This window comes from Diospyros lotus, chromosome 15, assembly GCF_014633365.1.
Source record: "Diospyros lotus cultivar Yz01 chromosome 15, ASM1463336v1, whole genome shotgun sequence".
NCBI lineage: Eukaryota > Viridiplantae > Streptophyta > Magnoliopsida > Ericales > Ebenaceae > Diospyros > Diospyros lotus.
In genome coordinates this window covers 18,995,817-19,067,905 of record NC_068352.1, presented here as the reverse complement: position 1 = coordinate 19,067,905, position 72,089 = coordinate 18,995,817, and the positions used below count along the sequence as shown (strand labels likewise).

General features: G+C 36.9%; 1 protein-coding gene across 1 annotated transcript; it reads left to right on the top strand.

Annotated features, from left to right (window-relative positions):
• Positions 1–13,813: 13,813 nt before the first annotated feature.
• LOC127792366 (protein LIGHT-DEPENDENT SHORT HYPOCOTYLS 10-like) lies at positions 13,814–68,844 on the top strand. Its single transcript, XM_052322837.1, has 2 exons — positions 13,814–14,538; positions 68,597–68,844. Exon 1 carries the CDS (start codon positions 13,994–13,996, stop codon positions 14,489–14,491), a length of 498 nt encoding a protein of 165 aa, XP_052178797.1. The 5' UTR covers positions 13,814–13,993; the 3' UTR covers positions 14,492–14,538; positions 68,597–68,844.
• Positions 68,845–72,089: the final 3,245 nt, after the last annotated feature.

Here is a 72,089-nt window from a genome sequence, read left to right as displayed (position 1 = left end):
TCGACTAGGATGAATTTCCTTCATATCTACTATTAATTGTAGGCATGCAATATATGTAATTTCTTAGGAAAAAACATCTTGAATTTCAACTTATATAAAAAATTAGCAAGAATTCATTCTTTTTATAAAAAACAAATATATGCTTACAAAATTCAATTTGAGATGAATCTAATTCATTTTTGAATTGGTTAGACAACTAAAGCTGCTATCACTGTGATAGCAAAAAATAACCAAAACCAAGATCAAAATCTAATTTTTATCATATGTTGGACTAAAAATAGATTATTATATTTCAAATTTGTTATTAATTGACTTTAATATCACTTGTCGGATATAATTTGTTATTCAATACCAAAAATAAAACACAATCAAAATAGTGTTAAAAAATACCAAAGTTTGAAGCCATTTGAATCTTTTGTTGAGCGAGATATTGATGGATCAAATCAACATGAGAAGATTCCCATGTTCTGACTAGGTGCTCCCCTTCCCTTTCCAATAACTATATAGTATTTCTTAATGGGGCAAATCACCATAGTTTCCTATTTATATAAAAAAATTTATCTTACATGGGAGAAAGTAACCTAGCCCTAGGATTTCCTTAATGTGTCCTCCCATTAAGTGACTAATAATTTACAAATGACTCTCTACACTTTTTCATATCACACATAAATGTTGAGATAGACCTAGGCTAAGAAAACTGATTAGATCACTTTAAGTAGGTTTTACCAATTTGAGCAACTCGTTTTTCACAATTCAAAGTTCTAATTAATTAGTGGCAATTCATCAATAGAAAAAATCTAATTATGTCAACTTGCATATGCCAGTCTTCTTGTTTGTATCTCCTAAGATTCTTTGACTATAAAGTTGTTGGTTAAATTGTTCTTTTTCAATGTATTTTACATAAAAAGAAAGAAGTGCATTAAAGAATTCTATGAGTATCTAATCTTTCATGGCTTTTCACTTTTTAGGACTCTATTAGAGTAAATTCTTTACCATCGTCATCCTAGGAATTGGTTAGTTTCCCCTAACATCAGATAAAACCTGATCTTGGAGGGAAAGAAGCTCCCCAAAGCCACTATGAGATTCACCATTGATGTTTCCCCCTTCTATCTTCTAGCTTCCCTATTTCCCTTTTGCTAAATATTGTTTCACCATCTAATCGATTACATATCTTTCATTCATTCCCCTTTGTTTAAACCACTATAACCCAAAATCCCCCTTTGTCTCAAACCCCAACCTTGTCATCTCTCTATCTTTCTCTCTCTCTTTCTCCCTCATCCCTCCCTCTTTGCTCACCACTACTCAATTTCCACTCTTTATTTTCCACAACTGTCTTTCCCTCTCACTCATCATCCCACTCTTTCTAAACAACCCTTGCCTTCATCTCTCTCACATCTAACGAAGCCCAATCACACCATGGTTGGCTCTCTCCCCCTCCCCTCGTCTCTCTTATGCTTATCTTATATTCCTTTTTTTTCTTTTGCCAAAATCGACTACAACATGGCTTCTTTTTAGTTGATCTCTATTTTTACCTCTTCTTCATATGTGATTGTTGTATCAATTTTGAGGGAAAGAGGGTTGGTTATTGACTTGGTTTTGGGATTGGTTATGGATTTTACTATCCTTTAACTCTTAACTACTATCTATCTAGGGGTGTAAACGAGCCAAGATCAGCTTAGCTACATTAGGGTTAAGCTCATTTACTTTTGGATGTGTTCAGGCTCTACAACTAATATTCGAGCTCTATCCCAACTCAATTTGTTTAAATTAAATAGGCCCTTATTTACGAATAATAAATGAGTTTAGTAAAAATTCCAAAGCAAAAACAAATTTGATTTTGAACAATTGTTCATGAACAATAAACAAATTTGTTTGTGAACAATTGTTTAAAACAATGGATCAAAACTTGCCCAATCCTTAAAAACAATGGATTAAAAACCAATACATGGGGCTATATAAATATCCAAATGCTACAAGCTCAAGTATACTAAAAACTATGGATCAAAGACCTCCAATTCGTAAAACTTCTACACCATTACAAAAATAGACTAAACTAGAAGCAAGGAAATAGATTTACTAGACTACAAAGTAAGAAACATTTACCAATGTTTACTATATCAAAATCAAAAGGATCCTCAACTTACCATAGAAATCTCATATCTAGGAAGAAATAAGTGAAGGATGAAGTTGAAACATAGATCTATGGGTGAGAGGAAATAAGTGAAGACAATGAAAAGGTATAGATCTATAAAGATGATGAAAATGAAGAAAGAAAAAAAGAAGAAAATGATAACCTACTGATGATGTGGTGGCTGATCACCCTCTTCTGCCTCTGCTTATGCTCCTGCAATGGAGACGGGGACTTGCTCCCCCGGTTTATCTCCGACGATCAAGTCAGAACTCTGGACTAAAAATCTCAGAATTATTCCTTATGCTCAAGAAATCAAAAGATGATCCAATCCCTTACCTCTCATTGTTTTATTTCTTTTATCCTTGCGCTGAGATAAAGATTTTAGATAAAGATCTTCGAGATCTCTATCCCGCTCTTCTTGGAATCTTGTTACTAAGGATTCCATAATGGCCACCGCCTTCAAAGGGATCAAGATAGCCCCTATCCCCAGGATCTTCAGTGGGATGGCTGATCCCCGAGAACTCAAAGACTCTCTTACTTATCATCAAGCCAACTGTCATGGAGATATATATCTGCCACGTGTCCTCCTTGGACTCAAGTAAGATATCGTAGGCGAGGTGCCTCTTTAACGGACACGTGGCGCTGCTATCAACGATTACATGTTCATGGCGTGGAAGTAATTATGAATCCGAGGTTATTTCCCTCATCACCTACGTTCATGAAGAAAATGAACACGGAATGAATAAAAGAATGAGAGAGAGAGAGAGATGTGCTAACTTTTTTATGATGGAAAATTCCAAATCCACCAAGAAATCTCTCCAATGAGACTTATCCTAGCACAAAGGCTAAAAACTTTTACCTTACTATTAACACACATTTTTGTAACACCCCGCATCGAGCCATAGGAAGGTCAGGAACAATTTATCCTGATGGGCCTACGCAAACTTCCCAGGGGGGTCACCCATCCTTGGATTACCCTAGGTCAAGCACGCTTAATTTGGGAGTTCTTTGCCTACATTCAGCCCAAAAGGTATCCAGCTAGTGTTGCTTTCGTCCTTACTTATTCTCGATATATACTACCCTCATCTGGGTTCTTGGGGTATTACACACATCGTGTCATCATCATGGGGCCCACAGTTGCGGGTTACCTCTCAGCTATCGCCATTTAATGACTAAAAGGCCCACCGCACTTATGAGCCCCTTAATGGTTACCCTCTGGACAACCGATGTGGGACATACTCGGTGCATCCACACCATCCCCCCAGGCAGGTGTGGTGGGGCTCTATCGGCCCCTTCCTTATCAGGGGTTGTAGGGACCATTATGGGGTTTCCCACAGACGACGCCAAATGTTGACACACATTTTTGTAACACCCCGCATCGAGCGATAGGAAGGTCCGGGACAACTTACCCTGATGGACCTACGCGAACTTCCTAGGGGGGTCACCCATCCCTGGATTACCCCAGGTCAAGCACGCTTAACTTGGGAGTTCTCTGTCTACATTCAGCCCAAAAGGTATCCAGCTGGTGTTGTTTCCTTCCTTACTTATTCTCGATATATACTACCATTCTCTGGGTTCTTGGGGTGTTACACACATCGTGGGGCCCACAGCTGCGGGTTAGCTCTCAGCTATCGCCATTCGATGACCAAGAGGCCCACCGCACTTATGAGCCCCTCAGTGGTTGCCCTCTGGGAAGTTTGCGTTGTCCCATTAGGGTAAGTTGTCCCGGACCTTCATATCGCTCGATGCAGGGTGTTACAAAAATGTGTATCAACATTTGGCGCCATCTGCGGGAAACTCCATAATGGTCCCTACAACCCCGGATAAGGGAGGAGCCGATAGAGCCCCACCACACCTGCCGAGGGGGATGGTGTGGATGCACCGGGTATATCCCACATCAATTGCCTAGAGGGCAACCACTGAGGGGCTCATAAGTGCGGTGGGCCTCCTGGTCGTCGAATGGCGATCGCTGAGAGCTAACCCGCAACTGTGGGCCCCACGATGATGACACGATGTGTGTAACACCCCAAGAGCCCAGAGAATGGTAGTATATATCGAGAATAAGTAAGGAAGGAAACAACACCAGCTGGATACCTTTTGGGCTGAATGTAGGCAGAGAACTCCCAAGTTAAGCGTGCTTGACCTGGGGTAATCCAGGGATGGGTGACCCCCTTGGAAAGTTCGCGTAGGTCCATCAGGGTAAGTTGTCCCAGACCTTCCTATCGCTCGATGTGGGGTGTTACAAAAATGTGTGTCAACACTTACATATACACACCCTAAGCAAGCATCACAATAAAGAAAGAAACCAACCCAAGCACTAGATCTAGTTTCCTCCTAGATCTGGGTTGAGCCATAGATCTCCATATTATAGTTTTGTCCCAAATTAAGGTTAAATCCTTATCAAGGAGGGAAAAAATATGAAAATAACTTAGGAAGATGACAAAGATAGAGTAAAGAGAAGTAGAATGTTTGGAAAAATAATCTCAAAACATAGAAAATAAAATTTCGTAATGCCTATATAGAATCAAAATCAAAATAATGTGCCTACATCCATGGAAAAAGGAGAAACCAAATTCACTAAGTGAATATCAAGTTTACAATGAAAGATAAATCCATCACACTTAACCTCAGAATCCCATTACACCTAAACTCACCACTATCTAAGTTTCCCTGATTGATGCACCTCATTTCCATCTGATAATCAAATATCTAGCTCTTGAAATAATTAGAATAAGATAAGTTCTAAATCCAAAAATCACTGATTTTTTTTTATTTTGTATACAAATCCTATCTCTATCAAAATTAATTTCGATTAGGTTTTGTTAAACAATCCAATATCTAAACTAATTTAAATTGGGTTATCACAATTAGAACTTAAGCCAATCTAGTAAAGATGTGAAGATGGAGAAATAGGTAACAGACCTAGAGAGGAAGGGAGAGAAGTGGTGAGAATTGAGAAAGAGAAATAAAGTGGAGGAATTTTTAAGATGTTTGTATTTGTTGTTATAATTTTGGATTGAAAACAAACCATGATCAAACCATCAACCACACAAATGACCACAGAATTTAAAGTGGAAAACGTAAATTGAGAAAAACTACAAGAAAAAGAACAAAATATCACTAAGTGGATATTGCTACAATAATTTTAGGATACTGGCCACCTATTTATAGACCTAAAATCATCTGCAAAAATTTATATTTTGATCAAAATCAAATTTGACATTCATAGTCAAATTCGAAGTCCTAATCAAGATTAAATTAGGAATTCCAATCATAGATGAATTTGAATTTTGAGTCACACTTATCACAAATACACCTTGACTCAAAATTCAAATATGGAATTATCTAGAATTTTTTCTTCCAACAAAATCATAGAGAATTCATCTCCTTGAAAAATACCAACCAAAACCACACCACGAGGAATACCAATCAAATCTACACAATGCTTACTATAGTGAATATCTTTAGTCACACTCAAAGCATAGGCAACAAGATTAGCCTCAACATATTTTTACTAACCTTAATGACTCTATGTTCACTAATGTAAATCCACCTTCATGACTCTACCATAATCTTAATCCATCTATGCCAAAATTACATGCATCTTAACTTGCCATAATGAGAATCTAATATTTTGGTTTAACAATGGAATATCATACTTCAAAGTAGCCAATATGAAAATCAAATAACCCCAAATAATGTCAAACAGTCGATAAATAAAATCTCAATAGAAAATAGACCAAAATACCATATTTGGGCAAACAAATAGATCTAGATCTGTTATATTTGGGTTGGAAAATATGGCAAGTCGAATCTAGTCTAATGGGTCAAATCTAGGCTGACCAGATCTAGAGTGGATTGAATTTGGCGGGTTAGGTCAAACCAAATCTAGGCAAGATTTGGGTGAAGAACCTTGAAATTTCTTTAATGGTAAAAGTTGTAGGGATGCTAGAAGTCGACGATGACGAGGGAGCTGCAACAATGGCTGGCGAAGGGTGAGGAAGGTCGATGGTTGTCAGTGATGCAAAGGTGGATGTTAGGCAACTGTCGGTGAGGGCAAGATAAAAAAAATAGGTAGCCAAAGAAAAATAGAGATGACCAACCATGAGATGGATGGTTGGAGCAAATCAATGACTAATCGATGGATAGTTTGTGAAGGAAGAACAACAATGATGACTGAGGGTTGATCAACCAAGAGTAAAGCTAAGGGGCCGTAGGTCGACGATCGTGGAGGTAGATGACTGTTGATGGTGGCAAAGCAAAGCGACTGTTGGAGGTCGAAGAGGCAGATGCATGTAACAGGAAGACTAAAACAGAGGAGAAAGGCTAACAGTCACATGAACGACAGCAAATGAGGCGTGGTCGACAATGGTGGTGGTGGTCAAATGGTAACAGCGACAACCAGTGGCGGCGGCGGCTGCAATAGCTAAGAACCCTAGCTTAAAAATATATAGCTACCATTCTCAAAGTCAATAGGTTTGACGAACAATCAATGTGTAACATCCACTATCAACTACAAAAACCACCTTTGGGGGTCACCAAACCAAAGTGATTGCCTAAGTTATTTAGCCCATCTCATCCCAAAAAATTGAATTCATTGACTATTATTGTGCTTATATCTATATATTCTAGTTATCTTATTCGGATGTGGTTTGGTTTTGGATTTTCTTTTTGTATTTCTTATTGATTTGGATTGAGGTTTGTTGTTAATCATGTGATATATTCTTATTCCAACTTTTCTTGGATTCTTTTGTTTGTCGCCCCACTAATTGATTTTGTTAATGTTGCTAGCTAGGCTACTGGTTTTAATGTTCTCACTTAACCCAAAATGAATTGTTTGGAAGCTTCATATCAACATGGACAAAGCCTTCAATATATACCCTCATTAGTTTTGGATGATGGAGTGGAGCAATATAGGATTGATCTTTTCTTTCTTCTTCTTTTTTTTTTTGGTTAGGAAAAGAAATGATTGATCTTATTTGAAGAAAGGATTTTTCCTTACTAGGGAGCAAGTCACGAGGTGATTGATTTGATGGGTCATTGTTTCTACATCAAGCTCGAATCTCCTTTTATTGCTCCATGATGGCAAGAGAAAACAGTGGAAGCAAGGATACTTGGGCTAGATGAAAATGGATAGATCTATTGTAGAAATGGTGGTGAAGAAAAATTAAAGGTGTCAAGTAGGAGTGGGAGGAGGATTGAATAATTGGAGTAATATCGAGAATAGACAAAAAAGAACAAAAATGGGAGAGCACCGTTACTTATGGATGAGCAAACTATTGGGGATGTTAAGCTTCTACAAAACAAAAACAAGGTTAATTAGAACTATAACCCAACAAAGCAGCTCGTTCCCTAGCTATATGGGCGTGTAAAGTCCTCAATGAAGCATGCCTTGATCCCAAATATGAGTGTTGTTTCTCAATTAAAACAATGAATTTATAGATGGAAAGCCGCCTTACGATGACTCACGTGTGGATTATCTAAATGATGGGTGACTATCGGGAACAATGGATGAGTCTCTCGAGATGGAGCGAAAATGATGGATGACTCTGTTGGGGGTAGTGGTAGCGATGGATGAGTCTCTCAGGGTGGAGCGACAATGATGGATGACCCCTCTAAGCAATGGATGACTTGTCCAAACAAGAAGATTAGTTAGGGGCTCAGGTAAGGATCCCCGCGCAAGCCCACCAATGCCTAAGTTAGCCTCTCGAAAGTATAGAGTAGTCGAAGGTAAGAAGGAAATACGAGTGTGAGAGATCGCATACTGAATGGGGGGAGGGGAGAACCCTTCTATTTATAGTGATGGAAAAGGCTACCGAGTGTCAAGTGACCCAATTTTATCGGTGAGTAACTCGAAGGTAGATTTGATCGGGTCTTGTGGGGGTGATGGCATGCGAATCTCAGGCGTGGGTATGAGGGCGCGCCTATGGCACCCCTAAGTGAGGGTCACTCAAGGGTACCAACATGGAGAACCCCTTGGTAAGGGTCATTTGGGGGTACAAGCATGGGCGCGGGCCCATGCGTGACCGGCTGGGGTTGTGCTAGGCTGCGTGGGGCGACGTGAGGCAGCAAAGGGTACTCTCGGGTGAGGGTCACCCAGGGGTGCGGGCACTGGGTTGTTGCCATGTGCACGGCTGCGTTACGGGTCGCGACCATGCCCGCGAGGGCTTCTTTCATTTATTTTTGCTAATCCACTTTTTTCGATTTATTTTTACAGGGCACATCAATTACTCCCTACTCCTTTGTCTGAGTGGCTCGGACGGAAGAGTATCTAGCCCTGTTAATCTCGTACACGCCTTCCTTTCACTTCTTTCACTTTTAGCTCTTCTCCATGCACTCGACTTTTCAAGTCCCTGTGTCATTTATAGTTATGGTGTTTTTGTATTTTGACTTCCCATAAGCACTAATGGCTCAAAGATGAGGAGGCAGATGCTTTACATGACGTGTTGAAGCTTTTACTCTTAGAACAGGGATCTGTGCGTTCAGTTCTTCATCTTCTAGAAGCATAGAAACGATTCCTTCATGTGCTCTCAGCTCTCGAGGTGGAGGGGGCTCTGAAAGATCTTCAAATCAATGCAAGAGTGACCCTGCCATTATTATTTTATATATGTATCTACATTTCTGTCGAGAGGAGAATTGGCATATTGGGGAATTTTCTTTGAATCTGGGGGTGTTCATGATGATTGGAATTCTATTTCCTGGTTGTCAGATTACTTGCGGAATGATGAATATGACATCTCTTCTTACAGGACAATGGCTATTTCGCCATTCAGTCACCAAACGAAGCGGCATAAGTCACTTGCGAGGCCACTGATATTATGCTTCCATGATGTATAGTTAATCGTGGGATGACAATCTTATGCCCTCTCATTGTCAGACTACTTGCAGGGCAATGGGATGTGTTTGTCTCCTCGTTACCAAGCTGTGAGCGAGGCAGCGAGACCTTTTATTTTTCCTAGTTGTCTGGCTATGTGTAGGGCAACGAGCTTGTGTTTTCCTCATTGCCGAGCTGTAAGGCAATGGGCCTTTTTTCTTATAATGTTGTGGCTCCCTAGTTTTGAATGTATATGCTTGATAGTATTGTTCTCGCGGTTCGATAAAATGCCTACGTTAAAGAACATTTATATTTTATTTTCATGGTTCGGCATGACACCTACGTTCACAATTAAAGAGCATCAGTACTCTATTTTTGTGGTTCGGCATAATGCTTACGTCCACGATTAGAAGGAATATCCATTGTCAGGTTACATGCAGGACAATGTCTTATTTTTCCCCCATTGAAAGGCTACATGCGAAACAATGGACTTGTTATCTTCCATGTTGCTGGGCTACGAGCAGGGCAATGAGCCTTTAGTTTTCACCTCGTTGTCAGGCTATGTGTGGGACAACAAGCTTTTATTTTCTCCTCATTGCCAGGTTATGCGTGGGTTAACGGGTTTGTTGTCTTACTCATTGTTGGGCTATTAATGGGACAATGACTCTTTGGTTTATACCTCATTTTTGGGCTATGTGCAGGGTAATGGGCATTTTGAGGAGAACTTTTGATTGATATTTCCTTTCATCCCGAAAAATAAAGACAAATTATAATAGAAATAATAAGGATAATGTATTGCACGAGAGAGTACAAGCATTTCGCTTTTGACATGGTTCAACAAAATGTGCCTACGTCCACAATCCCACCTTGGGCTCATATTATTAACAATTGTCAAGCATGCAATTCATATAAGGGGGATAATACAACTTGCGGTTTTGCCACCCAAAATGACGTGTATAGCCTAGTGTGTCGATTTATTATCCAAAGGTCAATTCTGTCTATAGTTGCTCCCTCACTCTTGCTATCTCTAATTATGTCTCTTATGTCCTTCAAGTCTCTCTTCCCTTATTCATGACTCCCTGTCGTTTTCCCCTTTTTCCTATGTGTATCTTCTAGGTGTCCTTCCCAAATAAGCATCTCAATTTGATTTTTCAATTCTCGACATTGATCAGTGGAATGGCCACAAGTTCTATGGTATCAACAGTACTCATCCTGATTCATCCTTATAGGTCAACCCACCATTTTCGAAAGTTTAATGAGGCTCAATCCTTCTATGGCTGCTAATATGGCAGACCAAGGTTGGGTGAGCTTGGTGTAGTGATTGAATTGGGGCCTAACATCCTCCAGCCTTCGAGCCCTCTCTTGTGGCCGATTATAGTCTTCTTTGACATCCTGCTCTTTTCTTATTCGCTCCCTATCCTCATCTATTGTCATAGTTCTCATTACTTCCATATGGTGTATGTATGTATTTGCTCTGAAAAACAAGTCTACTAAGGATTTTGGGGGGTCTAGAGATAGAGATTTTTGGAAGGAAGTTAGTCGCGTCCCTTGTAACATAGCAGACATTGTCATTTCAATCGGTAGATTACCAATCTCAAGCATGACATTCCGAAACCTGTCCACATAATGGCGTAGGGTCTCTTTTCTCCCATCTTTAATGCTATGGAGATATGTTGCGTCTTTCTTCTTCTGGTTGTTAATAATGAACGCTTTAATAAATTCTGCCTTTAACTACCCAAATGAAGAAATGGATGCTTTGGGTAAACTATTAAACCAAGCCTCATCATGTCTATCTAGGGTTAATGGGAAGGCCCTACACATTATCTCATCGTCCCATCCATGGAGTATCATCAAAGACTCATAATTCTAAACGTGATTATAAGGATCGTCCTTACCTAAATAAAGGGTTATTTGGGGCATCTTAAATTTCCTTAACAAGAGTTTTTCCATTACATCTTCCATAAATGGTAGTCTCCCTCGGGATTTTTCTTTTGAGACTGGTAATAACTTATTTTTTTGTAGCACTCACTCAATCATTTTCTTCATCTTCGTTGCCTCTTGAGCATTAAAGGCAATAGGGTTGTCATCAGGCTCATTGCTCTACCTTGTTACAAGTTTAGTAGAATTTCAACCTCCTTCCATGGGGGTGTTGGCCACTATTTTGGAGTATCTCCCCCTTTAAGAGCTTCACTTATCTACCCTTAGACAATCAGTCCCTTTTTAATTTCCCCGATAGGGAGAAGTTTGGGTGTGAGCCCCTCTCATAGAAGACCTTGGTTGATTGTTTCGAGAATGAACAGATTGAGCATGAGTCTTAGGGGTGGCCTCCCGATAGGAGTTGTTTCCTGATACCTCTTGACAAACCCTATTGGACAGAGCTATTTCTAGTATAAACTTTCTCAAGGTGGCTGGGATTGATCCATGAGGAACCAAGCCTTGCAGAATCCTAGGCATTTCACGAAGAGCTTGCTCCCCCTTGACGTGCTACTACCATAGTGCTTCGTACTTAGCCCAATGAACCATAGATGGGGTCTGTATACTTAAGCTAATGTGACATGAAAAATAGGGTACTGGAAGGGCATGTGAGGTGTTAAGGGGCAACACTTGAACCTGAATCCCCAATGGGTGAAGAGGCCCCAAAAATGGCGATTGATAGTGAGTGATGGATGGATGACCCTCACGAGGAGACTGATGGGTGAGGGGTGGCTGGCCCTGATGGATGAGGGGTAACTAACCCTCACAGAAAGATTGATGAGTGAGGGGTAGATGGCCCTCACGGGTGGACTGATGTTGATCTTCTACACAAGAGAGGGTCTCTCGCTGGGGTGATTAAGCACCATGAGAGAGGGTGCGATTGGTTCAGGTCTGTGCCATGACGATGGAGTTACTTCATATATGGCCTTTTGTTGGTTTTCCACAAACAACATCAATTGTTATTGCTCAATTACAACAATAAATTTATAGATGGAAAATCACCTTAAGATGACTCACATGTGGATTATCCGAACGATGGGTAACTATCGAGATCGATGGATGACTCTCACGGGGGGTAGCGATAGCAATGGATGAGTCTCTCAGGGTGGAGCAACAACAATGGATAAGCTTTCCGAGTGATGGATGACCTGTCCAAAAAAGATTGGTTAGGGGCGCGGGTGAGGATTCCCGCACAAGACCTCCGATACCTAAGTTAGCCTCTTGAAAGTATAGAGTAGTCAAAAGCAAGAATGAAAGGCAAGTGTGAGAGATCGCATATTGAATTGGGGGGAGGGGGGAGAACCCCTCTATTTATAGCGATGGAAAAGGCTACCAGGTGTCGGGTGATCCGATTTTCTCAGTGAGTAACTCAAAAATAGTTTTGATAAGGTCTTGTGGGGATGATGGCATGTGGATCATAGGTGTGGGCACGAGGGCGGGCCTATGGCACCCCCAAGTAAGGCTCACTCGGGGATGTCTCGTGCAGGGCACCCCCGGGTGAGGTCACTCGAGGGTGTGGGCATGGGGAACCCCCATGGTAAGGGTCACCCAAGGGTGCGAGCAAGGGCGCAGGTGCCCGCGTGATCGCCCAGGGCCGCGCAAGGCTGCGTGGGGCTGCACAGGGTCATAAGGGGCACCCTCGAGTCAGGTCACAAGAGGATGCAGGCATTGGGACTCGCACACGCGATCGAGGGGCTGCGCAGTTGTGTGAGGCGCACAACGCTTAGGCATGTGGGTGCGCACGGGGGCGCTGTAGTGGCTGTGTGGTGGGCCGCGACCATGCGCGCAGGGTCTTTTGCCTAGCCACATGGCGTTATCTCATTTTTTCGATTCTTTTATTTATTTTCGCTTTTGTACATTTATTTTTGTCGGGCACTTCAAGGAGAATAGTCAAGTAGATGGTATATCTTTGCTTACTCTTCATTGTCATTGTAGTTTAGTTCTGGTGTGGTTGTCTAACATTTATATCACAAAATAAAAATAAAAATATTGTTGCTGTTCTTCTTGTTCCAGTGACAAAATGAATCTTAGCTAATTTTGAAAGATGATCACTATAAGATTGTTGTTACAGAAGCATGACTTCCTGTGACAGTAGCCCATATTTTGGTGGAGGCTTCTCCCCATGTGATGGACTTCCAATTAATGTCTCCATAAGGAGTTTACCTTAAAATGTCAACCTCGAGATTATATATGTTTACATGAATATTTAAGATTACAGCTGATTGGTTATGCATTTGCCATTGCAAGGACAGAATCAACAGAACCATGCTTCCATTGGCCACACATCAGGCTTGATGAATTGTTGATATAGTCTTCAAGGTTATATCACTATCTCTTTTAATTTGGGATTTCTATATTGTTTTCCAGCTACCTCTTGCATCGGCATCGACAGCCAGAAACAGCGACTTATAAATATTAAAAACAAAATTCAAACAAAACAAAGTATGTATTAAAGTTAAACTAGATCTAGATCGCTCGCATTTACCCTTCACTATATATGTTTGCCAGTGAAAAAATCAAACACTTGGTTAATTACTGTAGTTCCTCAATTTAATTTGGTTGCGTAGCAGCTCATTAACTTGTAATAGTGATGTTTGTTACATTTGTAATTCAGTCCATCCCAATTGTATCAAACTTATTCGTAATTAGTAATTAAATTAGATTTTTTTGGGGTTTAAAAAGTTAGGAAAGGACTGACCTAGCTCACTTGCACTGACAGCTGACTCATCTCGTGCTTTAAGTAGTAATTTTCGTGATTATGCTTTGACAAAATGATAAAGATAATATAGACAAAACAGTGTACAATAATTGTAAGTTAAGTGAGAAACTACAGTGAATGCTAATGATACCATCAAAAGAAAAGAAGATGGAGAAAAGAGGGCAGAGAAAGCAACTTCCGTGGCCCATTGCATGTCAACTCAATTTGGCCCATGATGTGATTTTCGTCTTCCACCACTCCAAATTCTCTTCTCCTATTCCTTTAACCCCCCCTCCATCAGAGAGTCGGGTTTTATTAGGAACAGTTGGGAACTGGAACTGATCATTAATCTTCATCAATTGACAGCTTGTGATCGATGTCTATTGATAGAGGGAAAGATTTGGCGGATGGGGCGTCCAGCTCCCCCGGCGATCCACCGGCGACGCCAAGCCGATACGAGTCGCAGAAGCGGAGAGATTGGAACACTTTTGGTCAGTACCTGAAGAACCAGAGGCCACCAGTCTCAATGTCGCAGTGCAATAGCAACCATGTGCTGGAGTTCCTTCGATACCTCGATCAGTTCGGGAAGACTAAGGTTCACTTACAAGGTTGCATGTTCTACGGACACCCGGAGCCGCCCGCTCCTTGCACCTGCCCGCTCAGACAGGCTTGGGGCAGCCTTGATGCGCTCATTGGCCGTCTGCGAGCTGCTTATGAGGAGAATGGTGGCACGCCGGAGACTAACCCGTTCGCTAGCAGCGAAATTCGGGTTTATCTCCGGGAGGTGAAGGATTGCCAAGCTAAGGCAAGAGGGATCCCGTACAAGAAGAAGAAGAAGAAGGCGGGCCAAAGCAGCATGCCGGATGATGGATGAATTGAAGCCTGAACTGGTTCTCCTGATCAAGAGCTGCTTGAGTTATGGTAATTTTCTGCATATGAATGTTTTTAGTTCTTATCAATATATGGCATAAATTTCAACTTTTGAAATTATATATATATATATATATCTAAGAAGTCATATATGTAGGAGATTATTATACATGAAATAGCTATATATGTATTGCTTTTCTCTAGATTTGTATGTGGTTAGAAAACCATTGAAATCTATTTGTCAAACCCCAAACTTAACATGAAAAAATATCCTGATTACTCATAGTCGATGGGACATCTCTTCATCAATTCCTCAGTAGTAAACCCTAGTAACAGAAACCCAGAAAGGACTCATAGAAAATTTTAAAAATAAATAAATAATCCAGAAGCAAACAATAACCCCAACAATATACTTGCTTAAAGAATTTGTGCAGAAAATCATCAGTAATTAACTTAATTCCCCCTCCATTCGAGCATCAATGAGAATAGTATATAGTGGTGAACAAATAAATTTTAACCTCATTAATTCGTATATTGAGTTTACGATGCTCTCTCTCTCTCTCTCTAGAAAACCTAGCTAGGTGGAGGACAGATCTTAATTTAATACACAGAAACTTTTCATTAATTTAGGTACTTTTTGGATTCTGCAGATCTTGGGCTCCAACGGATCGTCCTTCTTAGGAATTAATATCTAAAAGTAGGACCAATAATTTGATAAACAAAAATTTCTGTCCGGTTCTCACAAGTAATAATTATATTTGAGGGTCCATGCAATCTCTCTGTATTACCCTTTCAGTTATATTTTTAAATCCTTGAAATCATCATGGCATATCTCCGAGATGTACGAGAAACAAATTCACATTAAAAATATTGCTTTCGTTTCATCATATCGGCAACTATATTAATTCAGATTAATGCCCCCAAATTGCCCTCTCTATCGTGCATAAGGGTAGTTCAGAAATTTTGTATCTGCATATGTAAGTGTCCTTTGTATCTTTGCTAGATTGCTCATTGTCGTCTTCAGATTTTGTGGGACATTATATTATTCCATTTGTCACCTGTCTTAGTTTTTTAAGTCAATAATGCATTGTGCGCTTGCATTAAACTCTACATGGAGGATGACCATCAATTGGGTGCTTCTTTTCCTTCAAGAACACCCATTTTATTTCCAATCCATAACCAAATTTTTTTATCACTGTTCATCTGGAAACTCCTTCCCTTTAACTGTTTATGCTTCTAGCTGATCTCAAATAGGGAAGTTTTTATCGGAATCTAGAGAGTTCAAATATCATTGCTTTTCATGTGGAAACCATGGAGCTTAATTAACTATTGTATAAAGTTAATGAATTTGCTTCGGTTCATTTCTCCCGGATGATCATCACCATTCGGATGAATTTGCTTGGTACACACCTTTCTCAGTTTGATTAATTAGTGATCTGGGTTTTGTTTCTTCTAGCTACCTCTAACAAATCTCCCAAAATGCTGATGTTTGCCTTTTCCTTTGGATTTTTCTGTTTTTCTTTGGGTTGTATTACTGTTTCCCTTGGTTTTTGAGATGGTTTAGATCTAGGTCTTTCGTTTAATCATGTTTGAGCTAGTTGAAGCATTAAGACTAAGTTTGTCTCAATGCATTTGCCCTAATGGACCCAGGTTGGCCTTGTGCCTAGATTGTAATTCACTCCTAGTAAATAAAAAAATTAAAAAGCAAACACAAGTTACTTGAAGCATGAAATTTCAACTAGAATTTGCACAATTTGCAGCTTTAGCAATTAGTTGGAGCTAGGATCTCAGGGTTTCCCAAATCATCCTTCTCGGATGAACTCTTCAGCTAATGATGCTTTGGTTATACATAATCCAAACCCACAAATTCCTCAACAAATAAACTTACTTGGTCCGAGTGAATTGTTGTTTTTGTCAATTAGGCTACATTTCATTCGGTACGGAAGAACGAATGTGTAGAAATGCAAGAATAGTACGTGGTGGGAATGGAATCAAACCACTGTTGGAACTCTATTATTGGGTACTTGCTCAAGGTTGAATAAATAATATAGAATTGGAAGCCCAATTCAACGCTAATCCAAAATTCCAATATTTTGAAACAATCACAACCTACAAAAGCAAACAAGCACATTGATGGAGACAACAACTCCCCCCCACTAGCAGGTGAAATCAAACTCAACTCAACAATTATATGCTTGAGAAGATAACTCATCACACTCAGCCATAGATTGATATAGCACAAATCCCATTGCTCGTTTTGCTGTTGCATCCCACTACTCATTTCAGCAAGCATAAAAAGTTGGAATCAATGGAATTGGGGTGTGTTTGATAGCATGAAAATTTTATGAAAAATGTCACATCCAAAAAATTGAATTTCATCTTTATTGTTTGATACATTACATTTTTCATGGAATTAAATTCCATGATACAACCATTAAATCATGTTTTAGCCTATTTTTCATGAAAAATTTCATCATAGGGGGATGGTTTTTGTTTTTCAAATAAATTAAAAAATATTTTCTTTTTCAACTAAGGGCACGTATTATTTTGATAATTTATTCCTGTTTATTTGAATTTGGTTGTGAATGCACTGAATTCCTGGCCCCACTGGACCTTGTCGCTTGTTTGTTTAGCCGAAAACAATCATCTTAACCTTTTATACTCAAATGTTATCAAACCGAATCTCTACTCAGTATTGATTAAAGTCATATCTCTATTAAGATACATATTTTAACTCAATTCATTGATCCCTATACGAAGTTATAATAACATAAAAGGAATCAAGATAATATCTAGAAAAAGTATTTGTGACTGTAGGGATCAATCTCACTTCCATCCCAGCTATGTACTTAATTAAAAGGTATGTTGAGTCAAAATCTCGTTTTTTTTTTTCTTTTTCTGCTCTAAATTTAAAATAATAATGAGATTATTAATAATAAGGATAAATAGATTTTTTTATAAAAAGTAAGTGTGCAAAATACAATTAAAATAATTTGATTATATAAGAAGAAGAGAAGACTAATAGAGGTTATTGTAAAGAGAATAGGTAGAATGAAATAAGTAAAAATAGAGGTTGATGAATATCAAGAAAAATTTGATTAAAAACTCTCGAGTATGATATGAACTATAATTCAAACTTTATAAACTATAAAATCATAAATAAAAGTCTTTGACAAAAAAAATGCAAAAAATAAAATTAAAACTTAATATATTATAATTGTTATTAATCTAATCTCAAAATAATAGTGCATGAGGCCAATATCCATGATCAGTTCAAAGTCCAAGCCTAATGATTTCTGGAGTTGTTTCAGCACTTCACGTCTTCTGAAGATAAATCAATACATACTAGCAAATACACAGTCTCATTACTCTATTTGGGTTATTCTTTATCAACAGGTGGTTGATAATCTTTATTATTATTGCAAAAATATTACCGTTTTACTGTATCAAGGCCCTTGGCACATACACCAATCAATACTAGACTCTCTTCGGTCTCTCTTCCTTTCAAATTTTATCTTCTTCCCTTGAAAATAGCCTCAGCCTCTAAAAAATAAAAATATTCATAAAACTGAATTTTAGATCCAAATGGTGTCGTTTCTCACTTCTCTCCTACGTGGAGTTCAAAACCAAACAAATTCGTTTCTTAAAAGAATTTTACTAACGAGTGTCGATTACTAGTTAAAGTACACTTAATGCACTTAATTTTTAACATTTTAATATTTCTATTAATTAGTTAAAAATTTCAAATTACCAACTTTAGTGTTTACAGAATGGAAGACAATTGTTGACAAACCATAGAAATGCCCCCCCAAAATTAAAGTCATAAATTCATTTAGAATCATAGATAGTGAGGGCATGTTTAGTTGTGAAAAATAAGTTTTTTGTTTTTTTAACTTTATTTTTATTGAATGATTTATTTTTTATTAAAAATAGATAACTTAATTTTTTTTAATTTTTAACTTTATATTATAAATTAAAAAATATATTTTTTTAATATTTTTAAAAAATAAATGGCATGATTTTTTGAAACAGAAAATGTGAAAGATATCCTTAATTATAAAATTAGAATAAAAAGGTATAAAATATGTTTAAAACTGAACAGGACCTAAAACTATATTTTTAACTATTTCCATATCAATTGAGTCGTTTCACAAGCATAAGCACATTGCTACGCATGCGCTGAGACATGATCTGGTTTTCTATCTCCAAGACTTGACTCTTGTGGTCTCATATTTTGAACATTCTTCCATGATAATCATTGTATTTTAGACTTCAAAATAAGCTAATTTGTCCTATAATTCTTTCTTTGTGCATGTTTTTCATTTTCCACACACTTCAAACCATGTAGTGGATCCTAGTAAGAACCAAATATTATGGCACAGCCAATTATATTCAATATCAAAAATGGGTTGCACTTAGGCTTCTTCTAATTAATGACAAGGTTCTCACCCTAAATAAAGTGATTATTTCATCTTGTTAAGGCTCCCATCCTTAACACCGCCTATTTTTTCAACCCATTTCCCTTTTTCATATACTTCTCAACAACATAAAATGTAATACAAATTTTTGGCCTACTTAAATGTGATTGGTTTATGGCATTTTTGTGATTGGTTAACTTGGTGTCTACCTACATGTCAACTTAATCCTTTTGTGATCTCATTCTAAACCTCTATCCAAAGAAAAAAACAAACTCATTTAACCCCTTGGACTATATGATAAATGATGGCCTTTGTGCTCATACTCTTGTCAATCCCAAACACTCCCTTGTTTCTGATTGTCTGTGGTCATTTGTGGTTATCCCTTAGTTGCTTAGTGGTTAATTCCGATACTCAGTGTTGTAGGGTTTGTTTTATGTTTTTGTCTACCCAGTCTTTATTATATTTCTCTCCTTTTTATAGATTTCGATCATAATTTCAGTATAGTTAATATAATCAAAGATAGCATTAACAAATCCTGAAGACTTAATAAAGACAAAAGGAATAACTACAAGTACTTTTCATGTAGCTAAAAGAATGTCCCCTATCCCTATATATCTAAATATATAGACAATAAATTAATTAATTAAAGCTATCAAGACAGTACATGAGGTAGTTTGTTAATTAGCTAGTTATTTGTTGTTTGTTAAAATAGTTGGTTAGTTAAGTCAGGTAGAGTTGGTTACAATAGTTTTGTATATATTTGGTGTTCTTCTTTCTTCTCTATAACTCTTAATCAACGGGAGCTACATCATACTTCACAAAATTCCACAGCTTTTTCCATCTCGGTAGTCTTTTTTCTTACATGGTATCAAAACCTTGAAATCTAGGGTTTCTATGGCTTCTTCTTCCTCATTTTTCCTCAATGATTCTCATTGTATTCTTCTTTTATGGAAACTTCGACTCAATCCCTAGTCTTATCAATTGAAAATCCTCATTCGTCATATTATCTTCATCATCACTCAGACAATCACAACATTGTGCTTGTTCCTGAGCTTACTTGGAGCAACTACCTATCTTGGAGTAGGTCCTTTATGCTTGCTCTTTTGATAAAAAAAACAAGTGTGTGGATTTCTCAATGGCACTGTCTTAGAGCCTAGGGCTATTGATTCTCTCCACGTTGCATGGAAAAGATAAAACGATTTGATTGTTGCTTGATTGCTATGGTCTATTTCTCCGTCGATCACCTTTACAATGTTTTACATGAACTCTGCTTCACAAATATATGGGACACTTTGAAGAAGCATTTCTCGCAACTAGACGATTCAATGATTTTCCAGCTTTAGTACCAGCTTAGTATCTTGACTCAAGGTACCAATCTGTTGATTCCTATTTCATAGAGCTCATTGGGCTATGGAAGGAGTTGAGGCTATTTCAACCTCCACCATATTGTTCTTGTGGACGATGTAATTCAGAGTGTTTCTAAAGGTTTGTTGACATTCATCATAAGGATCATGTGTTCCATTTTTAAATGGATTGAATGAGTCCTATTTAGCAACTAGGTCTCACATTCATATGATGAGGCCTTTTTCTTCTTTGGATAAAGCCTATATATAACCTACTTATTTGAGAAGAATCATAGAGAAATTTGCAATCTATTACTAAGCCATTCACAATCCTCTATGATTTCACAACAAACAAAAAGAAAAACAAGTCATGTAGCATATGCAATTATTGTAGGGAAATTGAGCATAAAAAGGAAAGCTATTATAGGTTGATTGGTTTCCCTCTAGATTTCAAGTTTACAAAGACAAAAACGTCACCAAACTCCACTTGAGTTGCAACAGTATTTGGCGCCACACCAAAGGAGAGTTCTCAATCAGAATCATTTGCACAACTTGGTCTCTCTCAAGCTCAAGTTCAGAGGCTCATAACAATCCTTGGCGAGACTGAGAGTTCACTAAACACCTGCAACTCAACCAATATAGTTATTGATCCTGCACCAACTGTTACCTCTTATTCCAATGCTACAAGTAACTTTCTTAGCACCCTAACCTTCTGTTCTACAACTTATTGTACTTGGGTAAACCAGTCAACAACATTGATATCAAACACTTGGATCATAGACACAGGGGTTTCTGATCACATCACATGCTCTTTGGATTCTTTTATTTCCGCTCAACCATTATCTTAATTTGTTTAGTTATCGGATGGTAACAATTCCAAAGTCACTCACATTGGTACTATAGTTTTGTGTCCTCGATTAATTCTACACAATGTTCTCTATGTTACTTCTTTTCACATTCAATCTCTTTTCTGTAAGTCAATTCAACATGTCTCCAAACTATTGTCTAATCTTCCTTGTTCCAACTTGTTTGATTCAAGATATGTCTTTATGGACAATGATTGGGCTTGCTAGGGTGAAGGTTGGTCTGTACATTGTACAATTTTTGGATGCAAGCTTGTCCATGAATTAGTCTACTTCTGTTTCTGCTAATAACATGGTTTCTTTTTCCACATCTATTCCTTTTGATTTGTGGTATTGTCGTTTGGGCCATGTTTCTATTGAAATAATTAAATAGATTCAACATCATTGTATTGATATCAAATGTAATCCCAATTTTTTTTGTGAAGTTTGCTCGTTAGCAAAACATAAATGATTGCCTTTTCCAATCCATACTACCAGTACTTCTTGACCTTTTGCATTGATTCATACAGATATTTGAGGACCTTACTCTATTACATTCATTGGAGGCTATCGATATTTTCTTACCATAGTTGATGATTTTACCAGAGTTACATGGGTGTATCTGATGAGGTCAAAGTCTAATGTCATTTTCATAATCTAGACCTTTAATAACCTAATCAAGAATCAATTTGACCTCACTATTCAGCACATAAGATTTGATAAGGGACCAGAATTCAATCTAGTTAATTTTATGCCTCCCATGGGATTATACATCAAGTAAGTTGTGTTGGCACCCCATAACATAATGGCATTGTTGATAAAAAAAACATCAACATTTACTGGTAATAGCTATAGAGCCTTGTTGTTTGAAGCTTCTCTCCATCTCCATTTTTTGGGGGATGCCATCCTTACAACAACTTATATCATTAACCGAATTAGTATCCTTATTCTCAACCATAAGACTCCATTTGAAACCTTATTTCACAAACCACCTTCTTACTCGAACTTCAGAGTTATTGGCCTTTTATGTTTTACTTCTACCTTCAACCACAATAGGAAGAAGTTTGCACCATGGCAAGGAAATGTATATTCATTGTTTATCCTGCAAGGATTAAGGGATTTAAGTTGTAAGATGTTGAATCTCAAATGCCTTTTGTTTCTAGAGATGTTGTGTTCTATGGACAAATTTTTCCTTTTGCAAATTCTCATTTTTCTATTTCTCATTCTCTTCTCCATGCTGATTTTCTTTCTCGTCAGCCATTCCCTGACTTTTCTTCTGTAACACCCCACATTCTCAGGGTGTGCCACTATGCTGGGGCTTAACATATAAATATATATTCTCTTTACACGATACATTACTTGACACCTCAAGTATCATATTTCAAATAAAACCCCCAACATATCATTCATAAATGTGGAAGCAACAATTGAAATCTAATATGGTACATAACTGAATTCACTTTATTCATAACATGGAAATCGTACCATAGTATAACATCACGTCTTCAAATAAAATATATGGAGAACCATCTCTTGAAAATAGCAACTGAGCACCTCAGATATAATCAAATGGTGATACCTCAAATAACATTGAACAATATTACATGATCAATAAAACATCATTCATAATACATGGCATACTTTGATTTTACAATACCAATCCTCAAAGGAACATAAGTTCAACATAACTAAAACATAATTGAATCTTTCTATGGAAACAAAATACCAGAACAACATGTTGAATCCATCGAGCATGTCAACATATGCTGTCACATCTCAACCACTTCCTTGCCTAAGCTGCAACTCCTAATTGGAACATTTGAATATTTCAGGGGCATAACTCAAGTTAGATGTTAAATCATCCAAGTGAGTGTTTAAAAACAAATACATGAATGCATGATATAGTAACATGAACAAACATATACCCTAGTGTAACTTCCTTGGCAATCAATGCCTAGCACGGAACCCTAGGCAAAAATCTCGACCTACTTACGGGGTACTCCTAACGTTGTTCCAACAATCCCCTTGAAGAATTACGGCTATACTATCAGGGCGACATTCCATCCTGACACAAGTATTGATATGTTAAATAATATCTTGCTAAATAAAATATCACGATTATCAATGCAACAATACATGCACAAATATAACAAAATGCTCATATAATACATATAACTTAGCCACATTCGTGACTATCATGCTTAACATAGGCAAAACATAACATGCATAAGCTTTTGGGGAAAACCACTCATCTAATGCTTTGACTGCATGCTTATCGAGACTAGATGCTGCCAAACTCGAGAAACTCAAAAGGTAAGCACCCAATATTTTTACACAAACACCTTCATCTTATTTTTCTCTAATTTTCTGTATTTTTTTCATAATTTTTTGGCCTCGAATGTGCCCTTACGCACCTCCTCAATCTTTATCGTGAGCCTCCATGCACAAAGACTGGGTGGGGCGTGTCTTACATGCATTTGTCTTTTTCCTCGCATAGCTCGCCGATAACCATGAACTAGCTCTAATTTTTTTGTCTTTTCTTCTTCATTTGAGTTTTGTTTCGCCTCTCATTTGAACCTAAATCTTCCTCTCTTCCGACAAAGCCCATTTTTCCAACCAAACTTCGAATCACCCTCAAATCTTGACGCAACTTGCTCAAATTCTCCAGAAACAGCCTTCTAGACATAGAAAACAAAAGCCCTTTATCCATTTCCTTCAATTCCTCCTCAAACCCTCAAATTTTAGAGTTTAAACTTTCCATTTTTCGACCATTTCTTAACCTCTATTTATAGTTGAATCAAAGCCTTAAAACACTCGTGGCTGCTACCAATGCCTTTAGTGCTTTTACCTCCCCTGGATCGACCCAAAAACACCAACAACCGACCGAAAAACCCGGTTACAAAGCATTGACATTTTGGCCAAGGCAAAATTTTCGTAAAATTGGCCACCCTCGAGGCTAATGTCGACCTAAGCCTAGCCCTGGGGCCTCCACGACCACTTTCCAAAGTCCCTAATAGTCGAAAGTGGCGGTCGGCGGCTGACAAGGTGGCTGGTCGGCCATGGCAGTGTTCTTACTGTAAGTTTGTAAAATTACACTTTGACCCCCAGCCTCTTTCCAATTTGCACTTAGGTCATTTCTTTGATGCTCTTGAGCTTCCCAATAATTCCATTACTACCCATAAGTTCTAAACCTTTCATTTCATCCCCGAAAATTTAGGAATAACATCATTTCAACCTCCCTTGGGCAAAATTAAGAAATTGCACTTAGGCTCGAATGTACATTTTGACTGTAAACCCTTTTGTTTCAACCCGAAACCACTTAAGGATTATCTTACATACTAAATCAAAGTCTCTTCATGGTTTCATTGACTTCTTAGAAGTCTCTTACGACTAACCTGAAACACCATTATACCAAAAACTGTTTCTAGCTCAACTTCTTTCGATGCGATAAACTTTGCCTCAAAATGCTCGTCAATACCATATCATTTTCCTTAGATATCTCAACTTCAGGGCACTCCCTTTAGTCAATTCGGTCACTCATAAGTATAAGAAATTATATTAAAATATTCAAAGTTTTTGAAAATTTCATTTTCGCCCTAAGATAAATTATTATTGAGTCCTTTGAAAATTATTGAGTATTACACCTTCTTTCTCATCTGATTCTACTTCACACCCTTCTCCTATTGTTAATAGTTGTTAGGCATCTATCCCAATCTTGCCTTCCTTATCCCCTCCAAGTTCCTCTTTACCAAAACTTGTTCTTCAAAGAAGTTCCATACAATCTACACTATCAAAATGCCTTGATGTATATCACTATCCACTCAAACCACATACCTCCGCTCCAACCAATATAGCCTATCCTATTACCAACTTTATCTCCACGACCCTTTTTATCCCCTTCGCACAAAGCATTCACTATTTCCTTATCCTAAATTGCTAAACCAAAAACTTAAACTGAAGCTACTACACACTCTCATTGGAGGCAGGCTATGGACTATAAACTTGCAGTCTTGAGCACAATAAGACCTGGTCCATTATTCCTCTTCCAACTGGTGCTCATAACATTGGCTGCAAATTGGTGTATAAAGTTAAACTTTACTCCAATGGTAGTTTTCAAAGATGTAAGGCACGTTTGGTTGCTAAAGGTTACAGTCAAATTGAAGGCTTTGATTTCTAGGAAACCTCCAGCCCTATTGTTAAATAGACCACCATTAGCCTTTTTCTTTCTCTTGCTTTTGTTCATGGCTGGTCTCTTTCTCAATTAGATATTCAAAATGCTTTTTTTAATGGTGACCTAGATAAGACAATTTTCATGGACATTCCACAAGGTTATACGTTTAAGGGGGAGTATCCACTTGGTTCCAAGTTGGTCTGCAAGTTACATAAGTCTTTATATGGTTTAAGGTAGGCTTCTCAGTAGTGGAATGTCACATTCTCTAACTGCTTACTATCTTATAGTTTTGAACAATCGAAAGTAGATTATTCCCTATTTACAATGGATACTGAGTTTAGTTTTCTAGCTTTTCTTGTTTATGTGGATGATATGCAATCTTTAATAAATTAGTTATTGTTGCTTTCAAGTATTGCTTAAGCTCTCAGTTCAAGCCTAAGGATTTAGGTGACTTGGAGTATTTCCTAGGTGTTGAAGTAGCCAGATCCCAAAATGGCATAACCATATGTTAATGAAAATACGCTTTAGATTTGCTAGTAGATTATGGATTGCTAGGCAATAAACCTGTTTCTACACTTATGCATGCTAATCACAGATTGTCTCAAACTTTTGAAAGATCTCTTACTGATAGTACACATTATAGACAGCTGGTTCAAAAGTTGATCTAGCTCGTGTTTACCAAACTTGATCTTGTTTATGTTGTTTAAGACTTATCGCAATTTATAGGCAAACCAATAGATATCCATTTAAAAGCTACATATAGAGTTTTAAAGTATCTAAAGATATCTAAAAAGGGCACCAAGACAAGGCTTGTTTTTTCCAACTCAATCTTCTTTGTACTTAGAAGCTTGTTCTGATAGTGACTAGGCAAGTTGCTTGGACACCAAAAGGTTTGTTTTAGGGTTCTGTATTTTTCTTAGAGACTCTATGGTGAGCTAGAAATCTAAAAACAGACCTTAGTGCCAAGAAGTTCTAATAGAGGTAGATGATAGAATGGAAGTGCTAGGACACACACAAGAGCAGAGGTGAATTGGTTATCTTTAAAATTGTCTTGCAAAACTAGAGAAATATAAAATCATTTTCAATGAAAGATTGATAGATGAAACAAGTGAGGAATGAATAGGTACTTGACAATAAAAAAAAAAATAAAGAACCCAAGCATAAAAGAATACCGAGATTTATAGTGGTTCATCTTAACCAAACCTAGTCCATTGCCTTAGCTTTTAGTGGATTTTGAAATGAATCCACTAAAAACTCCCTTCTTGAACCAAAGTAGGTCATGTAGTCCAAAGACTAGATATTATAACCTCCTACACACAATGTAGGCCCTTTAGCTCTGGCCAGGAAATTCAATACAAATTTGAAAGAGAGATTCTAAGAGTTTTACCTCTTAGTTACAAGTTCTCTTAATGAAATAAAAGACTTTGGAATGATATATTAATGGAATACAGCAAAGGCCTTACCAATAAAAAAGAGAGAGAACAAATTAAGCATAATAAAAGCTCTTAAACACTTGGTAGTTGAACAATAAATTCTACTAAGCATCTTAAATGAGCCACCAGCCTCCTATTTATAGTTGATGGTGAGTAGAGACAAAAATCATATCGTTGGTGGTAGTTGAGAGGCATTTAATACTCCAAAAACTAGCTGTTACAAGTTTCTATGAAACAAACTATCAACAAAAATATTGAGTTAGTCGACAAATTTAAGCTAATATACAAAGAGCAGTTGACAAATTGCTAGACATCTATCAACAAAATCTTTGGCTTAGTTGACAAATTGAGGAAAAAATAGAAACAAATCAAGGAGCAAGCTTACTGTCTGTCGATAGATGCTTGCTTATCTGTCGACATAATGAATTGAGATAGTCGACAAATGCTTGCTTCATGCCTCAAGCTAATATTTGGAGATTATTTTAAAATTTAATTATTTATTTTTTCAATCTCCTAAATCATGAGCAATACATATATATTAGACAATACTTTGACTAACACTCTTAAAGCTTTGAGATCCAAAATGTATTTTTATCAAAATAATTTACTTGAAAATTGTTCCTTGAAATTGATTTTTGATTTAGATTCATAGATGAACTTTGAACTTTGAAATCAAGATCCTCTCTTTATTGTTTCATTGTCAAAACTATGATCACAAGATTAAAATATCAATAGAATATAGGGCCTTTGTAGCAACATGATGTGAGTTGATTTTGATTTTATCCTTGTTAAAGGATTTAAAGGTAGCTTGTTTGTTACTTGTGCCTATACATTGTGACAGTCAATTGGCTTTACAATTGTGTAAAGATCCTGTCTTTCATGAGATAACAAAACATATAGAGATTGACTACCATTTTCGCAAAGATAAGATTGTTGATGGGGTGATTCTACTGCAATACATTTCTACTACTTAACAAATAGTAGACATGTTCACCAAGGCTCTGTAGCTAGGGCAATATCAATATCTTATGTCCAAGATGAGTATTCTTGACATCCATGCTCATCTTGAGGTAGAGTATCAAGACAGTACACGAGGCAATTTGTTAATTAATTAGTTATTCGTTTTGTTTATTAAAATTAATTGGTTAGTTAAGTTAGGTAGAGTTGGTTATAATAGTTTTGTATATATTTCTTTTTCTTCTTTGTTCTTTGTACCACTAAATCAACGAGAGCTACATCAAACTTCACGGAATTCCACAGCTTCTCCTATCTCTGTAATCTTTTTTCTTACAAAAGCCTTCAATTGGTTTATTCAAAAATGACAATGAAACCACAATTACTTTTCTCTCTAGAAACCCTGCAGAATTTGGAGTACCTCCCAATGATAGCTCCACTGTGATCGATCTAGCTCCCCTTTTGATCTCTCTTTTGTCTTTTAATTGGTTATTTCTTCTCAGTTAAGCTAATACACACCACTTCTTTATCGACATCCCTTTTCTGATATCGATTTCCACCCCATCGATTATTGTGTTAGGATCACTTTACCCAATCCCTAACTTGTGAAAACTTGTGAGGAAACAAAGAAATCATCCAAGTACCAAGTGCAATCAAAAAAATAAAGGAGATAACCAATTTAGATGGAAAACCCCCTCAATGTGAGGAGTAGAAACCACGAGACCAAAATTCATCCAAAAATTCCACTAATATCACCAAATCTAGGTTACAAAATTCTCTCAACAACACAAGAGACAAGAGACCAAACACAGAATCAAACTCATCTCAAATCTATGAAAAAGGAATTAGAGAAAAATATACTAAACCATAAGGTAGTACGAAAATGGCTTGATTCCCAAGGATCTCACCTCCAAATCAGATCTTCATTGTTTAGATCCTAAAACCATGAGTCTAGAATGTATCATCCAAATTTTAGCTAAATTGGACCATAAAATACCATCTGATTGTTTATTTGATCACAATTGCGTAGGCAGAAATTGAAAACCACAAGACAGTGCGAAAATGGATAGATTCCCAAGGGTCCCTCCCAGCTTCAAAATCAGATCTTCACTGTTCAGATCCTAGAACCAGAGTCTGGAATGTACCCTCCAAATTTCAGCTCAATCGGACCACAAAACACCATCTAATCGTCTGTTTGATCATAGCTGCACAGGTAGAAATGAAAATACAAAATCGAACAATGAACTTTGTTGTTTTTCCTCTTGTTTTTCCTTCTATTTTCCTCACCTATTATGCACAACTTTTATAGCCTAAGAGGCACAAAAACCCTAATCTCATTAAGGGATATTTTAGTCTCATGAGATAAAAATATTAGTGAAAGAAACCGAGCCATCTTTTTAGGAATACCCAACTATTACCGGGCCATCCTCCAACTAATAGGGAAGCCCGACCCAACAAATTGTTCCTTTCCTTCAAATGGCATTGAAAGGCAATGTCAAAGAAGGATCCAAAAGATTTCGGGTTCTAGGATTTTGTAATGGTGCAACTTATTAAGTTCATGGATGCGAAGGCCTTTCAAATGCTCCGACAAACCTTTTTCAAGTTCTTTGTTTTAAAGGATGCTTTGATCTGAAGATGGTGGTTAGATAGGGTTATTTGCGATTGTTTAAGCTCAACCTCAATTGCAAGGGTTTCTTTTATCTTATGTGTAATTTCGGGTGAGATTTGTTTAGGGGTTGTGTCTATTGTTCACCGGTAGTAGTGGCCTTTAGTATTCATATTTGTTCTATTCCCTTTTTGGTGGGTTTCCTACCAAGTTTTGTGTTGTGTTTTCAGTTTTAATCTAGGTTTGCTAGTTTTGTTTCTTTGAAATAAATTGAAAGGCCAAAGCAAATAGCAGCAGGAATACAGTGCGAGAAGGAACAAAAACCCTCATATAAGAAAGAAATAGAAGTGGCTAAACTAAGGAGCTTGCCAGCAAACAAAGCAAATCCTACATCTAAACTTCCACGACCTAATGGATCTATCTAGGCATGGCATCCAGCACCAGGAGCAAAGCGCCTAGCAAGGAACTAACTACAACAGTACCTTTGGTCACCAAATTAAGAGTGGGAAGTTGACCCGAAGGGTCATAGCGTCAAGACTTAAATTAGGCCATGACCGATGCTATTCCTCAATAAAAAAATATAGGCCCCATAAAGAGTACGTAGCAACCTTCAACACCTACAACTTTATTACAATATCAATACAGATGCCATCTATCTAATAAGTCAATCTTATGATATGAAAAATGAGATTTAAATATTATTGACTAATCAACAATGATAATTAATAATTCTGTAGCAATCATCCCTATACATATCAATGAGAATGATCAATTTATTCATAGTTAGCAAGTGATTAATATTACCCTACAGTAAGTGCACTGTCCAAATTAAGTTCATGCATTCAAAATTGTACAGTAATAGGTCCTAGCACCATAACAATTAATATCTAAGTATGTTTGTTGTCCTAGGATTAGCAATACCCTACTAACTAGGATACATATGATGCATGCCCCAATAGCTAACAGTTACTGTTACTAATATACAAGTTCTAGCATAAATACTCCCACAACATGAGTAAAAATCAATCTCGTCCTATATTGTTTTGGTAATAATTAAATTAAAATGCACGCACTTAGTGTTCCCAATTCAATCTCTTGCAACAAGAATATGAACATATATCATAAATAAATTATAACAATAGTTACTGTGGAAAATAATGTTTTTTTTTTTTTTTTGTATTGTATTATATTACTATACATTATATACTAAGATAGTGTTTGTTAACAAGATATGGGTTGAAAAAAAATAAGAAATGGAAAACATTTTAAACAAAAGTGTTTTCATAATATTTGTTAAATTTTTATCTAGCATCCATTGAAAAAGAAGTCACGTGATTTTTTATATTTTCCCTCTTTAGATAGATTTATCATAAACTTTACAAATAAGAAAAAATAATATATATGCCCCCCAATGGATTCCAAAAAACTTAACAAACAATCTTATAAAAATTTTAAAATGTTTCTCAATCTTATCTTGATCATTCTATATTTTGATTCAAAAAATATTCTAATATTATTTTACTTATTTTAACAAACCCTACCTAAATATTTATTACAAGTGCGGATCTCAATTTAGATAATCAATCCCAAATAATTAGGGATTAGTCAACTCAATTAAAGAAGAAAAAAATAAAAAAAAAGAATACCAATTAAGAAACACAATCTTATCATAAAAAGGAAATTCTAGAAATAAAAAATAGAAATATTATAGGAAAAAATAATTATAGAAAAGATTTCTCTATTTTTAACAGTTACTTTTTGCCTATGATTAAGAGAAATGGACTCTTTTCCCTTTTATGTAAATTTGTGAATGCAATTTTAACATCAATTTTAAAATTAAATAAAGATGCTAAATGAATCCCAAAACACCACCGTAATATCGTCCTCTCACACACTCACCTCAACAAAATAGATAAATTCTCCTTGGTTACCTGTTGCTTCAGAGTTGGGACACAACAAAATAAATATATAAAAAATATTAAACCGTAACCTAAACATATTTTTTTATACCGTAACCTAAACAGAAAATACGAAATAATATAACTTTTGGGATATAATTCGAATGATAAAGAACGGATCGTAATATGCTGGTGTCATTTTGATAGGTCGTGAGTTTGAATCTTAATCTCCTTTAAATATATTCTATAATTTATTTCTTCTAACAAAATAAAAAAAATGAGTGGTCGAGCCTGACAAATGATGGTCACCCCAATATACCAAATAATATAAGAAATATTAATAACACCCCACCCCTAACACGCATAGGTGATAGATCCAGCGTCCCAATTTAAGGACGGAGAGAGAATACCTATGACGTGATTGTTAACATCAGCACAATCTACCGTCATCCCTGACATCATAGTTGGCACAGTCTACGTCGTGGGTTGGGTCAATCACATTTGGGTCGAATCTAAGCAAGTTTAATTTCTATTGGACATTCCACTATTTGTGGGCTAACTTAGATGGGCCAACCATTAGTTAAGTAGTTGGGCTCATTTAAAACCATCAAAATGGGCTTAACTGAATGTAGAAATGGGCTCAATTTTTACATAAAATATTTGGGCTCGACTAATATGAGAATATGGGCTTAGTTTTAAAACAAAGAAACTAAGCTTAACCCAAATGTAGTTAAATCAAATCAGAACGGAATAAACTAATTTAGGAATAAAAAACCCATATTTGAAATAAACTAACTGAAAATAGTTTAAGGAGCCAACTAAACTGGATTATAATAATCAGAAGAGAAAAATAATAATAATAAAAACTAGGAACCAAATATGGGGAAATCAAATCACCTTAAGTCAACAAATTAAGGTTTAAAAATTGTTGCCACTAAGGGGAAGTCGGTCAACAAAAGTGGTGGCCAACTAGGCCAACGATCATGGTGGAATCACAATCACCAACATGTTTGAAATTTGAAGAAGAGGGGACATTTGTCTATATGATCTTTGAGAGAGAAAGTCGTGAGGAGTGCTCAGATGATTTTAAGGGAAAAGTCAGATTTTGCAGCATTAATTTGAAATTTTAAACCCTAGGGGTTTGATATGGTGGGTCCTATATTGGTGTTTTTTTTTTTTTTGTTTTTTTTTTTTTGGGGGGGGGGGGGGGGGCTTAGAGAGATTTTAAAAAATAATGCCTACTACCAGGACTCATAATAATGGCCGAATGAGCAACCAACTAAAATGCCCTATCAAGAACCAAGGAGCAGCTATAGAAGAAAAGGTAGGAAGCACTAAAAAGTTAGGGAGTCCAGCATGGAATGAACAAGCTAACAACGAGGACGTTTGATAACAATCCTCACCCAAAATGGGGATGGCATATGAAATCATTGATTTATCCTTAGCTTGCACATCATTCATCTAGGTCGGGCATTATGAAGTTTACCCCAAGACTTTTGAAGCTGATCCAAACTCTAAGGTTGGATCGAATTCTTCTTAGCCATTCAGATATATCTGCAAGTTCGAATCAAATTATTCTTTTGAGTATGATTGGGCCTTGCAGTGGTAAATCCTGGTGAACCGGGCATACTACTTCCTAAACTTCTGTGAACCTTGCTTCTCTTATGATTTTTGCTACTTTCTTTAGTTTAGTGATTGATATATTAGAGAGTCTAACCCCAACAAGTCTTCTTTTGACCTCAGGAATTTGAAAAAGTGTTTCTTTGATTGGGAAAGAGTGGACTTCAGACTCCAACCCCACACCTTTCAACTATTGATGTTTTAGCTTAACAATAAGCTGTATGAATATGTTATTAAAGAAGGAGATTATAGACATGCTATGATTCAAGAACTGAAGCAATCATTGTCATCAGCACACATGGCCAAGGAGGACTTTTTTGGGTGAAGGCCAGGGCATGCTATAGGCCTATGCTTGTTCTTGTGCAAGAATCTCTGGCTTTTTAGCCTACATCTTTCTTTTCTTTCGTCTCAATGCTCAGTTCACGAGTTGGAGATAAGCGAGCTCAAATTGCTAACATCATTGTTTTATGTTGCTAACTCTCAGTTTGGTCCTACTTCTGGTACATTTTGTTACTAAAAAAGGCGTCTCATTTTTGTACTTTCCATTTATAGCCCCATCTTCAAAATGTAGAACCCTAACTCCTTCAAGGGAGATGAGGCCTTCTCCAGTTATGAGTGGCGAGTCCACAATCAGGTTAGGGAGCGTGCATTTAACTTTCTTAGTTTGTGGAGTTGTCACTAGGTTGTTTTGAGCAATGATCATCTTCATGCTACCCAATTTGTTAATCAAGGCTTTTGGATAGTACTAAGGTCATATAGATGCAAAATCTTCATCTCTTTTCCCATAAAGCCTAGATGAAGTCTTCTATGGTATTGGGTGATATCATATTGTTATTGTTAGGTTCCTAGAAAAGTGTAAGAGGTTTGCATTTAGCTTAAAATATCCAATTGGACAATTTTTATTATATTATGTAGATGTCATTTGCAAAGAACCACGATTTCTCCATTAACGTTCCACAGGACTTCTTGCAAGACTAACATCAATAGCTTCAGTGAATTGAATTGGTGATTGGTGTTAGAGATGTACCCCTAAGATGCTAAAAGTGACTAACGATGGAATGTATCACACTTCGGTTAGTTGTTTTCGTTGCTAATACTTTTCCTATCAGACAATGCTCTTTAAGGTTTTGTGGGTTGGGTCTAAATCAAGTTGAATAACACACCTCCGTCAAACTTGAAACGAAAAGCTCTCTATTCTAGAGCAAAAATGGTGGAACAAAGGTGAACTTTGTGGGGGAAAGAAGTAGCGTGATGAATCTAAAAGGAGAATTGCCAGTAATGTTTTATGTGCTGAGAAAAAGATCTAAAAGAGAAAGAAAGGCGAGAAGCCATGAGGAGATGGCTACTGGCGTGAAAGCCATGATGGTGAGAGCATATTTTTCTCTACTAGAGGGAGAACAAAATCTTAGGGTTTGTTCTTGTGAGATCATATAGTTCCAAAGCATGTAACCTCTTTGGAATCCCCTAGTATAAGTTTGGCCTCAATGCATTTCCCCTTGTAGGAACAACCTTGTCCATTCTTAGCCTTTTTTTTTTTTTCAAAAAAAAAAAGAAGAACAAAAATATGAAATTTCATTTCTTTCTAATTTTTGTTATATTACAAATGTTACTTGTATTAGCCTACTTATAGATGTTCATTATAAGTAGGTAAACTACATTCCAATCTAAGACTAGTTCCATTTAGAATTGTGATAAACATATTTGAAATTGAGATAACAAACTAATCAGATAAACCTAATCAACTACGATAACAAGAAACAAATTGAAAATTATTAATTTAAACTTATTTTAGATCATAATCAACATTTTTGACACTAATCAAAATTCTATCTTGCTCTTCATGCTTAACATCGTCCTTAACTAAACAAATAATTCAATCTTCAAAGGATTGATGAAGATGTTTGAAGCTTGGTATTAAGACTTATGAAAAACTAACACAAATTTATTTTTCATCTTATTATTCAACATAACTTTTGTCTTATTAAACACTCTTTTTCAATCAACTACCATTCTTTATGATAAAGTGTATCATATTTTTTATGGATTTTACATACTTTTCATTTTGAGATGTATCCTTTGTTGGAAATCATATCAATCTATCAAGCCATATCAATCAATTAATCATCTTACTTCCCATGATTGTGGTATCAGAGCTTTCATTGCTGTGATTCTACTATGCAATTTCTCTCCTTTATTTGTTTCGCTACTAGGACTTCATTGTTAGCATTTTTCCATTATTCTAGTTCTTTTTCATCCTTCATAACTAAACCTCTCAACTCTTTTGTCCATCTCTTATTGTTTAATCCAATCGACAAGACATATCTTCGCTTTCAACAACTAACAACCCTAGTACAACTTCGCCTAACTCTAACACTGGTATGCCATTTGGAGCCACTTACAATACAACTAATGACCTCCAAAACCTAAATCCATCCTACAGATTAGATGGAAGAAATTATCTATAGTGGTCTCTGTTAGAGTTATGCCCCACAAGATAATTATATTTACACGTAATTGATCATACTTTACATTTTGATTCTTTATCTTCAATCAATTGTTATTGCAAGGCATAATATTTTTATTTGTCATTCATAGTTGTCATCATTATTTATTATAATCCATACTTGACAAAGTCCATAGATCAAATAGGTTCATGAAATATGGTCATGCATAGAGATGACGATCATGAACATATTTATTTCAAGTCTTGATCTTAAATGTTCCCAGTCATAGAGTTATTAGGATTGGAAACTAATAACTTGGATAGACTAGCACATATGATGCATGTTCAATTAGGAGAATGTCTCGTTTCATAGACATTGGTGTGAGGACACTAGTGCGTATATGTGGGTGCTTATTATAAGAATAAGTACACTGAACTGACCCGCTACAGAATTCCTAATGGTTATTATTTAATGTCGAATTGGAATTTCTGTATTGCAATAGTGTAGATTGATCCTTAGACTTGAGACATCATGGTAGTTTTATATTTGACTGATTACGCTTTGGTTCTTTTTGGATTCTAATGGAGTCATTAACAAATTATCACTGGGCGTAACCTTATCACATATAAAGGCTTGTAAATGTCGAAATATGATTCATCACTTATCGATAAGATGAGAAGATGTCCTATGTATTCCGATGATTTCATGACTGAGGAAATCCTTAGCCAAGGTGAGATGGAAATCAAAAAGTGTTTTGATTTCACCTATCAAGTCATAAATTTGGAAGGATACATAGTTATTGAATGATAAGGGTTTCATTATAAAACCATACCCTAAATTCAATCAGGACATAGATTGATGAAATGATTTTACTGCATGGTATTTGCAATTGAAAAGGTCCGTGTTTTTCATCGTTGGCTAGGTATTCATGGCATGTTGCTAGACGTTAACCATGATATGTAGGGTTTTAGAATTAATTTGACTAATTCTAAAACTATTAATTAAAGAGTTTAATTAAGAAGCCCATGAGATGTACTAATTAAGAGGCTCATAAGTTTAATTAAAGAGTTTAATTAATCTAATAAGTTGGGCCTTCATATAGCCCAATGGAATTGGCTCTATATCTAGCCCAATGGTGGACCTAAGGGGTCACACACTTAGGTCAAGCTAGTTCCACAATTTAAAAGAGAGATTCGACCTAATGTGATTAAAGGCCGGGCCTAAATTGTTTAGGAGTTTTCCAAGGCACTATTAGGGTTTTTAACTCTATAAATATGCCACTTAAGAAGCTGGAAAATAAGGAGAAATTTCTGATCTCTCAAGAGGCGCCTAGGGTTGCTAGCATTACTCGAGGCGTTTGTGGAAAGGGTCGATCATGTGGACCGACTTGGAGGAGTTCGTGTTTGCGACTCTAAGAATCATAACCGGGCAGAATCGAAGCTACGTGGTCAGCTGGTTTCCTAATAGTCTCAAGTGGTGAGAATCTTTTTGAAGGGAAAAGCAAAAGTCAATCATCTTGATGGAACTGGTCTAGAATAAAATGTTCCCATATTTGCAACATGAAATGAGGACTTTACAATCATGTCGTGGCTGTGGAATTCCATGCAGCTCAAGATTAGTCGCAACTGCATGTTCCTATCAACTATCAAGGAGATATGGGAAACTATTTGAAAAACATACTAAAAAATGTAGGATTTGCTTTGATGTTTGAGATCAAAACCAAAAACTTGTCTACAAAACAGGCAAATCTTTATGTGATTGAATATTACAATACAATGAATGACTTGTGGTTAGAACTTGACTACTATCAAAATCTAAAAATGAAAGACAATGAGGATGCCTAAGTTTTGAAGGAATTCATTGAAAAAGATAGAGTATTTGAGTTTTTAGCAAGGTTAAACTCAGAGTTTGAACTAGTTTACATTCAAATCATTGGAAAAGAAAAGCTACCACCATTGAGTGAAGTCTTTTCCATTGATCAAGCTAAAGAAAGCAAACGCTTAGTCATGTTGGATTCCTAGCAAACCAAAGGATTTGCCATGGTATTGAGGACAACTAATAGAAGAAAGCCAACTATAAGAGGACAAAATGATTGCATTAAACCATCTAATAAGGATGGTTGTTGTAAGAAGCCAAACCACATGAGAGCAAACTATTTCAAGCTTCACGGAAAAGCTCAAATTCTTAATAGAATTGGTGGATTCAAGGGATAGACATAATAGTCCATTAGCCTTGCAAAAATGGAAGATTAGTAACAAGATAAAACTGTCAATAGTGACGAACTTCATGGGCTGATTAAGGAAGAAATTGAGAAGTTGCGAGGTTTTATTCAATCCCTTTCTAGCTCTAATTCTGTATGCTCTCTAGCTACTTCTAGTAAGTATCTATTTTCTCGTTCCTTTATTGTTAATGAAAATCCATATCACACTTCATTGATTCTTGACTCGGGAGCCATTGATCACATGACGCCATGTCCCACCTCATTTGAGACCTATAAACATCTTTCAGGAAATAAAGGGATTGTTGTTGCAAATGGCTTTCATATTCCAATTGCTGATTAAGGCAATATTAACCTTATCCCAAACATCTCATTGCACAATGTTCTTCATGTTCCAAACCTATCCACCAATCCTTTGTCTATTAACCAAATTACTAAATCTTTGAACTACAATGTTACTTTTTTGACACACTACGTTTTCCAGGACCAAACTTCAGGGAGTAGGATTGGACTTCCTAAGGTTAAAGACGAACTCTACTATCTTGAGGCAGCAAACAGTTATAATGGACCAAGGCTGTGAGAGCCCCACCCTGAATACCTCAGAAGCTAAGAAAGTCGAGTTGGAGTCTTAGGAAGAGAAAAACAAATAAAAGATTACAACAACATGGCCACACAGGCAACTAGTTGGCATAGAGGAAGCATGGTGTACAAACACATACAAATTGGACCAAAAAGGCGTAAAGATAACAAAGCGGGGTATAACCCCCTAACAACACAAAGCATACATAAACGCATCACAAGGGGTGGAACAAATTCCCTCTAGCACCCAAGAACAACAAAACTCCCCTAGGACTCGTCTGTTGGGATACCCCTGTACACACATAACTACCCGCCAGGTTAGATACCGCTGCACTCACCCTTAGACTTCGTTTTTCCCTTACCTAGAATGATGTAAAGCAAGAGTAAGTCACAAGACTCAGCAAGCATAATGGAATAAAAGGAATACAAGGCTAGGGATAAACATCACCCACACATCACATGCAAACCATGACATAAAGCACCTAAATGTACACTCACTAGCAGTGCGTCAATGCATATATAAAGAACTGTGAGGCACACATAAGGCACAAATACTGGCATCCAGGGTCTTGCATACAAACCTGTCACAACCATGAATTGGTTAGCATATGCCCAAGAACTAGAGCTCCCATAAGTCATCCTCTCGAGCCAAAGCTTTCATAACAACCTCTCAAGCCAAAGCTCGTCGGTATACCCCACGGATAAATTCGTTGCGCACATCAGTAACCATGCAATGCAACACATAAAAAATGCATGGTGGTGTAAGAATTAATGGAATACAAGGCCCTCATAAAACCAGGCATCAAGACGTACTTCACCCACATAAACATACACATACGATGCAATGCCAGTGCTCCTAGTGACCCTATAATGTTCATGCTCAAGCACAGATATCACATGAACCACCAGAAGTGCAAACCCGAAACCAAGCGTCACAATGCATTGATGTACAACAAATAATGGCAAAGGTGGTCAACAGTTTCTGGCCACCGGCCGATAGCTCTTGATAGTGGGGGAAACAGTTAGTAGTTCCCTCTCGCAAGTACCCAAACGATCAAGAGCTAGCCCAATCGATCGATAGCTACTACGACCAACACCCATAAATCTGCATGCAAACACACTCGAATTGCACACACCACACCCCAACACCCTCTAGGAATCTATCCTAACATGGTTAGACATAATTCCATGAAGAAACATAGGGAGAGTCAAACCCTATTCAAGCTATTAGAAGAAACACGACAAACTTATCCCCTTAAAAGAGCTTACAACCCAAAGATAATTGAGAAGTAGGGAAATCAAACCATGGAGAAGGTAAGAAGGAAAAAAGAGCTTGCAAAGAAGGCTAAAAAGCTTGTTTTAGACAGCTTGAGAGTGAAAGAGAGGGGCTATAAGTGCCCGATTATAGCCACCTTCTTGTTGTTCCTTTCCTTCTTCTTTCTTTCCATCGCTCAAGCAAACAAGGTTTGCCTTCAATCTAATGCATCCTCAACCCTTTTAGGGAGTTAGTGGAAGCCTCCTCACTTGTCAAAGCCTTCTATAAGAACTTCCACTACTTTACCCACTTTGCATCGCCTTAGTTCGGTGGCTTAGGAAGTTGCACCTGGATAGAAATGGTTGACAACCTTGAGGGACAGGTCGATAGTTTGGGCATTTGGTAAAAACTGTTGATGTCCTTGAAAAAACCAGTCGACCGCTGCCTCCTACCACCTAGTCCCTTGAGCATCCTATAAGCATCATAACACCAATGCCACTATAAAACTTAGATAACACTAAAACCTAACCCCGTTAATCAATCGTTGCAAATTCTCCCATCTTAAAAGAATTTGGTCCTCCAAATTCAAACCTGGTCACTTGAACAATTGAGTGTAGTTGCCCCTCATTTCTTCCTCCAGCTCCCATGTAGCCTCGTCCAATCCGTGGCGTTGCCATTACACCTTCACGTTGGGAATTAACCGATTCTGTAGTACTTTATCCTTACAATCTAGGATACATGTAGAAAGTTCAGCATAGGTCACAACCTCCTTAACATTCAAAATTTGATAGTCAATGATGTGTTGTGAATCTGGTGTATACTTCGAAAGCATAGAGACATGAAAGATGTTATGCACACTAGCTAGCCGAGGGGGTAAAGCTAATCAGTAGGTTAGCGATTCAATCTGCTCCAATATCTCAAATGGTCCCACAAATTATGGACTAAGTTTCTCCAAAACCCCAAACCTCCATACTCCTCATGTGGGAATCACCCTAAAAAATACATGATCCCTAGCGACAAACTCCAAATCCCGTCGTCATCTATCAACATAACTCTTTTGCATGTCCTGGGCAACCTTCATTCGAGCTCTGATCTGCCAAATCTTCTCTGTCGTATGCTTAATGATCTCCAGTCCTAGCAATGCTCCATCCCTTATTTTAGTCTAGCAGATAGGAGATTTGCATAGTTTTCCATATAGTGTCTTATACGATGCCATTCCAATACTTGAGTGGTAATTGTTGTTATATGTAAATTCTACAAAATGCAAGTAATCACTCCATCTACCATGGAAATCCAAAGAACATGCCTGTAGGATATCCTCTAGGGTCTGTATGGTCCCCTCCATTTGCCCATCCATTTGTGGATGAAACACTGTACTAAAAGTCAACTGCGTCCCTAAGGCACTCTGCAACACAACCTAGAAACGAGAGGTAAACCTAGGATCACAATTAGACACTATACTGACGGGGATGCCATGCAGCCTAACAACTTCCTCAATAAACAAGCTAGCCAAACAGTGCATAAAGAACATCTTCTTAATAGGTAGGAAATGCGTCGACTTCGTCAATCTGTCAACAATCACCCATATAACGTCTTAACCTTTACCAAAGCCTGGCAATCCTAAAATAAAATCCATGGTAATATTATCCCATTTCCACTCCGAAATAGGTAACAACTGTAGTAATCCTACAGATCTTTGGTGCTCAGCCTTCACCTACTGGCACACTAAGCATCGCGACACAATCTTTGCCACACTGCTCTTCATACCATCCCACCAAAAGTGGCAGCGTAAATTCTTATACATCTTCATAACACCTGGGTGTATGCTAAACGCGATTGGTGAGCATAAGATAAAATCTCCTATTTAAGTGCCTCATCATTTGGCACGCAAATCCGCCCACAGTATAGCAATAAGCCATCATTCCTCTAGCTATATACCATAGGATTGAATATCACCATATCTGCTAAAATTCGTTCCAGCATCTCACCAATTTGTTGTTGTTCTCATATTTAGTCTATCAGATCTGATTGAACACTCATGTAAGTACAATATAGCACAGGTCCTCTTGAAGCCAAACTAATGAGCTCACCCATCTGCTCCAACAACAACCACTCATACACCATCACTACTGCAATTGTTGCTCCACAGCGACTCAACACATCAGCCACCAGATTAGCTTTTCCTAGGTGGTACAAAATCTCACAGTCATAATCCATAAGTAAGTCCATTCACTGGCACTGTCTCATGTTCAATTCCTTCTGGGAGAACAAATACTTCAAACTTTCCCAATACTTCAAACACCTATGATCGATATATATCTCCATATTTTCGCTGTAAAGGTAATGCCTCCAAATCTTTAATGCAAACATAACAGCCGTAAACTCTAAATTATGGGTAGGGTAATTCATCTCGTGCTTTTTTAATTGCCTAGGCACATAGGCATTCACACGCCCATCTTGCATCAGCACGCATCTCAACCTTATATAGAAGCATCACTGTAAATCGTAAACTTCTCGCCACTCCTAGGAATAGCCAACACAGGTGTCGTAGTCAACCGCCACTTCAACTCCTAGAAACAATTCTCATAGGAATCATCCCAATCAAAACTCACTCTTTGTGTTAACTTGGTCATCGGTGAGGCTAAGCAAGAAAATCCTTCTATAAATCGTCAATAGTATCTCGCAGGTATAAGGAAACTCCAGACTTCAGTCATTGTCGTAAGCCTTCGCCAGTCAAGTATGGCTTTGATATTTGTCGGGTTAATTGAAATGCCTTCTTCTGATACCACATGTCCAAGGAAACCTACTTGCCTTTGCCAAAACTCGCACTTGATAAACTTGGCATATAATTACCTCTCCCTAAGCCTCTGTAAAATTATCCTAAGGTGTATCTTGGTTCGATGAGTAAATTAAGATATCATCAATAAAAACAATAACAAAGCAATCCAAATACTCCCTGAACATCCAGTTCATTAAGTCTATAAATACTGCCGGTACGTTCGTCAACAAGAATGGCATAACCACAAACTCATAATTGCCGTAGCATGTGCGAAATGCCGTCTTCTGAATATCTCCTTCTCTAACTAGCACCTGATGATATCCCGACCTCAAATCAATCTTAGAGAACACAGAGGCTCCCTGAAGCTGATCCAATAGATCATCCACTCGAGGTAGTGGGTACTTATTATTCAACATAACTTGATTCAGTTGATGGTAATCAATACATAACTGCTTTAACCCATCCCTTTTTTCACACGAATAACATTGGTGCTCCCCAAGGTGATGTGCTCAATCGGATAAAACCCTTGTTCAATAAATCTTGTACCTACACTTTCAATTCCTTTAATTCATTTGCAGCCATTCTATATGGAGTTTTGAAAATTAGTTGGATACCTAGCAGCAGTTCAATTGTGAAGTCAATCTCTCTATATGGCAGCAGTCTTGATAACTCATTCGAAAATACATCAGGAAAGTCTCGGACCACTGGAAGCTCAAATAGGTCCTTCCTTGCTCCTACCGTGATGGTCACAAAGGCGAGATACACCTCACACCCATGTCGTATCAATTTCTCTACTTTCATCACCAAAATCATCGAAGTCAAAACTACTAGCTTAATACCTCAGTATAAAATTGCTAGTTATTAGGGAAATTCAAAGGAGATTATCTTTTAACGGCAATCAACTTTAGCATAATACCGCAATAGCCAATCCTTGCTCAAGATAAGGTCAAAATCCTCAATAAGAAGTACCACCAAATCACCTAGTAATACCTTATCATGCACTCTAAGCTCACAACCCATAATCACATCACTACCTAACAACACAACATCGTTTGGCATGGTAACAGACATATGGCATGGTAGTGAACTCTAAGGGATAGGAACATAATGCACAACATGCGATGCTATGAAGGAATGCGTGGATCTTGTATCAAAAAGCACATGAACATCATGATCATATAATGTAAGAATACCTTGCACAATATTGTTCCCTCCTTCAGCTTGAGTTGATGTCAATGGAAATACTCACCCCTAAACTTAAGTCCTGTATGTGGTAGTGGGGCCTTAGGTCACAAGTAGTAGTAATAGTGGTGCTGCTCCTTACACCCTGGGCATTGCTAGTCGCGAAGTAAACCTTTGTTCCTCTGCCCACCAAATTGTAATGATTGTGTGCACATGCTTGCCCTAATCTCCTTGTCAAGTGTCACACCTGTAGCCTATGGACAATCCCTCTATACATGCCCTGATTGCCCACAAGATAACAACCTCCTCGACCCATGTGACACGATTCCCGATGTCTTCTTCCACATAACTTACACACTAGGGGTCCCTTTGAACTCTTACTGGAGCTTACTTCCCACATTCTCTTCTTCCCATTATTTTCTATTCCTTTAAATGCTGCCCGTTCACTTCTTGACTCGTTTAGGTCACGCTCAATTGCACAGTCCCACTGCACCATAGTAGGATAATTCGTAATCTTAGCCCCAGCCAACGCATGATGGATATCCGACCTTAAACTCCTTTGGAACTTACTCACTTTCTTATCCTCTAGCGTCATTAACTCAGGTGCATATCGTGCCAAAGAGATAAACTCGGTCTCATACTGGGCAACTGTCTTACTTTCTTAGACTAGCTCAATAAATTCATATGTCCTTTGCTCACGTACCCAGTCAGGGATGTAGGTTGCATTAAATATCTCTTGAAACTCCACCCACATTGACTCTTTTCCTACATAACATTGCTTAACAGTCTCCCACAAGCGCTTTGCATTACCTCGTAAAAGAAAAGTACTGAGTTATGCCTTCTGTGCCTTGATGCAACTCATAGTCTGCAAATGTTTATCTATCGTCAACATCCAATTCTCTACTGACACAGCAGAAGCCTTCTAATAACCCGTTGATTCGCTCACGAATGTTGGATTATAGGACTCAATCAATGATTCATAGATTCTAAAGAATACCAAAAAATTGAAGAGAATTATGGGAAAAATTTCAGCATAAATTTTATTGGAATTCTGAAATCAACTCTCAAAAACATCCTATAAACATGCTATTTATAGGTTACAACAATTAGAAAATCGGAAAACACCCCAAAACCATAAAACCCAAATCTTATCAAAAAAGGCAAGATTGAGTTTTCATTACAGGATCAAAATTAGATGGAAATAAATAAAATCCCCCAAAAGGGCATATTAAAATTCACTCCCTAATAGAAGTTTTTCCCAACTCAATTATTTCCAAAAATAGCAAAAACAATAATTTCGAGGCCTAAACAAAGGAATTTTCCTAAAAAAGCACGGACCTTGTAAGCAAAGTTGGTGACTTTGAATCCTCAACCCAATTGCCTTGAAATTAGCCTTTAAAATCACCCATATCACACATTTCATAAAATGCTAAAGCCATCTCATCCATATCATCTGCCTTAAACACATTTGATCCCCCATGAAATTAAAGTGGTTGCAATAACATAAAATTCTTGAGAAATACACTCCCGGCGCCACCATCCATCCCTTGAACTATAGTATGGGACGCTTAACCTCCGTTATCATTATTACGATCTTGCCTCAATTGATTGGCAGTAAAGACATCAACTACTTGTAGCATGCCCATTAGCGTCCCTTGTATGTGACCTTCTATCAAGGATCCCCATCAGGGTCTCGCAGTAACTCTGGGGTCGAGGTAGCCTAACCTTGGACCTGGGTAAGTGGTCCTCCACATCCTCGTTGTGTACTCATGTGCCCTACACAATTAAAATACTTAGAATACAAATTCCTATTGATACTTAGATCCAACTCTAAGACACCCTACCTGACAGTCATAAGTGTACAAGGATTGACTCATCCCAATCTCGCTCTGATACCAAAACTGTGAGTCCCACCCTGAATACCTCGGAAGCTAGGGAAGCTGAGTTCTAGTGAAAAACAAATAAAATATTACAACAACTTGGCCACATAAGCAACTAGTTGGCATAAAGGAAGCATGGTGTACAAACACATACAAACTGGCCCCAAAAGGTGCAAAGATAACAAAAGTAGGGTATAACCCCCCAACAACACAAAAGTATACATAGACAGATCACAATGGGTGGAACAAATGCCCTCTAGCACCTAAAAACAACAAAACTCACCTAGGACTCGTTGGCTAGGATGCCCCTGTACACACATATCTACCCGCTAGGTCAGACACCGTTACACTCGCCCTCAGCCTTCGCCTTTCCCTAATCTGGAATGATGTAAAACAAGAGTGAATCACAAGACTTAGCAAGCATAATGGAATAAAAGGGTTACAAGGCTAGGGATAAACATCACCCACACATCACATGCAAACCATGCCATGAAGCACCACAACATACACTCATCAACAACGTGTCAATGCACATATAACAAATCATGGGGCCCACATAAGGCAGACATATTGGTACCTAGGGTCTTGCATACAAACCTATCATAGCTAGGGGTGTGCAATCGGTTATAACCGAACCAAACCGCCCAGAAATTCCTAACCGAACCGAACTGAACGGACCAACCCTACTAACCGAACTAACTGAAACTGAACTAACCGAAAACTAAAACATGGTAACCAAACCGAACCGAAAATCGAACTAACCTGGCATACCGAAGAGAAGAGAGTTAAGAGACTGAACATCTGTTGTCACCGGCCACCAGTTGGCTGGCTGGTGATTCCAATGATCGAAACTGATCATTGGATTCTTCCAACCATAATGATTCATATATCTAAAAATAAGTTCGATCGGACGGTTAATTTTTTGTAGATCTAAAAATCTACAGTTAAAAAACTCTCACGTTTCTGGAAAAATAGAAGTTGCATAGCAAAAAACTTACCGAAGGGCGAGCACGGTGGTGCAAATCGGAGGAGAGAGAGATGAACCCGTAGGCGTTGAAGTCGACATTGTTGTGTCAAAGGTCCAAGTTGTCGTCGACGTTAGAGCGAAAGCGTCGGGGGTGGTTGCTTCGACGGAAACAACAGTGTATGTGAAGTTTTAACAGTGTATCCGATCTCCATATGCACACCTTTGTCTTCGTCTTTGCCATCGCTAGATCTATGAAGACTCGATCTGGAAGGGGAATGAGCATTCGTCTTCGCCATAGCCATCGCTAGATCTATGAAGACTCGATCGGAGTGGAGTCTTCGTTCTTCCCCTCACTTGTATCCCCTCGCAGTATTGTGAATCGAATACTCTGATCAGAGTCTTCACAGACTCGATCGGAGTGGACTCGATCTGTGAAGACGTGAGAGACATAGATAGATAGATAGAGAGAGAGAGAGAGAGAGAGAGAGAGAAGAACGAAGACAAGTACAGAGGCCTATGAGGTGTCTGGCCGGGTGGGGAGCGAGTTCGATTCGCCTGGGGCGGTTGTGGCCGGTTCGGTTGGGCATTTGCTGCACAACTGGTTCGGTTCGGTTTTTTGAATATTTTCATCAAAATAACCGAACCGAACCGAATAACCGATTTTTGAAAAAAAAATTAACCGAATCGAACCGACCGAATTTTTCGGTTCGGTTCGGTTAATTTGGTTTAACCAAACTTCTGCTCACCCCTAATCATAGCCATGAACTGGCTGGCATATGCCCAAGAATTGGAGCTCCCATAACTCATCCTCTAGAGCCAAAGCTCGCATAACAACCTCTTGAGCCAATGCTTGTATACAAGCTCATGGGTATACCTCGTGAATAAATCCATCGAGTGCATCAGTAACCATGCAATGCAACACATAGAAAGTGCATGGAGGTGTAATTATCAACATGATACAAGGACCTCATAAAACCAGGCATCAAACCATGCTTTGCTAATGTAGGCATACACATACGATGTAATGCTAGTGCTCCTAATGACCCTACGATGTCCATGCTCAAACAAACATATCACATGAACCACCCAAAGTGCAAACCTGAAGCCTAACGTCACAATGCATTGGTGTACAATAAATAATGGCAGAGGCGATCCTTTAAGGGTTTTCAATTATATGGGGACTAGATGGTTTGTTTCCTTCATTGATGATTACACGGGAGTCACCTAGGTTTACCTCAGGAAAAACAAATGCAAAGTTTCTACTATTCTTCCCAATTTTTGTCAAATGATCAAAACCTAATTTGGAGTTCTATCAAAAGTTTCGATCGAATAATGCTAAGGATTACTTCACCCTATGTTTAAATAATTTCTTTCCTAAAGGAAGACATTATTCATGAGTCCTCTTGTGTGGACACCCCCTAACAAAATGGGAATATTGAAAGGAAAAACCATCACCTCTTAAATGTCACCAGAAGCTTTTTATTTTAGTCTTGTGTACCTAAAAATTTCAAGGAAGAAGTAGTGCTGACTGTAGCTCATTTGATTAACCACTTACCCTCTTGATCCCTTGATAACAAGAGACCTATTTGGCATTGAATGAAACACTATCTGTCTATCTCCATTTCCTTAACTCTATCCCCTAAAGTTTTTGGGTGCATCGAATATGTTCATATTCATCAATAGAACCATTATAAACTTAATCCTTGGGATCTCAAGTGTATCTTCCTTGGATTTTCCAACACTCAAAAAGGGTATAAATGCTATCATCTATCCTCTTGCAAACTCTTTGTTTTCATGAATGTTACTTTCCATGAAAGTACTCAATTTTTCCTTTCTTCCCAACCTTATCTTTAGGAGGACCACTCTCGTAAAGATGAGGATTTCACTCCATACACCCATTTAAATCTTTCCTTTTCTCCTTCTTCTTCTTAACCGAGTCAACCTTCTTCACTTCAATCACCAAAATCCCTTCCATCACAACCTTCTACTTTATCTCCTCCTCAATCTACCATGGATGAGAATCACATTCACTATATTCCCTCTCCATTAAAGATCTCACCAATTTAGTTAGATACTGATTGTGATGAACACACGACCAAAGTAGATTGCTTGAATCTAAGAGAAACTCTCGTTTACTTAAGAAGGAAGGAAGTTGATCCTAAACCAACATAAGTTTGAGATTCCTATCTAAATAAAGGTGACACCATTATCCCTTCTCCAAACTCTATAGAAGAACCTAAGTCTCAAGATCTCGATCTTCCAATTGCGTTAAGAAAAGGTACCTGAGAATAAAGGAATACTCATATGGTGGTGCAGGTAAAAATAAAATTCTTTACATGCATCAAATACACATAGTAGAAGTAATACACACACACACAGACACACCATACACAACTTAGATGTTTAATCAACATGTATATTCATCACATGAAATACCATGTAGTCCGGTATCATTTCGGTCATCTCTTCCCATGCTAGACCAAAGGTTCCTTGCATCACCAACACTTGTGCCTTAAATTTCCCGCTTAATAATCACACATCTATAATTTTAATATAAGAAGAAGAAGATAGAGGAAGCAGAGAAATTACAAAGGAAGCAAGTAGTGAATGACCTTTGTAATTTCCTCTAGCATTTACTGTCCAATTCCACCGCTTGACCCTACCAAAGCTGCCTTTCCAATTTGTTGCCATGTGTAGCGGAATTGGAAGGCTAAACCAGTGATCGGGAGTCAACTCTCTTGCTCCAGTAAGTCAATTTTTGACCCGCTATGTCATTAACACGTAATGACGTATAACCGAGACACCCCAAATGCATAATTCCGACACCAGATATAACACTATAAAGTGTGTGACTTTCTAGATCCATTGTCTACTAGCAAACAGATAACACCAAAACCCATTTTGGTACTGGTTATCACCTTAACCCTTCACAGGAATCTTTTCATATCCCAACGATGATTCGAGAAGTCCTGGATATAGTAACAGTCCAAGATAACATATGTGACAGTGAAGCCTCACTTCAAGTGAACCTATTCTAGTTGAAAATTGTCGTGCGCCATAATCCTTCCATCACCTAACGTCTCGACTAAGCAAGAGCCATGGAGTGATAAACTCACAAACTTAGTAATTATGTGTCTGACCTAATCAATGTGACTAGATGACATCTCAAGAAACACCTTTCCTAATAATTAATCTTCCTTGGCCAGAGATTGTCACATCACATTAACAATAGATCACATAGGACGTTCACCCTATCAGTTATGGCAAGGGTGACAAATCTTATCCCAACACTTGTCTCCATATACTAGCAATAGGGAACCAAATTGATGAACCTCTCTCTCCACCTCGTAATTGGATGGTTCAGCCCATTAGCAAATCTCGCACACTAATACATAAAATAATTGTGTCGATTCAAATATAAGGATCAATTATACTATTGCAACTAGACGACATTACCATTATCCACAATACCGTATGGTCAATTATTAACATTACATTTAGTGCGTTGTTTCCAACAACCACCCACAGGTTTGGTAGAGAGATCCCCATGTCATATGGCATATGACACACCATTCTCCCATCAGTATCTCATACTGAACAAGGTAGTAAACACTGTGTTAATCCATACTTGACTAATCAGAATCTCCATCCGATTAATCCAAGGATCGAGAATCATTTAATAAGTCCTATTACTAGAGAATCTTATCACATAGTCTCAATATCTTGAAAATAAGATTCTCAAATAGGAGATCTAGAGACTCATTCATATATCAAACTGGAGAGTTTATGAATGATGATAAACATGACATTCATTAAAAGATACAAAGATACAATAAATGTATGAATAACAACCTTGCTAGATGTCATCCAAATCTAGCATTAAGGCACACAACACTAATAAAGAATGCACAAAATGCCCTATCTACCTTATATCTCAATTTGTATCTAACCATAGACTATTCTCTCAATATCAAGCCTTTCTTACCTCATTTGACACTATAGAAATACCAAAGTTAGTTCATGATAAATTAATGGATAAGAATTGTACATTTTTTATGAGCGATGAAATGAAAGCATTAGAAAATAACAAAACTTGGGAGGTTATGCCTAAACTACAAAATAAGAAACTAGTGGGATGTAAATTAGTGTTTACAGTGAAATACAAATCTAATGGGACACTTGAAACATACATATCAAGATTGGTAGCAGAAGGATACACATAAACATATGGGATAGATTATTAAGAAACATTCTCTCTTGTAGCTAAAATAAATATAGTTATGGTACTCATTTCTCTTGTTGCTTGTTTTAATTGGCCACTATGAAAGACGGTGACCCGAGGTGCACCAAAAACACCAATTTGGTGTTGATCTATTTAAGGATTTTATTTTCAAAGCATTTTTCAATAGAAAAAGAGCACATCGAAAGCATAAAACATGCACAACAAAAACCAAAATTGACCTTGTAAGACTCAGTATCTATCCACCACATGCTAAACAGAAAAGCCCATGCCATAAGGGGATTTTCAGTATACTTTTCAGATGAAGTTCAATGCCAGTTGTCTACGTGGTGTCCTCTTTTTCTATCCAGCAAGTTCATGCTAACTTGCAACCATTTAGGTGACCAGCTTGCCTCCACAAGAATATAGAACCTAGTTTGTCCACACCCAAGCCGTCATAGAACCCTACAACGGAGCCGTGCTAGCTTCCTCTTGACAGAGGTAACCCAAAGCTATTGATCAGATCCTTCCTTAATTGCGCTATGGCTATCCTATAACCTTTTTATGGGGAGAAGAAGAAGGCAATAGCTGCACCAGCTTATCTTGGAGCAAGAACAAGAAGAAGTCGCGGCTGAAGAGAGAGAAGAAAGAGACAGACAACTAAGGAAGAAGAAGAAGAAAGAAGAAGAAGAAGAAGAAAGGGAGTTGCTCGTGTAAAAAATGAAAAAGGCCCTTCTCAACCCTTTCAATTTCCCTTCTAAATCAACCTCACCACTTGTATCTGTTATCCATGCCACTCCCTATCACATACCTTCATCATCATTGCATCAGAGCATTAATTGCTTTGATGAGACAAAGTTGCGTCCCATTTAATGGCAGTAAAAGCGGTCGACTACTTGAGGCAACTGACCTTCCTCATGCATTGGTCAATAAATCCAAAGTGGTTAATAGTAATGAGAGCACCGATTGACCACCAGAGGCGATCAACCGCTCCATGGACTTATCCACCAATTCTGGTCTGCCATGCACCAACTTTGTCCAATCAACACAAGAATCCTACTATCCAATCGCGATCTCCCATAACCATAGATCCATGTGTCCCACACATAGTAACAACTAACATCAGTATCCCACAGCGATGACAAACTCACTAATAGCAATGGATCACTAATTCGTTACATTACTTGATATGCATGTGACTTTCTAGCTTCACATCCATGTAGCATTCAGGACACGTCAACTCTTTAACATCGGTCAATCCCATTGGCCTATTAAGAGGATTTCTCCAAAACCCAAAGAACCCTAAAAAATCTTGAGTATCCTCTAGGTAGGACTCAAGACAATCCTAATGGCAATGAATTCTAACTTCATATAAACCTATTAAGGCTCCTAGATTACTGTGCACTATAGTTCTTCCACTGACTAATATCCTGACCGACTGAGAGTCATGAACTAATTAAACTTATAGAACTCAATAGCTATGATAGATTTAGTATGGTGTGATTGAGATAGCATGTTAGATCCCATCTGACATTGGAACTCTTTTTAATCTCATGCTCACCTTGGCTAAGGGATTTCCAATCACTATCACCAACATGGACCACATAGGATGTTTTCCCCCATCCAATGGAGATTAATGGATCCCATCAGTAAACACTTGCTTCCCTACACCACTATACAGAAACCAAACATAGAGCATCCTCACCTTTTACACTAGATGGTTCTGCTCAACGACAAATCCCTAACACCAGTGCACAAAACATGTTACCTCTATTTAAAGGACTAGATACACAATCGAGAGGCAGGAATAGATGATTAATCCTCAAACCATGTGATTTGTCACAAATGTCACATTTAGCAGATGTTATACCAACATCCACTCACATGTTTACTATATGCATTCCACGCAATGTGGCGTGTGACTCACCACCCCATTCCCATTGGCATCCCAATGTAACAATGGTAGTAACCCATGTGCTAGTTCACTAATCGATAAATTATATTCATCTTCTAATAAATCTAAGGACCAAGAATACCTTTAATAAATCCTGAATTAGAAATCCACGTTACACAGTCTCAACACCTTGAAAGTAAGAACTCTACTAGGAAATCTAGGTACTCATTCATATAAACAGGATGGAGAGATATGAATAAAGATATTACTTTTTATTAATATAAAAAATGCATCAATAGTGTCACTCACTTACAACTCATGAAGTATAAATCTAGCATTTATGACACTATCACTAACAAATTCACACTTGCACTAATGCTAATTTATAAGCAACAACTACCGAATCATTGCATGGTATCCAATACCCATCTTCTGAAGATGGAAATCTAGTTGAGCTTGAGTTAAAGATTTAGTCAGTGGGTTGGCAACATTTTCTAATGATGCCACCTTCTATAGCTACATGTCCCCATGTGCTACAATCTCTCTAATCAAATGGAAGTGACACTTAATGTGCTTGGACTTTTGGTGAGACTTGGGTTCCTTAGCTTGTACAATAACCCCGTTGTTATCGTAATACAAAAGTATTGACAACTCAACGAATGGAACCACTTCCAGTTCAGATATGAATTTTCTCATCCAAACAGCTTCCTTGGCTACATCACATGCTGCCACATACTCCGCCTTCGTTGTGGAATCCGTAGTTATATACTACTTGGACTGCTCTACCATTCAAGACAAAAACAAACCCAGATGTAGATTTCTTATAATCCATATTAGACTGAAAGTTTGAATCTGTGAACTCATCTACATGAAGATCACTTCCTCCATAGGCCAAAACCATATCCCTAGTCCTTCGCAGGTGCTTCATGATATGTTTCATGGCCACCCAATGCTCCTCACTTGGGTCAGACTGATATCAAGTCTTGTACATAGCATAGAGTACATGAGGCTCCCCACCGTCAAAGCATAAGGAACTCTCTCTCCATGCGCTACCTCTTCTCCGGAGTCTATGGAGACATCTTCTTACAGAGTAGAACTCCATGCCAAACAAGTATCAACTCTTTCTTGGAGTTCTCCATGCTAAACCTATTTAGCATCTTGTGTATGTACAAGCTTTGGGAAGGACCTATCCATCTTCTCGCTCTATCTCTATAGATGTGGATTCTAAGATGAATGTCACATCGCCCAAATATTTCATGGAGAATTTACTGGACAACCAAACCTTAGTCGACATCAACATGCCAACATCATTCCCCATAAGGAGAATATCATTCACATACAAGATAAGATAGGATTTTGTGTTCCCACTTACCTTCTTAAATATACAAGGCTCATATGGATTCTTAATGAAACCAAACTCTTTGATTTAAAAATCAAAACAAATATTCCAAGAGCATGATGCCTACTTGAAACCATAAATGGACCTCTTCAGTTGGCAAAGCTAATTAGGATTGACTAATTAGAATCCCTACAATTGTTCCATGAATATATTTTCCTCAAAATAACCATTCAAGAACGTCGTCTGAACATCCATCTGCCAAATCATAATGCATAGCAACGGCTAGCATCACCTTAATGGACTTAACAAAGTGATCAGCAAGAAGGTATCCTCATTGTCAACTCCTTGACGCTATCAATACCCTTTCACCACCAGTCATGCTTTAAAGGTTTGCACTTTTCCATCAGCCTCGATCTTCCTTTTATAGATCTACTTACAATCTATGCAAACCATTCCCTTAGGGGGATCTACAAAAAACTAAACCTGGTTGAAATACATAGATTTCATTTCCGACTGCATAGCCTCAAACCATATCTTGGAATCAATGTCACACATCACCTTTTCATAGGTGGTAGGATCAACCACTAGATCACCCTTGCCATACGGGAACATTTCTTGCATCACCTCCATACTAAATCCATATCATTCTTGAGGGCGATTTACTCTACTATGAAGCACCTTGAGGATGACATTTGGCGGACCGACCGGCTCATCGTCCTAACTAGGTTCAATCTGTGCCCTAGAAGTCTCCCCTTCCAAATCTATCTTCCTCTCGATGCCGCCTTCTTGAAGAAACTCTTTCTTTAACACCCCCTCTCCCAGAACTTCCCAAGAAGATGTTCTATGGGGAAAATAAAATAAATTAACTGATAATCTGAAATCTGATACCATAAATGAATATCTCAATCAACTGAAATAAAAACTCTGAGTCAACAAAAACTGAAACCCATAAACTATATCTAAGGGAAAATCCCTAAACTGGAATATAAAATAAACTTAAACTGATAAAACACCAACTAATAAACTCGCAGACATCTTTGGTCTTAAGCGGTTTCAAGTACACACACTACTGGACACTACTACTAGGCCTCACATCTGGTACTCCCTTGCTAGGACCTGGAATGGTGAAGAGTACAAGGTGAGCCACAAGGCTTGGCAAGTAATAAGCTGGAAAAAGTAACTGAAGCTGAATCGAAGAATATCTATACTGATAAAATACTTACTGAACTTGAACTGAGAGATATAATAATCATTGGATTGCATTTACAAGATGTAATGCACATAAACTGTAAACTAAATGCAGGTATGCAACTTTGGCTCATAGGCCCACATAACTGTAATACATACCTGACTTATCTGAATCCTACAAACATAAAAACTGTAAGCACATACTGTGGGCAATATGCCCCTAACTCCTTGGTTGACATCAGGCGAGCGACACACAAACTGAAACCGAACTGGTGGGATCCACGCAGACTAGCCGCCTGGCACACATAATGTAATGCTCACATACATGCTAGCACACAATATGTAGTACTCCATAAAAAGTCATGCTCAATGCTCATACCAAGATGTATGCACATAAACTCACAAAATAATGCTGATCATGTCAAATTAAATGCTAAACATGTAATCTAATCTAATATATTGGAATACAAAAATTTACTCGTATTTTCCCTTGAATTGCAATATTTTCTAACATTTATTTAACGATTTATTTATTGCAACATGAAGACTTCTTAGGGGTCACCTATCATAGAATTACCCCCACCTGAGCATGCTTAACTTTGGGGTTTTGAAGATATTGGAACCAATATGAGAAAAGATGGAATTCCGGTGTGAGTTTTATACACCCTAGGCCCATTAGGATATGAAATTCACAGATCCGGATACAAGACAGATGAATTTGAATGAATTGTGAGAGACATCTAGATGAGTAAGGTCTCATCCGGATACAAGACACACGAGCTTGGATGAGTTGTGAGAGACATTCGGATGAGCAAGGTTTCATCCGGATACGAGACACAAACATATTTGGACACATCCAGATACAACACAAGGTATCCGGATATCACTCTCAAAAAGCCTTAGACTCATCTAGATACAAAGCATTCAGATATCACTCACAGATAACTTAGACACATCCGGATACTACTCACAATCACTGTTGGACACATCTGGATATGAAAACGAAGCATCTGGATATCATTGGACCATCTGAATATGAACAAAAGCTATCCGGATGTCATTCACATAAAACTTTTTAACCCATCCGGGTAGCCTTTAATATATCTTGATGCTAGTCACATGCTCTGAAAAATCTATCCGGATACGAGGGAACCTATTCTAATGTTTGCAACTTTTAAACCCAAAAACGAACAAACACAAAGACTCCGTTCTTGCTTCAAAGTTAACAGATCTACACCATTTCGAATAAAATCTTGGGAAAACAAATCCCAACTGGTATGAAACAACATCACGGATGACTGAGCAATGATAGTTGGAAGAATCTCTCTATAACTATGCACATCTATCTCATGTATTCATTGTAAACGTATATATATATATATATACTCTGTAACTGATAACAATCTGGTAGAACAGACCGAATAAACTTGAAGAATTGAGAGTAATACTAAATCATAATCTTGTAAGGAAGGTTTACAAGGATAGATACTTTCCTTGATATAGCTCGGATTGGATTTAAACGATTCTAATGAAAATCGAAGACTGTTGTGCCCAACTCTCCCTTCTTAGCTTCTGTTCTCCACAACGTGAAGACAACCAAGCCCTATGCATATATATATATACATAATGGAGAGGGCCCTAAAAGCCTTTTTTCAATCTCCCACTGAAACTTGGAGACTTCTAAATCCAAGCCTTCTCACACATGGACTCCCAATCTCATAATAACTCTTAATTAAACACTTAAATTCTAATCACCAAATTGCTAAATGACCTTCATGTCCTAACATTTAATTTCCACAATAAATAACTAAAATTAAATGCTCTTTAAATACTATTCTCAATATTTAAAATCTAAATTGCCACATTAAATAATTAAATGGCAAATTCTCTTAATTAATTGTTTCAATAATTAATTAACTAATTCTAAATAAATACCATGCCCTCTAACGGGTCATTACACTTTCTCCACGAACACAACATCTCTGTTGACCAGAATTCTCTAATCACTAGAAAAATAGAACCAATATCCCTTATTATGGAGTGGATACCCAACAAATCTACCTTTGCCAGAATGGGCCTCCCATTTTATCTGCTTTGAGCTTTTTAAAAAAAGTAGGACAACTCTATATCTTAATATGCTTAAGAATAGGCTACCATAAATCACAGTCTGAAGCGCATAACCCCACAAAAGAATGGGAAAATCTATATAAGTGATCACCTAACGAACCATGTCCAATAAGGTACGATTCCTACTCTCAAAAATCTCATTTAATTGTTGTGTGGCAAGAGTTGTCAACTAAGAGATTATACCACAAGTCCTGAGGTAGTCACCAAACTATGTACTCAAGTATTCCCCACCCCGATCCGATTGAAGTATCTTAATACTCTTTCCAATCTAGTTTCCACTTCTGCCTTATATTCCTTAAAATTTTCAAGCACCTTGGACTTATACTTCATCAAGTACACATATCCATACCATGAAAAGTCATCAATAAAGGTTATGAAGTAGGAGTAACCACCTCTAGCCATTACTAAGAACAACCCACAAACATCAGCATGAATCAGTCCTAACAAATCATCAACCTTTCCACTTTGTCCAACAAAGGGTTGCTTAACCATTTTCTCAAGTAAGCAAGACTCACAAGTCGACTTGGGTTCCAAACCCATTGGATTAATAAATCCACGTTTAACCAACTCATTAATCCTCCTCTCATTGATATGGTCAAGCCTGGGCTGCCATAAATTCTTAAGATCCATACCAATATCACGAGAACACTTCCCGCTACTCATGGTTGCAACATTTGCATTTCCATCTCCCATAGATTCATGTATTTCCAAAACATAAAACCATTGACTAATATACCCATTCCAACACATTCATTTCCAAAATGAATATATAACACATATTTTTGGAAAACAAAAATTCTTAATTTTCTTCTACAAGCTTAAGAATGGAAACAACATTTTGGATAGCTTTTGATACACACAAACAATCTTTAAGTTTTAATACATGTTTAGTAGACAAAGTAACAGAAGAAGTCCCTAAATCTAATGGATCAATAGATACTCCATTTCTCACTCTAAGGATGACTTTCGGCTTCCGAAACGGCCTACTTGTCTATAGATCTTGCATGCAAACACATATGTGAGCTGATGCACCAAAATCCAAAATGCCGCTTATAGGAGAACAACCAATAGAATTAATTATCTCAATCACAAGCAAGGATGGAATACCTGACCCCTGAGTTAGCCTGTGCTTGCCCCTAAGGCCATGCTGAATCTCCAGGCAGTTCTCCTTCCAATGCCCATCCTACCCACATGGGAAACACTTCCCCTTGGGTACCTTCTCTTTGGACTTGCTCTTGGAGACCTATTTCCTAGGCCTTACCAACTTATTCTTTTTCTTAGAGGCAGACCTTCACCTAAAAGATCTAGAAGTCGAGGGAATGGCAATAACACCTTCTTTACCCTTCCCCTTAAATTGAGCCTGAGCTATCCTCAACATGTTAAGTAGCTCTGGGAGCGTGCTTTGGATCTTGTTCATGTTGAAATTCAATATGAACCCGGAGAATGACTCTAGGAGCGACTACAGGAACAAATCAATCTAAAGATCATCATCCATGTGAAAATCAATTGGGTCTAACTAATTGATCATATTAATCATGGTCAACACATGATCTCCCACATCAGCACTCTCCAACATCCTGGCTCGGAACAACTGCTTTGATATCTCATATCTAGTAGTCCTACTCTACTATCTATATAGTTCATTCAGATTTAAGATCATTTCAACAGCAGTCTGCATAGGCTCATGCTGCCTCTGAAGCTCATTGTTCATGGAAGTGAGTATGCAGTTCCTAGCCCTAAAGTAGTGGTTATGCATCTCCTCCTAAACCACACATCATCCTCTCCGGACCCCTTAGGAAATTCCATAGAAATAAATCGATCCAAGACATATGTGATTTTCTCCATATTTAAAACCAATTTTAAATTTTTGATCCAGTCATTAAAGTTTTGGTCCCATCAAAACGTTTCAATCTAGAATGCAAGAAAAAGGGCTTGATTAACTTGCCATTTTAAAAGAGATTTAGCTGCAAAAGAATTTAAAGTTTGTTAGTTTGATTATCTTGAAAAATCCATTTAATTTTGATCTTGAATTAAAGGCACCTCTCACTAACTTTTTCAAGACCACACTTCCCAAGGTGGTGAATGCAAGTCCCTTTGGAAGACTCGTAGCGTGTGGTCATAGAGACAATTCCTGGTCTTCTTTCCACATCCAATGTGGTGCTCAACCTTTAGCCCCTGTGCCACCTAATCCACAAAACTTGGTGGTTTCTAGGATAGTAACATAATTAGATTCCACCCACCACCCTGGCCAACAATCAACTTGCAACGTCTATAGTCTCAACATTTTGGTGGTATGTTAGTTATATTCATGTGGCATAGTCGACAACATCCAATGCTTAAATAGGAAAATCAGTCAACTCTCAAGAAATGTACCCTCCCACCTTTGGGTAGCTAGAGTACACTCAATCAAATGATAATATCCTACGGCGATGGAGGGCCACGATGAATCCAATTCACTACTTAAATCTAATATTACTTGCATAATTGGGAAGATTTTTCAGTTTTTTATTTTAGAACTCACTTTGCACATGCATTAAGTTTTAATCGATGTATCCAATACATAATAAAACTAAAATGCATTCATTCAAATAACTAGATGATCATGGACTTTTAAGCATTTAATTAACCCAAGTCTTAGGATTTAATTAAAGAGGTTTGTAAAAGACATTCAACTATAAAAAAAAATTTCTTGCTACCAAAAATTTGGTTGACTTGCTCCCTCGAGGCACCAACATTGGATGACTCAGCGTCTCCATCAACATCAACTTCTGATGCTCCTTCTTCATTTTACAAGAATAATTTTAACAATACAAATGTTTCTAAAATGAAATAAAGGACATGGAGACTTATGTCTCTTTACAAACCTAATGAAAAAATAATTATTACATATTAGGGACCGAATACCTATAATCATTCATTCATTCATTTATCCATTCAACCACATTGAATAAGCCCATGATCACCCTAATCAATCCAATTGATCCTATTGGCATAACCTTTTGAAATCCAATTTCAAATAAATTCATGTTTATGTAATGTGTGTAATTTTTCAAACTCATGCCATCTTACGTCACATTCTCTTCCAGTATAAGCCTACCCAATGTAATCCAATTACATTTAAGAGAACACCTTAGAAAATGGACAACTGACACACTTGCAGCATGAAATAGTCGACTGTTTCTCCCTTTATGGTACTAGACCAGTCAACCTTCTCCAAGTTTCATACTAGTCATCTTTTTTAAGCTAGTTTCATGCAAAAATGGTCGACAGCCTCCAAAACTGATCGACCAACTTCTAGGTCTCTCGGAGCGATTGACTAGTCCCAAGGGATTGTTAACCAGCTACCTATGTTAGACACTAGACTAGTCGATTGTTCGAATGGAACAGTCAACAATTTATGTAACTTGCAACAAAATAGAATGTAATACACATACAAAAATATAAACACAATACACAAAAACACACACATAGGATGATAATACCGAGCCGAGGCTTTGATACCACTGAAAGGCAATGACCTGAGATGCATAAAAAATGCCCACTCGGTGTGGATCTATGCAAGGATTTTATTTTCAAAACATTTTTCAACAGAACAATAGCACAACGGAAGCATAAAACATACACAGTGGAAACTAAAATTGACCTTGCAAGACTCTATATCTATCAACCACATGCTAAACAGAAAAGACCATGCCATAGGGGGATTTTTGGTATACCTTTCGGATGAAGTTTGGTGCCAGTTATCTACGTGGTGTCCTCTTCATTTTCTATCCAGCAAGCTCTTACCAACTTGCAATCGTCTAAGTGACCATCTTGCTTTCACAAGCATAGAGGACCTAGTCCGTCCATGTCTAAGCAGCCATGAAACCCTCCAATAGAGCCATGCTAACACCCTCTTGATGGAGGTGACCTGAAGCTATTGAATGGTTCCTTCCTTGGTTGCCCTATAACTATCCAAAGACCTCTCTATGGGGAAAAGAAGAAGGCAGTAGTTGCATGGGCTTATCTTGGAGTAAGAACAAGAAGAATCCGCAGTTGAAGAGTAAGAAGAAAGAGACAAATAGCAAAGGCAAAAAAACAACAATGAAGTGAAGAAGAAGAAGAAGAAGAAGAAGAAAGGGAGTTACTCATGCAAAAAATGCAAAAGGCCTTTCTCAACCTTTTCAATTTCCCTTCTAAATCAACCTCACCACTTGCTTCTACCGTCCATGCCACTCCCTCTCCCATACCTTCATCATCACTGCAATAGAGTATTAATTGCTCTGATGCGACAAAACTACGTCGCATTTAATGGTAGAAGTGGTCAACTGCATGAGACACCCAGTCGATCGCTTGTGGTGGCTAACCTTGCTTATGAATCGATCAACAGTAATGAGACCACCGGTCAACCTCCCAAGGCTATCAACTGCTCCATGGACTTGTCGATCGATTCTAGTCTGCTATGCACCGGCTTTGTCCAATTAACACAAGATATCTTCGTCACTTTTAGCATAATATTTGCCAATAAATCTTTTCCATTATTCAAAATAAGGAATTTACAACCATAAAGATGAAAATAGGAAATGTTTGATTTTTTGTACTTATATAGCTCATATGGTGTTCTTTTAATGATTTGGCCTAATTGATACTCTATCGAGGATATAACTAGTTGTGTTTATAGCTTCCACCCAAAAGTATTTAGGTGGATTATTCTCTAACAAAATTCTTCTCGAAATCTCTATTAAAGATATATTTTTACTTTCAACACCACCACTTTGTTGTGGTGTTCTTGAAACTAAAAAATTGTGATGAATTCCATTATCTTCACAAAATTTTCCAAATTCTCGATTCTCAAATTCTCTTCCACGATCACTTTTAATTTGTGTTATATGCATAATCCTAGTTCATTTTGAATTTTCTTGTATAATCCAGTGAAGGATTTAAACGTATCATTTTTATTAGTCAATAATAAAACTAAGTAAATTTAGAGAAATCATCAAATACCAATAAGGTATATAATTTTTCTCCTAAACTGTGAGTCTTCATAGGACCAAATAGATCTAGATGAACTAATTCTAATAGTCTAGAAGTTCTGACTATGTTTAATTGGTTTAAATGATGTTCTTATTTGTTTTCCCTTCATGCAAGTATCACATATATGATCCTTTTTAAATTTTATGTTTGGTAATCCTTTAACTGATCCTTTCCTATCTAATCTATTAAGCTTATGCTAGCATGACTTAATTTTTTATGTCAAATCCATGTAAGATTATCATTTGAATCGACTAGACAACCTATATATGTTAAATCTTTTAACCACATAATATACACATTTCCTCGTCCACACAAAATATTAGTTCATTAGACTTAGAGTCATAAACATTGCAATAGGTTGATTCAAATATCAGTTCCTAACCTTTATCACATAGTTGGCTAGTACTTAACAAGTTATGTTTCAAACCAACAACATGTGAAACATTTTCAATCTTAGTATTACCTAATCCAACAATACCATATCCAATGATTTTACCTTTTGAATTATCACCATAAATCACATTTTCTCCATCTTTGTAGGTGGGGACAAATTGAGTCTTGTCTCCCATCATGTGTTTGGTGCATCCACTATCCAAGTACCATTTCTTTCTCGAATGTCAAACTTACCTATAAGAAAAATAAAACAAGTTGCTCCTTTTTGTACCCAAACCATTTTTGGTTCATCTTTGTTAGTAGCTAGCGAAATTTTTAGAACCCAAACTTAAGTTTAAAAGCATCTTTCTTTAAATGGCATCTTTTAATATAGTGTCCAAGTTTATTACAAAAATGACAAACCAATCTTGAATTTGTTTGATTATGTGAATTAGTGGCTTTGACAAATCTTGTTTTAAAGACCCTTTGAGAATTTGTGAAACCTATTCCTCTTTTGTCACCATGATTTTTTTTTTCAAGTGTCATTTCAAGTTTTTTCTTTCCTTCTAACAAATTTACGAATGAATGATTTAAATCATTATTTTTAACTTCACGCTCATTTATCCTTATTCAGAGTTTCTATCCTCTGAATGTCGAAAAAAACTTGAGTTTGAATTTAGAGTTTAAACTAATCATTTAAATCATTATTTTAAATCATTATCCCTTTGAATGCTGGAAGAGCTTGAATTTAAACACTTGAGTTTCTCCTTGATGAGTATAAGCACTCTTTATATATGTATTTTAAGTTGAAAACTTCATATGAGTGTCCAATTTATAGATGTTCTTGAGAAATTACCATTGAATTTGGACAAGATAACACTTTTTTCAAATAGCAATATTCATGTTTCAAAACATATTAAGTTTCAAAACTTTACTCACGAACTTTACTTGACAAGATATAGGACAAGTTATCAAAAGAAGATAGCCCACCAAAATTTAACCTACCCTATATAATCAGTCAGATGCATCCATGTGGACATGTTTTGGCTAAAAAATTAATTGAAATCTTTCAAATACAAAGAATGCTTTCTATGATAGAATAATATTGTCAATTTCAAACCTACATGTTTCGAAATATAAAGAGAGGTTTTGAAACTTTTTGTGACTAGTTTTGAAGCATACAATGGCAATGTCATTTCAAACTGATATTTTTTTTTTTTAAAAAAATGGAGAGTTCAATTCATATTCTCGAAGTATCTAATTGTAGGATCTGAAACAAAACCAAGTTGGACAACTGTTTCAAAAACATCTTACCTAGGTTTAGAAACCTTTGTCCAAAGTTTCAAATCATTTAAAAATAGTATTTTGAAACATCAATTCATTTGCAGTAACATGTCGCAATATGTCAAAAAGCTTTGTCCATAATCAAAAAATTCACAACATATCACTTTTCTCTTTTTCTCTTTCTTTTCCTCTTCCTTTGCATACTTACTTGACCAACACTTAATGAGAAATTTAGAGAAAGTTGGCGGCCTTAATTATTCTCTTCCTTCGCATACTTAGTTTCAACTACGATATGTGGGCAGCCTGTCCCTCTATAATTTGGGGTAGTTGCCTTAGCAATCCCTTTTTGTTTTTTTCTTTGTTGGTTTGAATTCAAATGATTATCATCTTTTACAAACCAGTGTCTAAACATTCATCTAAACTAGCCTTAATCTCAATTTGTTCTTAATTTCAAAAACTTTGTAAACTCTTTAGAATCCAAATTTCTCTCCAATGGGCAGTCAATTCTTCAAATTGAGGATATGATTGGATTCATCTTAGGATCCTCTATAAGCGTATGCATCAACTTGGATTGACTTGGCTTGGTTTGATTTCAATTTGGCTTCAATTGCTTGAACTATTCTTTGCTAAATTCTAAAAGTTTTGTCGATTGAACCTTACGTTTAGTTGACTAGGCTCATCCAAAAATTTTAACCAATTTCAACGTTGATTTGATCAGCTAAGGAGTCACCCTCAATCACCTAAACATAGCCAGAGTGTTGTTCCTACTTATTCCTTAATTATTCAACTCGATACTTTATCTAAGCATTGAAGTACTCATTAATTATGACCTATAGAACAAATTATCTCTCTAATTAAATCACCACACAAGATATTCATGAATTTCCTTCATTAACAATATCTCTAAAACTTACAATATAATACAGAATTTTACAAGTGTGATCTATCATAACCTCTTAATCTTGCAATGGAGTGGATGTTTCGTTAATCTCTTCTAGTGTTTCTTATTTGGATAGATGTTGCTTGAATTACATTTTCAACTATCAACATGGGATTTTTACCCAACTCTTCAATGACACCAATCTAGTGTAGATCTAGCTTCCTCTCCACACTCCAATCCCATATATATTATTTTTCAAAGTTATATTTATTAACAGTCAGTTTGTTTACAATGGAGTACTTATTGTTGTCAAGAAAAATAAGGTGAATTGTGTTTTATAGAAATTTAAGAATTTTTCTACCAAACTCTGCTTAAGTGGGTTTGATTTAAAGTGTGATTTGTTGATGAATGTATATTGAACAAACACAAACACAGACACAAACACGCCAAGACTTTTATAGAGATTTGTCTTTAAGAGCTTATGTTCTCTCTCTTCAAGCTAAATCTTAAAGGTTTCACTATGAATAATAATCACTCTTAACTTTTATTCAAGATGTAGAATCTCATTTTACAAATTTTCCTTACTAACAAGACCACCCTTGTAGCAAGTGAAATCCCTCACAAAGTGAGGTCTCTTCACACAGGTGAGTTAAAACCCAATAAATTACTTACAATCCTTTACAATGATTGAAGATAAATAAAGAAACAACAAAAGTACAATTCAATTGAATGCTTGTACACCTTCATCTTTTGAATGCACAAATTGAGAGCTGAATAAGTGGTCTCAATACTAGTAGGTAAGGCTCTTTTATAGCATTTCCCTCAATTTCTAGTTGTTGAAGACAAGGGATGGCAAGCTTTGAATTCGTGGAAAGTCTTTATCAATCCTGTGAAACTTTCAAGTTTGTAGAGAAAAGAGGTTTTATATGTTAATCTTACTTTAATTAAGAATGAATCAACAATGAACAGCCCAATCACAATTGATGTCAACCAACAAAGAGGAAATTTATATTGGCGGCTTGTAATATCTCTACAAGTTTTCAAATAGCATCTCTAAATAATTGAAATGAAATAATTGGAGAAAAGGATAAATAGGTCTGCAACTATTAATCACTTTTATCAAAATAGAAAACGATCAGTTCTGGAGCACTTTTTATCTTGCAACAAAGGGAAAATATTAAATTTGGGGTCAAAGCAATACAATATAGACAATTAATGACTATTTTAGTAAAAGATTTTCAGATTTGTCTTTTAAGTCAAATGAGGAATTTTTTTTTTTTTTTTTTAATTCACAAAGAATCACATAAACTTATTAAGAAAAAAGAATTAAGAATGTATAAGATAAAGTGTAAAACATGTGCTTATGAAACATGGTAAGTATCACACTTTTTGAAAATCAAATTTTGATTTGTGATAGTTTTGGGTCAACTAAAGTCAAGCTTTGATTGACTAAATTAACTTTGCAAAATAGATAAATTCAATTATGGAGGATCTTGGTCGACCAAACTTAGACTTTGGTCTAGTAAACTAGTTCTAATAGTTTGTCTTGAACTATACTAGAAGACATTTGATCGACCACACATTATCTTTGGTTAACTAAATTGAAATCTTAAAACTTTGAAAAACACTTTGCCTAGCTTTGGTCCACTAGTCTATGGCAGTTAGTCAACAAAAGACACACTATCCATCTTTGATCGACGATTTATATTACTTTTGGTCTAGTAAACATGACTAAAGGATTAATATTGCATTCTGTGGCACTTTGGTCAACTAAACTTCTGCTATGGTCGACCAAACCTGTTACCTTCTTTGAAAGCCAGTTGTTGGACATCTTTGGCCTACCAAAGACTTTGGTCAAATAAACTTCATGAGATTGTTCAAAAATTGAAAGTTTCTATTTTGAAAACTTCATACAATATTAAGGCAGTAAAATACATTTAATGCTATTGTTTCAATTCTTCCAAAGCTTCAATGAATTTTAGTTTTTGAGATACATATTTTGGTTTGAAAAACTTACTTCAGAATTATTTTTTCTATCATAAAAAATTAGTAATTGTCCCATTGAGGTTTACACTTATATTATTTATATCCCCCAAATTAAGAGAACACTTAGCAACACATATATGGGTGGGTCTATACACAAAGGCTAAGATTTGACCAGAACAACCAATTACTTACAGATTCGATTAAGCAACTTGTTAAACTAGACATGTCCAAAGTGTTTGATAGATTAGAATGGAGCCTCATTAGATGGATACTGACCAAGTTGTGTTTGTGTTTGGTTACTTAGTGTTTTTTTTCGTGCTAGTTTTTTGGGAACCTCCGCTTAGGCTCTTTTAAATGCGTTGGCCCTTGTGGGTTGGTCCTAAAATTGGACTTGGTCCATTTTCACTAAGAAAAGAAGAATATGCACTTCTAGTACTGGTGTTCTGAAATAATGAAGAATCAACTACAATACTTGGTATCTTGATACAAGATGCATCAATGACATGTGTGAAAGGAAGAATTGTTTCAAAAGTTAGATGAGATAGTGATAGGGAACAAAGAAGTTTATAGACAATAATATGAGACTAGAGACGGGCCTAGGTAAAAATTTTGATTTAGCTAAAACATCGAGATCATCAATACATTTGAGATGTTTTTGATGTGCCCTAATATGAAGAACAACGTGTTAATTATGTGCAACTACTTGAAAAAGGGCATATCATGTAGTTTAAGGATAATCATTTTGCCAATTTGATTGCAAGAGGCAAAATGATTCCTAAATCTCCATTAACAAGAAATAACACATTCTAAATTGACATCAATAATGATGTTTAGATATGCTTTCATATTGTTATGAAAGACGCGTAACATGATTGTGCCATCTTAGATTTGGGTAATTAGAATTTTGGAGTAGAAAGTTGCTTGTTCAGAACAATATTTGTGAAAAGTTTGTACATAATTAATATCTATAACAGTACTACGAAGGTTGAAACCTTGGAAAAGTAACATAAGAGTTCTTTCTTGAACAACGCTAGTTGGTTGCATTAAAACCTCTTGGAATTCTGTATTCTATAATATTATTATTATGTGTATCCTTATGAACGTTGGATTAGTCGGAGTATAAATTGCTAACTTTTATTAATCACTTGCAAAAACTATATATGTTGATTTATTCCTTGAAGAAAAAAAATTAGAAATACTCTCTATTTAAAAAAAAATAAGGCTTTTTTTTTTGGATAAACAAAGTAGCCACAGTATGACTTAGCAAAAAAGAACCAAAAAAAAAAAAAAAAGTAGCCACTAAAAATATAACTCTACTTAAGTTGTTGAAATTTGCATTGGGACTGAACATGAGTTGCTATGTGTTATATGCCACAATATAGTGAAGATCCTAAATGAAGGAACACAACAATTAATCATGGACATGAGGAGAAACATAATGAAAGCCAAATGTATACCTAGTACTTTTGGGACTAGAAATGTCTCTTGCTCAATTTCTTTGTGGAGCAATTAACTAGTAAAAGTGAACATGGAAATAACTTGACCATAGAAGTTAAAAAACCATATTCGTCATATACAAGACAAGATAATTTTGGGGCAAAATACTTGGTATACCCAATTGTATGGGCCGACCCATATACCAAATGATTAAGATTTGGCTAGGCAATTTTTTGTTTCACTTTTATTTAGCAAGTTGCATGGTTAACCAAATCTAGATGTGTTGAGACAAGGAGCCTTTAACATTGAGGCTTTCCACAAAATCAACAATTTGAAGTATTAATTATGACTTGCTCCCTTGCAAACTTTATAAAACAACTCTAAAGTGCTAGAATGCATACCTTGTTGGTTTCTTAATTTACTCCTTTTTGTTTGGATCTAGCTCCCTTCTTCTTGAATTTGTCTTCCTTTCTCCATAACTTGGAACACTTCTTCAAGTTCAACTTTTCTTGAAAGGCACCTTGAGTTGAATCCCTGCATTCTTTCATCACCTTAATTTGCTTATGAGTTGTACAGAGCCCATCCATTCTTGACAGTAATTAAACTAAAAAGTTCTTAATTTCCATTCTTTAATGCAACTACACTCATGTTTTTCTAAACTTTATAGAATCATTATCTCATCAATATCATCTATAGGTTGTGTCCTCCATTTCTTTGTTACTTAATTTCTTTATTTTTTTAAGTTAATAGTACTTAATGCTACTGATTATTTTCTGCGCAGTATTATGGGGCAGATCAGTGACAGCGGTTGCCAAAATGGCAAAGCGAAAAATTACTGCATGCTTTTGTCTTTTTCCAATTATAGCTATAAGCAAGGGTTTTTCATATAAATGAATATGGTATGATAAGTTTTGTGGGTATTGTTATTTGGGAATTTGTAAGATCTTGTCATGTCACTCTATATATAGTCTTTGTGCTTAAATTTGTCATCTGCATCCTAATAATATATGTGAGGTTCACATTTCCTTATTCTAACTTCTCTTTCCACAGATGTGTTCGTGTGCGTGTGTGTGTGTAATGGTTGCACTTCAATTACAATTATATCTGTTTTATTTTTGTTTTCCATTCGAGATAGGGGTGATGCTCACCAGAAAAACCATATAAAAGGAGCCATACAAGCCATCCAAATGGATTGAGAAGAAAACAAAAACAAAGTCTAGGAAAAAACTACCCTCTAAGGCATCTCAACATAGATCACAAACAAACAAGAAGTTGATCTAGGGGAAGCATAAAATGCAAAAAGCCAATGACACGAAAGAGGGATTAATCTTGTTAGCTTATATAAGACAATTAAGGAGATGAAGACGACAAAGGGCCTCAACCTACAAGGAAGGGGCAAAATGCATTCAAGCTTCACCATGATCCACTTGGATTAATTGTTGTGACTGCAACAAGAAGGACTTCTACCAAGAAAGGAAATGAGCGGGAACTCAACAAAGAACATTAACCTAGATCTGCAAAATGGAGACTGTGTCCTCACCAGGCCAACGTAGCGATATTGGTTTTATCATGGGGGAGCACTATGAAGCTTGCTCCCACAACTCCTTGAGAGATAAACTCCAACTTTTAGTTTTCGTGCCCTTTTATCATTTTGTGAGTAAATTTGCATGGTGTAGTCTTTAACTTAGTGGATTCTCGAGGGACTATCTTAATCTTTTCTAATGAAATTGGGTCGTTTACAGATTCTAGTATCTTTTGTTTAGCTAAGAATTCACAGTGCATTTTTTTGAGCTTAGGAGGTGATGAATTCAAATTCCTAGATTTTTGTAGTTTCATGCCTTGCAAATGTTTAGAGAGAAATGGATTTGAACTATCTTTCCTGATGATTTGAACCAAAACTTTCGTTTAGTGAAATGAGGGGGAAATTGAGGTATAGAAGCTGGGGATTGATTGTCATGGTGGAGAATAGCTAGGCCATGGGTTCCTATATAAGTGTTTTTCAATAGGGATGGGTTCCTTTTGAATGATGGGGAGGGGGGGAGAAGTCCACTAGGATTGCAAGGCTCTAGAATAAAGATTAGACGTGGCTCCATAATGGTAGAGGTGACTCCATTATGGGAAGGATCAATACTCAATTGGATCCCTAGATGTTGTCAATGCATATATGTTTAAAGGAGAGGCCAAATCCAAGACAGTAGAATAGGGGACTTGAAGTTGGATGTGCATAGGCCTATTTGGTATCTTTATGATGGGCTTCTAGCATGAATTGAGGGAACAACTAGGCTAAGAAAGATATGGGAAATATTAGAAACTTGCTCTATCGATGGATTGGTTAGAAAGGAAAGTGGATTTCTTGAGGGAAACCATTTTGTTACTAGTTTGTGGATATGTTGAGCCCTAATACAAAGATCTCCAAGATATGGATTAGGGTCAATGCATATAGTCATGGTACAGCCCATTTTACCACATTTGATTGAAGCAAAGATCTACAAGTCATTCATAGGAAATAAGGAAGGTCTTAGAGTTTGCACCTTCATAATAAGCCTGGGATATCTAAAATAAGATGATATTGGATGTTAACATAGATTCAAACATGAAGACAGTCACACTAACCCTAGGCCAAAGAGCATACCAATTGCTTCTATTACGCGTTTGACCTGAACTTTTCGGTCTCTCAATTGAGCTCACATGATCTCATGCATCACGTACCAGCTCATGAACCAACTCTAGTACCTGTGCTTGGTTGACCAAGCCACGCCCACAAGTGTAGAGGATCAAATCAATTCATTCGTAGGCTGCCCTAGAACCCTTCGCTGGACTCGTGTTAAGACCATCTTAACGAAGATAAATAAGAGTTGTGAGTCTTGTGACCATTCTTACGACGAATTGTCCATCTCATGGACTTGAAGCAGAATATTATAAAAAGGGTTGCGACTGTAAATCTACCACCGGCAATTCTTGCCAAATAGCTGCCGGAAACCACACCCGTTGTCACTGCCACCAACTCTTGTCATTACAGCTGCTGGAACTGCCCGAGAATAAACCACGACTGCCGCTGGACACTTGCAACTCTTGCTGGCGCCGGAGTGCCGCTATCTAGTTGCTCACATCGGTCTCCTGCAACTGTCACGTCGACGAACTCTTTTGCCGGATCTTCACATTGCTATCTGTTCTTCCGACTATTAATTTTTCCGACACGAGCTTCTTCCCTCAAGTGGACGACTATTGCAACTCCTTGCAATCTGTCTTTTCTCCAAATCAACATATATACTTACGGCGCGTGGCGTCAACGGAGAAGAAGAACGGAAGCCGCTGTCACTGCCGGCGCACTCGCTTCTTCTCCTCCATATTAATGTATATCTAATACTTATTTGAAGCCGAGAGAGGAGGAATCAAGCTTGGTGCGCCTGCTACTGTATTATATATATATATCACACACATATATATATGTATATACTCGGTGGATCAGACGGACGGACAGAACAAGAAGAAAGAAGACGGCAGGAAGGCGCACACATTCGAGGGGGGCTGCTGCTCCTTGCTTATTAATAATAATAATATATTATATTAATAATATTATATATATATATATATCGGCAGCCAAGGGGGGAGAACATTTCTCCCCGCCTCCCTCCTTTGATTATTTTTTTCTTGCAGGCGCATTAAGGCTGCCCCCTTTCATCTTTTCAATTCAATAGACTTTTCAGCCAATTTCCCATCACCCCTTTTCTTTTTATTTTAATTAATTTAATTAATTCTTATATAATACATGTATAATAATTATACATATAAATATTATGTAAAAATTAATTACACATTGAAAACTTTTCTTATATTTAATATCCCGTTAAAAATTTCATTAACTCTTAATGATATTTTTATCAACCATTAACTCTTAATTATAATTTAATCTCCATTCACTCTTAATAATGGAAGAAAAGTCTACTAATTCAGATTCAATAATCCAACACTAATACCTAATTAGTGTGTGACCTTCTAAGTTCCTAGTCATGTAACAATTAGGATAAGTCAATTCTTTGACGTCGATCAAATACTTTGATCTAGTAAAAGGATCTCTCCATCCACTACAAAAAAATTGATATTTTTGCAGCGATTTTTTTAAAATTTTGCGACGATTTCAAAAAAGTGTCGTAAAATTTAAAAAAGAATTAAATAATAAAAAAATTAAACTATTTTTTGCAGCGATTTTTGAAAAATCGTCGCTAAATTAAAAATAATAATAATTTAAAATTAAAATTAAATTAACATTTGCG

Excerpts from the sequence above, each read along its gene's own strand:
- LOC127792366 (XM_052322837.1), top strand. The coding sequence starts at position 13,994 with ATGTCTATTGATAGAGGGAAAGATTTGGCGGATGGGGCGTCCAGCTCC.